Source organism: Ranitomeya variabilis, chromosome 1 (genome assembly GCF_051348905.1).
Source record: "Ranitomeya variabilis isolate aRanVar5 chromosome 1, aRanVar5.hap1, whole genome shotgun sequence".
Taxonomy (NCBI): Eukaryota; Metazoa; Chordata; class Amphibia; order Anura; family Dendrobatidae; genus Ranitomeya; species Ranitomeya variabilis.
Genome location: NC_135232.1, coordinates 260,559,350 through 260,620,883, shown reverse-complemented (window position 1 = coordinate 260,620,883; position 61,534 = coordinate 260,559,350). Strand labels below are relative to the sequence as shown.

General features: G+C 42.6%; 1 protein-coding gene across 3 annotated transcripts; it reads left to right on the top strand.

The window, feature by feature from the left end:
- The first annotated feature begins 2,987 nt into the window (after positions 1-2,987).
- Positions 2,988-44,144, top strand: TBX1 (T-box transcription factor 1). 3 transcript variants are annotated; one of them, XM_077293395.1, is made up of 9 exons: positions 2,988-3,349; positions 7,428-7,538; positions 9,603-9,960; positions 13,350-13,451; positions 14,431-14,602; positions 16,245-16,400; positions 35,208-35,275; positions 39,404-39,501; positions 42,377-44,144. In XM_077293395.1, exons 1-9 carry the CDS (start codon positions 3,325-3,327, stop codon positions 42,754-42,756), a joined length of 1,470 nt encoding a protein of 489 aa, XP_077149510.1. In that variant the 5' UTR covers positions 2,988-3,324; the 3' UTR covers positions 42,757-44,144. The 3 variants fall into 3 exon arrangements, with proteins under 3 accessions (XP_077149510.1, XP_077149511.1, XP_077149509.1); XM_077293396.1 differs by lacking the exon at positions 2,988-3,349 and adding an exon at positions 7,157-7,265; XM_077293394.1 differs by lacking the exon at positions 2,988-3,349 and having other exon boundaries at positions 7,286-7,538.
- Positions 44,145-61,534: the final 17,390 nt, after the last annotated feature.

Here is a 61,534-nt window from a genome sequence, read left to right as displayed (position 1 = left end):
ATAGGTTCCCAGTATCACTGGCTTCTCAATCCATTTACAAACCTATTGCTAAATAATCATGCCATAAGAGGAGTGTAAGTTTCCATTAATTGGTCCCCTGCTTTTTACTTGATGGCTCTTGTGGGCTCATAGGCTTCTTATAAATACCACACAAGTGGCATATTTAGCATTCTCTTCCCACCAAAAGCCAGGTGTGAGTTGTGTTTTCATCACAATATAGATAACAAGGGTATATGAGGCGCAGCCTTCCCTAGTGAGCCGAGAGCTATGTGTAGTATTTAGTGTTGTTCCCCTGGACCCTGCACCAGCATTTGCCAAACATATACACCGCTTTGGAGCTTATTTAAAAAATAATGAAGAAAAAAAGAGAGAGAGAGAACATGGGGTATTGTATTTCCAGCTATAGAGATGGAGGGTCCCTTCCTGAAAACTGTATGTGATGATTGTACTGCACCAGTAACAAAGCACTTTACAGAGTACACCAAAATGTCACACAATAAAATGATATATAATAGTAACAGAAACTTTCTGGTGACTGATAAATAACAAAGATAGATATATATATATATATAGTGAAACATTGTAAGCTCGCTAGAGATTCATTAATATTCTTAATACTTAAAAAGATAGATAGACAGATAGATAGATAGATAGATAGATAGATAGATAGATAGATAGATAGATAGATAGACAGCATTTTTGTTTGTTTAACTATATAGGTACGGCAAGTTGTGAATACAAGATAATTAGATAACGATTTTTTAAGAAATAAAGTCTTCCATTTGCAATGTAAGCTGGAGACTTAAACAACAGCAAAGAATAAATATACCTGTGATTGTTATTGAACACCTCCCTAATAATCAGGTCACCTGCTACAGTTAATAAATGAAAACTACTGTTCTAAGTTTTAAAAGATTTCGATGGAAAATTGAAATATACTATACAAAATACGCATTTTTTCTGCATACACATGACCAGTGTTTCATCACAGAACGTGGTAATAGATTTGATGATGTTAATGATTAGTTATAAGAGCTTGATTTTTTTCAGCATATTGTAAGTTAATTTTGAGCTGCATTTACTACCTAACGTGATGTGCTGATACAATGAATAGAATTTCCTAAACTGAACCCATCAGAGAAAAGCTGCTTGTAAGATGTATCTGACCGAACATGCATGCAGACCAGGTGCCCAAGGAGAACAGTTGTGTCCGGCTCTGGCAAAACTTAAGTGGCCACAACAATATGTATGGGAAGGAGCTGATTTCATATTAACCGAGTGGCCACCTACTGCCTTACAAAGATAGATAGATAGATAGATAGATAGATAGATAGATAGATAGATAGATAGATAGATAGATAGATAGATAGATAGATAGATAGATAGATAGATAGATAGATAGATAGATGGATAGATAGATAGATTTCCAAATATTTTTAATGATAAATTAACTACTAGTATTTATCAACAATACAATATGTATGGGAAGGAGCTGATTTCATATTAAGCAAGTGGCCACCTATTGCCTTTCAAAGATAGATAGATAGATAGATAGATAGATAGATAGATAGATAGATAGATAGATAGATAGATAGATAATGCACATTCTATATTTCCAAATGTTTTTAATGATAAATTATCTACTAGTAGTTATCAACAATACAATATGTAGAACATATACAAATACTTAATGAGAATACTATTCACACCAGTAGTGTTTAAATTGTGGTCACTGCCTGTGTTTTGTTAATGAAGTATTTTATTAATCTAATATAATCTATCTATCTAGAATTTTTTTTTAAATGGGACAGCACCGTATAGATGAATTCAGGGTGCAGGGCCCTCCAAATAAATATCCATTTGTATAAATAAGAAAAAAGAAAAAAGCAAGCAGCACTCCAATAAATGATGGAAAAAATTGACTTTATTAGCCCATATGGTGTGGCAATGTTTCGGCTCTAACCAGCCTTTCTCAGAAAAACTGCAACTTAATAGCCCATTGGAGATCATCCAGTTTCGGTTCTGTTGAGAACCTTTTTTCAAGGCTTGAGAAAGGTTCTCATCGGAACCAAAACATTGCTGAGCCCCAATTGGCTATTCAATAACAGTTTTTGCTAAATTCTTGATGGAGTACTGCTTTAATTTTTCTATCTATCTATCTATCTATCTATCTATCTATCTATCTATCTATCATAGTCTGTGCACACATTTTTTTTTCTGGGTCAGAGACCACTTTCCACCAAGTGTGTCTGTTCAATGACAGATTTATCATAAGCAATGTGAAAATGGAGAAAGGGAATAACAGGATACTGAAACATATATATCCCCATGTGGTATATAAATAGAAGAGTCAGGCGAGGAAAGCGTTAATACATATACACAGGCGATAAGTAATAATAAATAATAATAATCTTTATTTATATAGCGCCAACATATTCCGCAGCGCTTTACAGTTTAACAGTTTCAAACAACAATCATAGGTGACAATGTTAACAATACAATAATAAAGCAAAATAAGACGACCCTACTCGTGAGAGCTTACAATCTACAATGAGGTGGGGGAGATACAAAGTACAGGTGTGTATTTACCATGATGTATTTACAATGATGGTCCAGCCATCTTCAGGGGGTAGGGGATAGATAAGTGATTACAAAGACATTTACAAAGAAATGTATACACATCTAAATAGCAATTATTAAAGAAACAGAGATAGATCATAGATATGTGATGGATGGATGGATGGATGATAGATAGATAGATAGATAGATAGATAGATAGATAGATAGATAGATAGATAGATAGTAACATTAAATATAAATATCCAGCTATTGCTATGAATCTTAATACTGGAATGTGGCGATGATGATGATAGTGGTGGTGCTTCATGATAATGGAGATATGGTTTCTTGTTCTCAGAAACCATTCACCTGCCTGTAAACAGAAGAGGCGCTAGAGCTGCGCAGGCACCTACACTCACTACTCAGGGATATGATAACTTGTTGGGGGAGGTGTTCCTATACTTTCCCATACTGGCTCCCATTAATTAGGCTGCCTTCCTGGCAGATTGCAGATCATCGTGCATTTTAGGAAAAGGCAATGTCATGTATTTATTTGGTCCCTTCTAAAGCTCAATCAATTCAGAAGAAAAGCTGAATGCCAGATTTGGTGGTTGGTTGGTCAATGCCATAAGAAATCCTACGCAAGGATTTATAGGGCAGAGAAAAAAAAGAGCCAGGACTGCATGCTGTGATGGGAACAGTATAAATAAATCTGGGTCTACTGCTGTCTCATCCAAGAGCCAAGTCTCCTCTGAGGACAAGTGAATGTTTTCACGCTGGGAGCTGTCACGTAAGTAGAGGTTTTCTTCTAATACATGGACTTCCTGCTATGGGGGACAGTATATTGGGGACCTCGGCAGCACAGACAGACACTCCATCAGGTAACTATTATCTACAGCACACTATATACTGTAGTTAGTCACAGATACAGACTTATAATTACTAGACAAAGCAAGGGACCACAGATCAAACACTGCTGGCATTAACAGTAACATTAAAATGTAGAATCTGTATGATCAATATATTCTAAATGTGTAAATATTAATGAATCCCACTGTAATTACATTTTAATCATACATGTGTTGGGAAATATGCTAGGGAGATTAGATAGATAGATAGATAGATAGATAGATAGATAGATAGATAGATATTGACATTTGATATTATACTATAAATCTTTAGCATCCATAAACAATTATACATATATATATCTATATACTCACCTTGGTATTGGTAGTATTAGTATATTAATACCTGCACGTGTTTTAATATAAAGCTTTTATTCTGAAAGGACAAATATAACCCTGCCAGCAGTTCCCTGGAGGTCTCAGGAATAATTGTTGCTCGGGCACTTATAGAGTTAATAATATGTGCATTTCACCGCATTTCTGGTTAAAAGGACTGAGTGGCACTGGGCACATTCCTTCAGACTTATGTGAAGTAATGCAGCCTGAGCTCGATGACCTTGTCTTTTACCCAGTGCTGTTAGGGGAGATGTGACACATTCACCATTGTTAGCAGGACTCAGGTCTGTAAAGGGGTATGTAATCATAATATTTGAAGGTATTTTCCAGCTCCATCATAGTGATCTCTTGTTTCATGCAATGTAATAAGTGTCAGCAAATATGTTAATACTACCTCTGCTTTCCATCTAGGGCAAAATAAATAAATAAGGAATACATTGAGGAAAGTGGAAGGTTGTAGCAAATAAGTCATCTGATCTGTTGCTGTGAGGATTAAGTGATGGTTAAACACAATATGGTAACTGGGGCTGTACAGGAAATTTGCCTGGTGCTCAGGATCTCATTACTGCAGAATAATAAACAAACGGATTGATGTCTCCTGTAGAATATACAGGACTGATCAGGTACATACATACATACGCCCTCGAACACAGTACACATCTCATAAACCAGAAGTTTTTCACAACGGTTCACATCACATTCATGTTTCATTAAATATTGTAACAATGTAGCTAAGCCTTGATAGAACTGTATCATTTCATCAGACTGCGGTTTCCTGCCCATGGTTGGCCATTTCTGTATAACAGCAACAGGAAAAAATAACAAAAGACACAAAGGTGGGTGTTGACGTCCATAAGAGTGATAGATTAAGTGCCCTTTAACCCCTCAGAGGCCGGGAAATAGACCACTGTCTGTTGTGTAGAGAAAAAAATGACTTGATGACATGTCATATGACTGAGTTTTCAGCCGGGTCTATAGCCAGACCTCATATAAAGGGGAGTGTAGTGTCTGTTAGTTGGAGGACCTTTGTGCAATCCAAAAAGGAAACAGGTAGAATTGTAAATTGTAGGAAGATGCAGCGGAAATTGGTTTTTTTTTTATTATTATAAATCGATAGACATTTCTATCTCGTGCTCTTTTGGATGCATTTTATTTATTTAGAATTTGGGAGAAGATGTTGATGATAATTTTAACAACATTATAAAGCATCGCAGGACAGTTTATACTGCATTATGGCTATAGTACATTAGTTGTTATACTGGGGCATGCCTCCTTTAGTAGTATCTCTTCTATGCTGCACTAATGCACTGGAACTCCCAGCTCTCCCTGAGCACTAGTAAAGAACTCTGCAGCCTGAAGCCAGGAAGTGTTGACTTACCTCTGCCTGTCTGTCTACCTGTCATACACAGGCCTAACAACAACTGTCACAACACAACTCACAAGACCTGTTTACCAGCAAGTCCACAACGGCAATATAGCAAATGTCAGCCCGCAACCTTCAAGATGCCGGCAGATATGTTTGTACATGGTATTTGTGAGAGGCATACATGAGCATACAGTGCCCACAATGCGCAAGCATCAGGCAAAATCCCTGATATTAATAGGTGATTTTTAGCTAATCACTAACATTCGCATGTATATATTATTATGATGTGTCATGTTAAATCACATCAGCAAATTCAGTATATTATATGTAGACCCCATATACTAGCAGTGCTATTATAGTATGCGCTATAAATTCTAGGCAGTTGATTTTGTGTTCTGTAACTTATTCTAGTGGTAAATAATTAAAATGATGAGTATTATTTTAGAACATTAGATGATGGCTATAATAAATACAGAAGGAAGAATAATTACTGTTGTGTTATGTAGGTTGAACACTCATAAAAAAAAATACATTATATGAAAAGAGGTAAGTACAAATGATAGATCACACATGAGCTTATCTAATCATGTGCTTTACTAGACCCATGACTGTAAATCTATATTTGAAAGGGGGTGCATGAGAGTTGTATTTCTAAGCATAGCAAAATGACCGCCATGTGCATTCCTGATAGGGTGATAGATGCAGGCACAAGCTGGAATATAACCATCACACATCATGTGCCCCCAGGGCTTCAGCTCTTCATACAAATTATATAATGTGATGTGTCTAATACATGGCCTGTGTAAGTTATTACAGAAAACCAGTTTAGTGCTCCGCCATATCACATATTACGTTTATCCTAATTTATTACAGCGCTGCTATAAAAACTGTTCCTACTCGTCCTTCTTACGACTCCAATTATAATAATTATAGATTCGGAGTGGGAACAAATTATAGTGAGCGCATCCTCTGGATAGATGTACAGACGGTTGTAAACGCGACAGTGTGTTTGTTAATGTGAATAATATGAATATATTAATTAACAGTAATAGAACCAACAGACAAACACGCAGCAGACCAGAGGATTGCTCCTTCATTCCATCATGAGAACATTTCAGCATCTCCTAGTGTGGGAATTAAATTTACTCAGTGATCTATTGATTGGATGTCAGCTCTGCCAATTAAAAAATGTGGAGATGTGAACAATCCCTTTGTCTTTTAAATTAGCACAAGTTGAGAGCACATTTGTCGCAACCAGTAATAATTGCTACTGAAATAATTATCTAGCACTTTATACATCTCCATGCACCTTGTGTCAGTTTCACATAAGCTGCCAATATCATACCTTGCAGTACTTATTTGTTTTCATCAGCAATCCTTGCATGTTGTACAGTATATTTAACAGGATCCCTAAAATCTGGTAATTCTCAGGAATAATCGAGATTGTAAAAGAGTTTGTGAAAGGGCCACTTCAGCAGGTAATGTGAGGAGAATACGTCCCGAATAATCCCCTGCTAATGAGATCCGCCACTATTTTGCACAAAGGCCTGCTTTCCCAAACTAATATCTGGATATTTCAATCACGAGTACGACACAACTGTATGTTCTAATGAAATCTATCTGCAAAACATCAGCCCTGGTGGGTTGAGAGTATTCCTGATATATATATATATATATATATATATATATATATATATATATATATATATATATATATATATATATATATATATATATATATATATACACACTAGGGGTTTTAAATGGGAGTTTAGGACATCCTCGCTGTAGTGACGTACACTGTATTTTCCAGTTATGGTGTGATTGACAGGGCTCTATTTAAATCCCAATCCACAGAACGTGCAGTCACATCAGGCAGCTCCAGAAGGTGGGCAGCTCCCAGCAGTGACACTGGTGACATCACCCAGCTTCTGACTGACACTGGGCACAGATAAGGGCTACACAATCACATTTTTCGGTGAATTAGTACAGGGTAGGAGGGGTGCTCTATAAGTCTATGTTGCCTAGAACGGACAATGAAACGTACAGCTCTACAGGACAGAAGTGGTTGAAGTGACTGTTGGCATCGAGCTGTTGTAAGGAGCACTTCTCTGTGTTTGGGTGATAGTTTCATTCCCTTGAATGGTGTCATAGAAGGACTATCTGTAAGGGGCGCTGCTATTTTTGCTCCCTTATGGAAGAGAGCAGCCCTCTGTCCCCTAAAGCCAATGCTTTCAGTATCGCCTCTCTGATTTCAGCTTCAGAACAAGTGGACACAGAGGAGCATAGAGCTACCCTGGAGAAGCTCTGCAGGTTCCAGTGCCACCCCATGAGAATGCACTTCAGTGCTGTTACCAGGGACATGGAGGGTAAGTTTCCTTGTCACTAATCATCCCCATAAGTAGCTCTTATCATCACAATTTCTCCCTGGCTTCCCTTTAGACGCAATGTCCCAGTCTGTCTATGCCAGCAAGTGCCCTGAGTAATGCCCTGGATCAGTAGTGTGGATCGTGGATCCCTATTAATAAACTCATCAAATGCCTTAATTTACTCTGTCCTCATCTTACCCTCTGCAGGTCCTCTGATAATGCTGTGAAAATGTAGATAGAACACTTAAGAGAAACACATATAGGAGAACTGCTCATGTCAGCGCTCATATAAAATGCCCACTGTATCTGGCACAGTCAAGTGTATATGTGCAAAGCAAATCCCAATTTCAAGTTCACCAATGAAATAAGTGTAATCCATGCAAATGTATTTAAGTCGTCACACACATACTCTGTGTCCATTGTATTAAATTACATGATTAATTAATGTTAATATAAGATGCATTTAGAAAACTAGAAGTTTAGCAGAAAGCTGGCAGAAATATCAAATGATAATGACAAGAACATTCTACTATTACATGTGCGCCGACAGTGTCCCGGTCACTAATAGGTCGCATGTACATGGAAATTCACTGAAGAAACAGGCTACTTTTATTACATACAAGACCATACACAATGTCATTTATTTCATAACATTCCACGTGGAGCAGCATATATTACAAAGTGCAGCATAAGTGACATTATTATTATTATTATTATCATGCTAATAATCCACACAGATGTGCTTCTCCCTATAGAAATAGAACTGAAATGTTTATGTTCACTCACCAGATTGGAATGCTTTTATCTGGAGTCAGTGTAAGATACCAAATTATTAGCAATCAAGGAAGTTGTAATATGCAATTAAAAACGTAAATAAAATAAGTGCATAAAAAGTGTACTGAAGTATTTAGATTTATTTTTGTTTTATTTTATACGAGCCAAGTAACTATAGCATAATTTTTAATAATAATTATAGCTGTATAGTCCTCAAATATACTTCCTACATTACTCAAATACATAAGACTTTAATATATTATTTTGCCCCGGGGGCCAAAACTTGATTGTTGTTTCAATGAATCATTTGGATTTACATATATTGTTTCATATATTTCTAATATATTTCTTACCATAATCATTATCAGCAATATGTCACAACTACATCCAGGCAGGAAAAGGATCCATTAATTGTGAGTACAGTGACAATCCCTGTCCCAGCAGCACATATAGGGCAGGTACAGAGAAGGGGGATATGGCACCTCATTGGTGCTCGATGTTTGCTTTTAGTGGAAGAAAAATGCCCTGTTTGTTTTGTTGTGGATGGAGGTCTATACAAGAGAGTATAGCTATTGTTTAAACAATAGGAAGGGGAGGGCAGTAGTGGAAGAGAGGAGGGGGTGTAGCAAGGGTGACGCCTTATATAACTGCACAGAAAAGTGGGTGTCGTGAGGAGGAAGCTCTGGTAAGAAGAGGCACTTGTGTGTCAATCATCCCATTAGGGTCCCATAAGCGAGGACAGGGCGCATTACCTGAGAGTCCAAGCTTTTGCTTATCTACCTAGAAGTAGGAACCGGTTCTCTTCCAAAAGGGGAGGCCCTGACGTGACTGAGCAGGCGAGGAGATAAGAGACCAGACACGGGCACTGGGCTGGAACGCCGTGCACAACCAGCAGCTCCTGCTCTTCTCAGGGCCACACCACTCAATCCGGTGGCAAGGACAGAAGGGATTTTACTGGCCCACCTATCCAGGAATGTTGCCCACATACTGGTTCCTCCAGGCTGCCCCGGGACTATAGCTGCTCGCAGATCATCTGTGTAACTTGCTGGGCTGAGTAAACACAAGGAAGGGAGCAGCCTCCAGATCACCTACATTGTCCTCCCAAATTCCTGCATGTAGCAGTGTTAGTCTGCACTCAGGTAGCCGCAGCCGTGCTTGGAACAGTGCACAGCCGAACATCTGCTTTGTCCTTTGCTTTATTCTCTTTGCTCTTTTTTATTATTTTGGGTATGATCTCAGCAATCTCCAGTCCCTGGCTCACCCAGCTCTCGCATTTCTGCGATGTTGCAGCTTTCACAGCGAACAGTCTAAGTAGCTTAAACGCTTCTGGGGGCTACCACCTCTCCCCATCTCCAGGGGACCCCTACAGCCAGCACGAACCTCACTACGAACCCTGCTCTGCGGCTCAGCATTCCTACAGCTTTGGCCCTGGTTCCAGCCATGTCTGCCCGGAATCCGAAAGTGCTGGAGCCTCGTCCTCCAGCTGCTCATCGTCCTCCACCCCTGGGAGCAGCAGCAGTAACAGCAGCAAAGCCCCGGTGAAAAAGAACCCTAAGGTGGCCAATATCACCGTGCAACTGGAGATGAAAGCTCTCTGGGACGAGTTCAACCAGCTGGGCACAGAGATGATCGTAACCAAGGCTGGAAGGTAAGGGCCAATGTATCAGTGCCATTATTATTATCTAAGGGGGATGATATGTTGTAATTTATAGTATTAGGATAGATATAGGACCAGCCTAATCTTTATCAGATACATCCATAGATGAATTATATTGAATGTCTTATATAAAGTAATATATTTATGTGACTGTGTGTCATTATTATTATTATTATTATTATTATTATTATTAATCATTGTGTGCATCCTATTATTTTAATATAATTGATCTTTTCATCTCTGACACTGACTCTGTAACTGTAGATCTGCCGCAGCAATATGTCAGGGTTCTGGTGCTTGCCCAAACCAGTAGATATGTGACCAGGGCACAATGTAATTCTCTAGGCCTGAACCATAAGACTCTTGGAGCTGGGATCTGGCAGTGGAAACTGTGACAATTTTAGAAAGATGATTTCATAGTAGGAATATTTCTTGCTGTAATTACAATAATTGGCATGCAACTTGTGGAGGGAAAACCTGAATAATTTACAGTGCGCTGTTTTCAAAACATGGCCACTCACCACCTGCTAGACTCCATTATGAAGTGTCATCATAGTGGGCTAACACAGTATATTATGGCATTAGAGCTTTTATAATCAGATTCACAAAGTGAAAGGTTGATCCGAGAAGGTATATTTACTGACACCAAGGCTTTCAGTTCATTAATTCCCCTCCAAGATGCTATCACCACCCAACACGGCATCATAAAGACCACTGGGATTATTGGAAAATGTGGAGATTTGTGTCTTGCAAAAACCTAAAGACTCTAGAGTGCTGACTGCACAGGGGAGACAGGACGGGCTAAGCTGGAGCTAAAACTTCTGGAGGATTCCCACGTCAGGTAGACAATGTGGGAGATCAGGATTTGCTATGGGTTTATCAACAAATGATTTCTTCCAACAATTGTAAAAGTCCTGTTCATAGAAGCATATTAATATATTTTATCAGAGGCGACCTGTAAACTTATCACAAACTTATTAGATATAAGCAAGATACACTCCTATAATTGTTATTATTATTATTATTATTATTATTATTATTATTATTATTATTATTATTATATAGATAGGTACAGCAGGTCTGGGGAATGACCACAGTGGTCGCCTGACCTTACCCAGATGGATTTTCTCTTTTGGAGAATTTTCAAATATTAGGTATATTCACTGAAACCATGCATAGTTGATGAGTAAGATTCAACTGTTGATTAATCTGTATACCCTACTTCTGCTATAAATTCCAACAATACTATTAAGTATAAAGTACTCTCAGTCAGTACATTCAGGTTAGGCTGTGTACAGACAATTGATCTGTAAATAATGCTGGCCTACATATTCTTATCCTGTTCATAGTAAATTAGCGAAATAATTACTATATTCTTGTATTATGTTTATTAATCAGTTGTTTCGATAATCTAGCTCTGATTATATACGACATATATAGACTGCATATAACTATTTATTTATTTATTCAGAGCAGCATCATTGTGAAGGTTCACGGTTTTATCTACATTGTTCCTAGGCCATAAGGCTTCCTTTAGATGTGACCTATATCTCCAAAAAATTGTGTTTTAGTGTTTGCTCTTTTCCTTCTCGGAGCTCCGAGTAAATATTATTCCAAGTTACTGAATCCAATTACTTCTCAACAGGTGATTGCACAGAATAGATAGGACGAGCAATGAAATCAATGCAGGACGTGTCAGCACCAGGCCAAAAGGAAAGATAAATAAGGAAAATATCTAAATTGCAGGTTACCCCAAATCAACAGGCAAAAAAAAACCGTGTAATGTCCAGTACTCAGTGCAAGTGTTTATAGGCCCTGACACCCCTGCTGATGTTGCTCACTGTGAGCGCTGGATGTAAATTGAAACACATTATAAGGACCAATAAATAACTTGCATTAGGTTTGGGGTTCCTGGGGGACAAACTTTATTTCAACCTTTTGTTAAAGCCTGGACGAATTATTTAAATGATAATTAAACGGATGCTGGAAACCTCAAATTAATTATAGGAGAGGATAGATATTAAAATAGTATTTGTTTTAGTGCTCTTGGTAGGAGACAGTTACAATCTAATATTTTTTGTTTAGGCTCTTCATATTTTGATTCGATCGCTCTCTATATATGTATACAAAATGCGCACATTGTATAAAGTACACATTTGGCAACGAGGGGATAACATTGTGAAAGTGTTGAGTACAGGAAGAGTATCCTATATGAAGATTTGCTATAGCAAACTTTTCCTTTTGTTGGATACAATATGAGAAAGTAATTTAATAATTCACACGGGTCGCAGGCACTGACATCTCCAGTTACCAGGAGGGGAGACGGGATTGTTTGTGGATGGAGTGGATGGAATGTATGAAGTGACATCTCGTTACATTTAGACTCGACTAAAAACTGGTTAAGGAGTAAATGAGTTAAAAGCCCTTTTGAGCAGTGGAAATGATGGAGAAAATCAGTGATGTATATGGCAGCCCGATGTTTTCCACTTGTTTTTCTCTGCATTGTCCTGGTGACACCGCAACCCTCCACACCGCATCCCGCACATTCTTTGTCACTTTCCTAATTATCGAAGTAGCAAAAGAAAATTATACAGATGGACAAGTCAATATCTTTTTTAAAATGTTTTTGTTTCTTTTAGCCTTCTTTTTTCTAAAACTACAGATAGCAAAATATGAAATATATTACATATAAAAATATAGTTTTTTTGCGTAAAATGTACATATAGATCACAATAAAAAAATAAACATAATAGTTTATTGTTATTACTAGCAATATAAGTCATGATCCAAGGTATTCAAAAATCTATATGGGGCACTAAGCTCCAGTGAATAATAGTCAGTGGCGTGTGTGTATATTATTTCTAGGAGAGGATAGATATTCCAATAGTGTTTGCTTGTTTTGTATTGCTCTTAGTAGGAAACAGTTACAATCTTGCAGATATAATATCGTTTATGTTAGGCTATTCAGATTTTTATTAGATCTTTCTCTATGTATACACATGGCCTTTGTGCATATATACATGTAAAATAATTTCAGTTATAAAATAAGGATAACAGGTCAAGGTCTGGATTATAATCTAGTAACACGATTTTGGATGAATGTGTAGAGATTGTGGCAGCGTTTTCCTGTAGCCACAGATAAGACGATGACTGCCGGCTGCAATCATTATGAGGAAGGTGCTAGCCTGCAGTAATCCTTTCAGGGGCTTTGAAATGGATAGGGAATGCCGGTGCAAGATTCAATTATAGGCTCATCAATCTGGAAAGAGGACGAGTTATTATTATTATTATTATTATTATTATTATTGTGATAATCAAATAGTGGTCATCCATTGTATGTTACCATCCTCTATAACACTGCCCCTCCTTTCCCCTGCCAGGCGCATGTTTCCCACCTTCCAGGTGAAGATATTCGGGATGGACCCCATGGCTGATTACATGTTATTAATGGACTTTGTACCAGTGGACGATAAGCGCTATCGGTAAGCGATCATTTATACAGCTGTACATAGACTCAGTGGGTGAACTGTGCTGCACAGATGTGAAATCCCAGATGCCCCTCCTGTATCATGACCTAAATGCCACCATTGACTATGGACACCATGGGTGCATCTGGAAAGAATGTACATCTAATATTTTGTCATGTATCCCCGTATTGTTTTTTTTTTTTTTTTTGGTAAACTCCCCAACACAATGTATTGAACAAATGATAGGATTAATATTTTATGTGTAGATGTATTAGGTTCACTGCTATATTTCATTATATGTATTTTAAATGTTGTCATGGCCCCAAGTAATAGGCATATACAAAGTGAGGGCTTTGTACAAATTTTCGTCCTTTTTGCACTTGGACATAATCTGCTGCTTTAATCTATGTTATTATGTAATATTATGATAAAATATGCAATATATGTATTAGCCACTAATTGTACACCGTAATAACAAATATTGCCATTTGCGATCATTATAATGACACAATATATTTGTGTATGTTGTGCATGGATCACTGCCATAGACTAACTCACAAAACAATCCATGCTATCTGCATGTAACAGCTGTTCTCTCTCCATACATTAGGTCTCCTACATATTACACACATTAACATACACACTGGAAAACAGATTTTAAAAAGATTGGGAATAGAAATTCAACCCCCCATCCATACACACATGGTGCTCTCACACAGTGTGCACACATCGCACACACAAAGTACAGATTACCTAACACATTACACAGATAGCCAAAAACATATTAATATAAAAAAACACCATAACATAAATATCTATCACATGTTCACAGAGATAGCATATTCATACTTATCGTATATACAGATAATACACAAGCTAGTATGCATATAAATGTATTACACATACTGACACAAATGCAGACATCACAGTGTACAATCACGCGTGTTTCTCCTATCTTCTGTCCTGCAGTGATGCCTTGTGTGTTTCCCTCTAGATATGCTTTCCACAGCTCATCGTGGTTAGTAGCAGGCAAGGCTGACCCCGCCACCCCGGGCAGGGTGCACTATCACCCGGACTCTCCAGCCAAGGGTGCTCAATGGATGAAACAGATCGTTTCCTTTGACAAATTGAAGTTGACCAATAACTTACTAGACGACAATGGCCATGTAAGTGAGAGACAGTAATATCTGTAGATATCCTCAGAATACACTGGGGATAGTGGGGATGAGATTGCCATCTGCGGGGTGCAATTATTTTATCACAGAGAACCCCCACAGAGCATCATCATCATATCTATTATGTGCCATTATCTATTCAGTGTACTTGTCTACATATCTATCTATCTATCTATCTATCTATCTATCTATCTATCTATCTATCTATCTATCTATCTAATTGTCTATCTATCTATCTATCTATCTATCTATCTATCTATCTATCTATCTATCTATCTGTCTATCTATCTATGTACTATGTATCGCTGTCTGTTATTATTAATCTGTTTATATCTTCCTGTTATGTCTCTATTTTTATTTATTTCCCTTATATAATTGTACTATTCATCAATCTATATTTTCACATCTATCTATGTATCTGTTTAAAAATAAAAATGGAGGCAGCAAAAGGTGAAAATAGTGCTATTTAACAGCCCATAATGGACTATGAAATAGCACTACTTTTCACCTTTAAAATTGGTGTGCTGCCTCCATTTCTTATGCTATTGAAGGCTTGATCTGTACCTGGGAGGCTTGGCACCCTGACTTCTTTTACTGGTGCTGCTTTTATTGTCTATCTATTATCTATCTTTCTATTATCTATCTATTTTTCTATCATCTATCTATCTATTATCTATCTATCTTTCTATCATCTAGCTATCTATTATCTATCTATAGGTCTATCTATTATCTATCTTTTTATTATCTGATTTTCTATCTATTATCTATCTATAGGTCTATCATCTATCTTTCTATTATCTGATTTTCTATCTATCTATTATCTATCTATAGGTCTATCTATTATCTATATTTCTATGTATCTATCGAGCTATTATCTATCTATCTATAGGTCTATCTATTATCTATATTTCTAAAAAAAATGGAGGCAGCGCACAAATGTAAAAATTAGAACAAAGTAGGTTTTAATAGCTGGTACTGGCAAGGCTTCGGTCCAAATGTGGATCTTTCTCTCATTTTTTGTTGTGCTGACGCAATTTTTTGCTATATTTGGAGGACTGGTTCTTGTCTGGGAGGACTGTCAGCCTTCATCCTTTTCTGATGCTGCACATGTGTTTTATTTATTTTGTATCTAGCTATTATCTATCTATTCATTATCTATCCATTTGTCTTTTATTAATGTCTATATATTTATGCCTCTATTATTTATCTATGTATTTCCCTTATAACTATTTATTATTCAGCAATCTATATTTTCACATCAGTCCATCTTTCTATTAATTATTAATCTTTATTAATCTTTGTTTGCTACTCCTGTATCTATTATGTTTTTTACCTCCTTTCTGTGATTTCTATTTATCTCTACATGCATTTGAATAGATTTGTATCTATCTCGTTATTGCTGACTCTCATGTGGCTAGTCTTCTCTTCCATCTATGCCTCATGTATGTGGAAGGTCTCTGCTGTGTATCTCTCTCCCGCCTCACGCCCCTCACACCCCGGGGACCCCACCATTACTCCATGGCTGGCACATTAGCACCCCTGCTCCTGATACTATGCAGGATATATTCGCTGGGGCTCTGTGAGGGGGACGCTGGCCGCCATTATGGTGACTGTCCGGGCTTCTCCTCCTCAGATCATCCTGAACTCCATGCACCGGTACCAGCCGCGCTTCCATGTGGTGTACGTGGACCCCCGGAAGGACAGCGAGAAATACGCGGAGGAGAACTTCAAGACGTTTGTGTTTGAGGAGACCCGCTTCACCGCCGTCACCGCCTATCAGAACCACCGGGTGAGTGGCGGCTCTATCAGCGCGGCTCTATCAGCGCGGCACCGGGCGGCTCTATCGGCGCGGCTCTAGGGCACCGGGCGGCTCTATCAGCGCGGCTGTGTGTGGTGGAGGCTGACGTATGGCCATAGTTATGTCCCATGCAGGTTACTGCGCTGGCGGCTGCAGCAGAGGGCACCGGGGACACCGCTTTCCATCTATAATCCCCTCCTCCTGCCTCTTTACAAACTTGACTGACAATTTCCCGCCAAATCTGTGAGGTACAGACGGCCGCAGCCTGGTACTGTGGCGCAGTGTCGATGCGGCCGTAATGCCGGTTATTACACCGTGGTATATTGGTAATTATTGAGAATGCCGCTCCTGTCACTACTACATGCACAGTGTCTGCCAGTGTCCATCTGCTCCAGGACTTGGGGGCAGAGAGCAGCTCCGGCCATAACGAAGTGGTGGACACGGGAGGGAAGGAAAACAAGGCTGAACCCCACAGGGAGATCATTCCCTATGTAAACCCACAGCCGCTGCTCTCTGACTCCACGTCACTCCCCACTGTGACATGTCAATCACGGGTGTTTGGACAAATCTGCCTCTTTGTTTTCATAGATGTGCCAGGCCTGCTGCACCTCACCAAGGAAGTGCCCATCACTGCCCACAAACACCCGTGTGACCTGCCAGACTATTACAGCAGTGCTAGAGAATAACTAGTATAATATAATAACTTTTTTGCATGTACTGTGCACTGAGGGTTATTAATATTAATCATCACAGCATCCTTACTTCCAGGGTGCTGGGTAACAACACATATCACACACATTACATACATATTACACACATTACATATATATCACACATATCATATATATTACACACATATTACATATATTTTACACATATTACATACATATTACACACATACTACATATATTTGACACACGTTACATATATACTAGACACATATTACACATACATTACACACATTACATACATATGACACATATTACACACATTACAGATATATCACACATGATATATATTACACACATTACATATATTTTACACACATTACATACATACTACATATATTTTACACACATTACATATATATTACACACATATTACATATACATTACACACATTACATACATATGACACACATTACACACATTACATATTTATCACACATATATATAACACACATTACATTTATCACATATATCACACATATTATATACATATCACACACATTACATACATATTGCACACATTACATATAGCACATATATATATATATATATATTACACACATTACATATATCATAACACATATACATATTACACACATTGCAAATATCACACATACTGTATATACATATTATACACATTACATATATCACACATATTATATATTACACACATTGCATACTTATTACACACATTACATTTATCACATATATAAATATATATATTACACATTTTACACACATTACATATATATTACACACATGATATATATATTACACACAATACATATATTTTACACACATTACATACATATTACACATATTGAACATATATTACACACATTACATATATATCACACATATGATATATATTACACACATATTACATATATTTACATATATTTTACACATATTACATACATATTACACACATACTACATATATTTGACACACATTACATATATATTACACACATATTACATATACATTACACACATTACATACATATGACACACATATTACGCACTTTACATATTTATCACACACATATATATATTACACACATATTACATATATTTTACACACATTACATACATATTACACACATACTACATATATTTTACACACATTACATTTATAGTACATACATATTGCATATACATTACATACATATTACATACATTACATATATATTACACACGTTACATATATATCACATATGATATATATTACACACATTACATATATATTACATACACATCACACACTACATATATTACACACATATTACATATATATTACACACCTTACACACATTACATATACATTACACACATATTACATACACAGTATCCATATATTACATATATATTACATACACATCACACACATATTACATATATAATAATATAATACATATATTACAAATATATTACATACACTTCACACATATATTACATATACATTTCACACATATAACATACTGTATATATTACACATGTATTATGCACATTTTACATATATATTACATACACATCAGACACATATTACATATATATTACATATTTATTACGTACAAATCACACATATTACATATATACTTTACACACATATTACAAATATATTACACACATAAATAAAGTAAAATTGTCAGACTGTTATGGAGGGGGAGAAGATCCCTCCCTGCTTACAATCTACATGGTAATGCATAGCCCATGCAGAGCACTGTGTTCTTATATACTACAACAGCCCATGCAGTGCACTGTGTTATGATACACTACAGCAGCCCATACAGTGCTCTATGTGTTATCAAATAATACAAAATCCCAGGAACTGCACTTGGTTTTATTTCATACTACACCAGCCCATGAAATGCACTATGTGTTATCATATACTACAGCAGCCCCATGCAGAGCACTGTGTTATTATATACTACAGCAGCTCATGCGTCACACTGCACTGTGTTATATGCTACAGCAGCCCATTCAGTGCACTGTGTTATTATATACTACACCATGAAGTGCATAACGTGTTATCATATAATACAGCAGCCCATGCAGAGCTCTGTGTTGTTATATAGTACTGCACTGTGTTATTATATACTACAGCAGCCAATGCACTTGCACTGTTATTATGTACTACAGCAGCCCATGCAATGCACTGTTATTTTATACAACAGCAGTCCATGTAGTGCACTATGTGTTAGTATATTCTTAATGCAGTGCACTGTGTTATTATATACTGCAGCAACCCATGCAGAGCACTATGTTATTGTAGACGACAGCAGCATATTCAGTGCACTATGTGTTATTATATAATACAGCAGCTCATGCAGTGCACTGTGTTATTATATACTACAGCAGCCCATGCAGTGCACTGTGTTATGTACTACAGCAGCCCATGCAATGCACTGTTATTATATACAACAGCAGCCCATGTAGTGCACTGTGTTATTATATTCTTAATGCAGTGAACTGTGTTATTATATACTGCAGCAACCCATGCAGAGCACTGTTATTGTAGACGACAGCAGCACATTGAGTGCATTATGTGTTATTATATAATACAGCAGCCCATGCAGTGCACTGTGTTATTATATACTACAGCAGCCCATGCAGTTCACTGTGTTATGTACTACAGCAGCCCATGCAATGCACTGTTATTATATATAACAGCAGCTCATGTAGTGCACTATGTGTTATTATATTCTTAATGCAGTGAACTGTGTTATTATATACTGCAGCAACCCATGCAGAGCACTGTATTATTGTAGATGACAGCAGCACATTCAGTGCACTATGTGTTATTATATACTACAGCAGCCCATGCAGTGCACTGTTATTGTATAGTACAGCAGCCCATGCAGTGCACTGTGTTATTATATACTACAGCAGCTCCTGCAGAGCATTATGCGTTATTATATACTACAGCAGCCCATGCAGTGCAGTATGTGCCATTATATATTACAGCAGCCAATGCAGTGCACTATGTTATTATATAATACAGAAGCCGATGCACTGAATTATGTGTTATTATATACTACAGCAGCCAATGCAGTGCACTATGTATTATTTTATAGTTATGCAGTGCACTGTGTTAATATACAATTTCAGACCATGTAGTAAGTTGTGTTCACATTACATTTCTGCTACTTGTTTGGCTTTGTCGGGACGTCTGCATGAAGCCCTGAAAAACGCAATTTTGATGAAACCACAGACAGCCATTCACGGTAATGAGGCAGAGTCACTTTGTGCTCCATCTAGCCTCTGTTTCAACAGTGTCCATCTTTTTAGGCATGCAGAAAAGAGCTGTCTACCATTCTTTTGGGCATGCCTAAAAAGACATACACTGACAGAACATATGCCAGACGGAGCACAAAGTGACTCTGTCTGCCTCATTATAGTGCATGGCTCATGGCTCTGTCGGGGTTTCCATTTGAATCCTGTTTGTTAGCTTCTTTCACACTTGCGTCGGTATGGGTCCATCGCTAAGCGTCGGCGCGACGTACCGACGCACGTTGTCAAAATTTGGCACGACGTGGGCAGCGGATGCAGTTTTTCAACGCATCCGCTGCCCATTCTAAAGTCTGGGGAGGAGGGGACGGAGTTCCGGCCGCGCATGCGCGGTAGGAAATGGTGGACGCGAAGCACGAAAAAACGTTCCCTTGAACGGTTTTTCGTGCCGACGGTCCGCCAAAACATGACGCATCCAGTGCACGACAGACGTGACATATGGCCATACGTCGCGATCCGTCGGCAATACAAGTCTACGGCAAAAAGCGCATCCTGCGGGCACATTTGCAGGATCCGTTTTTTCCCCAAAACGACGCATTGCGACGGACTTCACAGGACGCAAGTGTGAAAGTAGCCTTAGCAATTCATATGGAAGCCCCCACGGAGCCACAGAGGAGTAGCATAAACGTATTGTGAACCCAACCTTATGTGTTATTACCACTACAGCAGGCTATGTGGTGCAGAATAAGCCCAATTCATCAAGACTGGCATTTTGTTTTGAATCTTAATAAAGGCACCGCTAGAAAAAGATGCTGTTTACTCATTACGAGGCACATTTCAAGGTGTTTTACGTCAGAAAACGGCAGAAAACACCTTGATGAATTGTTCCCTACATGTTTTTATAACTGCATGTTATGCAATGCATCTGTTGATATAACTGTAGGCTGTGCAGTGCACATAGTGCAACCTGTGTTATTATAACTACGTGCATTTGACTATGCAGTGCACTGCTAGGTATCTGACAAGCATAGCCCTGTTTCTTGACTATAAAGATATTAGTACACAAGGCCTAGCAGTGCATCTATTTTTTTAAACTACCATGGAGTATTTTGTGTTACTTTTACTATATCAGGCCATACAGTGCCCTGTGTGTTATTATTAGTATAACAGGCCATGCAGTGCCCTGTGTGTTATTATTAGTATATCAGGCCATGCAGTGCCCTGTGTGTTATTATTAGTATAACAGGCCATGCAGTGCCCTGTGTGTTATTATTAGTATATCAGGCCATGCAGTGCTCCGTGTGTTATTACTAGTATATCAGGCCATGCAGTGCTCTGTGTGTTATTATTAGTATATCAGGCCATGCAGCGTTCTGTGTGTTATTAGTATATCAGGCCATGCAGTGCTCTGTGTGTTATTATTAGTATATCAGGCCATGCAGTGCTCTGTGTGTTATTAGTATATGAGGCCATGCAGTGCTCTGTGTGTTGTTATTAGTATATGAGGCCATGCGGTGCTCTGTGTGTTGTTATTATTAGTATATCAGGCCAGGCAGTGCTCTGTGTGTTATTATTAGTATATCAGGCCATGCAGTGCTCTGTGTATTATTAGTATATCAGGCCTTTCAGTGCCATGTGTTATTATTAGTACATCAGTCCATGCAGTGCCATGTGTGCTATTTTTAGTATGTCAGGTCATGCTGTTTTCTGTGTGTTATTAGTATATCAGATCATGCAGTGCTCTGTGTGTTATTATTAGTATAATCAGGCCATTAAGTGCTCTGTGTATTATTAAAATATCAGGCAATGCAGTGCTATTTGTGTTATTACTCGTATATCAGATTATGCAGTGCTCTCTGTTATTAATATATCAGGTCATGCAGTGCTATGTGTGTTATTAGTATATTATCAGGACATGCAGTGCTCTGTGTGTTGTTAGTATATCAGGCCATGCAGTGCACGGTGTATTATTAGTATATCAGGCCATACAGTGCTTGGTGTGATATTACTAGCAGATTAGGCCATGCTGTCCTCTGTGTGTTATTAGTATATCAGGCCATACATAGTTCTGTGTGTTATTAGTATATCAGGCCATGCAGCGTTCTGTGTGTTATTAGTATATCAGGCCATGCAGCGTTCTGTGTGTTATTAGTATATCAGGCCATGCAGTGCTCTGTGTGTTATTATTAGTCTATCAAGCCATGCAGCGTTCTCTGTGGTGTTATTATTAGTATATCAGGCCATGCAGTGCTCTGTGTGTTATTATTAGTCTATCAAGCCATGCAGCGTTCTGTGTGGTGTTATTATTAGTATATCAGGCCATGCAGCGTTCTGTGTGTTATTAGCATATCAGGCCATGCAGTGCTCTGTGTGTTATTATTAGTATATCAGGCCATGGAGTGCTCTCTGTGTTATTATTAGTATATCAGGCCATTCAGTGCCATGTGTTATTATTAGTACATCAGTCCATGCAGTGCCATGTGTGCTATTTTTAGTATGTCAGGTCCTGCTGTTTTCTGTGTGTTATTAGTATATCAGATATCAGGCAATGCAGTGCTATTTGTGTTATTACTCGTATATCAGATTATGCAGTGCTCTCTGTGTTATTAATATATCAGGTCATGCAGTGCTATGTGTGTTATTAGTATATTATCAGGACATGCAGTGCTCTGTGTGTTGTTAGTACATCAGGCCATGCAGTGCACGGTGTATTATTAGTATATGAGGACATGCAGTGCTCTGTGTTATTATTAGTATATCAGGCCATGCAGTGCCCTGTGTGTTATTATTAGTATATCAGGCCATGCAGTGCCCTGTGTGTTATTATTAGTATATCAGGCCATGCAGTGCCCTGTGTGTTATTATTAGTATATCAGGCCATACCGTGCTCTGTGTGTTATTATTAGTATATCAGGCCATGCAGTGCTCTGTGTGTTATTATTAGTATATCAGGCCATGCAGTGTTTTGTGTGCTATTATTAGTATATCAGGCCATGCAGTGCCCTGTGTGTTATTATTAGTATATCAGGCCATGCAGTGCTCTGTGTGTTATTATTAGTATATCAGGCCATGCAGTGTTTTGTATGTTATTATTAGTATATCAGGCCATGCAGTGCTCTGTGTTATTATTATATCAGGCCATGCAGTGCTCTGTGTGTTATTATTAGTATATCAGGCCATGCAGTGCTCTGTGTGCTATTATTAGTATATCAGGCCATGCAGTGCTCTGTGTGTTATTATTAATATAACATGCTATGCAGTGCTCTGTGTGTTATTAGTATATCAGGCCATACAGCGTTCTGGGTGTTATTAGTATATCAGGCCATACAGCTTTCTGTGTGTTAGGCCTGTTTCACACGTCAGTGGCTCCGGTACGTGTGGTGACAGTTTCCTCACGTACCGGAGACACTGATACACGTAGACACATTAAAATCAATGTGTCTCTGCACATGTCAGTGATTTTTTGTGGACCATGTGTCCATGTGCAAAACACGGAGACATGTCCGTGTTTCTCCGGCAGCACGGTCCGCAAAGTGTCCCGCACATGTGCACACGGAGAACAGTGTGCACTCTCCTCCGTGTGCACGTACCGCCGCAGGAGAAACAGCGCTACAGTAAGCTCTGTCCCCCCTGCGTGTGGTGCTGAAGCCGGCATTCATTCCTTCTCCCCAGCAGCGTTCGCTGGAGAGAAGGAATGAAAAATCAAGTTTTTTTTTTGTGTGTTTAAAATAAAGTTCGTGGTCACCTTCCGCCTCCCACCCCCTGTGCGCCCGCCCGCTTGTGTAGCGCCCCCACTGCCGCAGGGCCGAGGGGTACCCGGTACCGGGCCTCTGAGTCTCTGCTCTGGGGTTGTCACGGTGGCTAGACCCGGTCCGTGACCCTGCTGAGGGGCGTACAGTAATAGATGTGTATGGTGGTGGTGGTGCGGTGCAGTAAATAACGAGGACACCAGGTTGCAGTCTCTTTACCTCTTTACTGAAGGCTTCTGGGTCCTCAGTCCGGAATACGGTTAGCCGGGCTGCGCAAGTCCGGCCGGTCCGATGGCACCTCCAGAGTTCCCTTCGCAGGTGGAAATCTGTGCCTTCCTTCTAGCGCTTATGTGTTGTGGTCCTCCCCTGCTGTGCTTACGGGATAGTCCCCACAACTGTTGTGTCAGTTTCTCGTGTTCCCTCACAACTCGATTCTGATGTTCTTCTTAATCTCGTCCCCCAGATCTTATGGTAGGACGCACCCGTATGACGGGAAGGCTCGGAGCTCTTCCGGGACCCTAGAGTCGCCCCTCTCCACAAGTTGCCCCCTATGTCTGCGTAGGTGATGTAGGTGAGACAGCCAGCCTATAGCTCTCTGACCTGCCATTGGTTTGAAGTAATGCTTAGAGCTCTGTACTTCCTCGGCGTTCCGGCCACCGGTTAGTTACGCCTCAGTAGGATGTTGCCTCGGTCTAACAGCACGACTCCTACTGGTATTCTCCCTGTTGCGTTGATCTCGTTTCTCACTCAGCACAATAAATCTCGCTTCTTGTCCTTTCTTAGGGCACCGCCGCTATGAAGTGCAGGCGCGGTCCCGTAGCTTTCTCTCTGTTTGCCAGGCCTCTGTCAGGATCCCACCCCTGACAGGGACCCTACCGAATCTTCCCCTACAACACCCTCTGCCACAAGGTGTTGCCTGGTTCCAACCCAGTCAGCGTTCTCTCTCACTTCCTGCCTATCCCCCAGTTTTACCAGACTGTGAGGAGTGGCCTAATGAATAGTACCCTTAGCTCCCCCTGGAGGCCAGACTGTGAAATGTATTGGTGTCTGTGATACCTGGTCAGATGAACTCCTTCAGTGCCATCAGACGTACCATAGCCCCCCTTAGCGGCGGAGCCACAGTACTGCAACGACCAGGACTCTGGGGCGCTGCACTTGCATTAAAATACTCACCCAGCTCCCGCGATGCTTCCTCTCAGCGCCGGCAGCTTGTCCTGTGTGAGCGGTCACGTGGTACCGCTCATTACAGTGATGAATATGCAGCTCCACCTCCCATAGGGTAAAATAATAGTAAGTAATAGTAAGTAAAATAATAAACCAACCAATATACCCATACCTGTCCGTAGTTGTGTCCCACGCCGTAATCCATAACTGGGGTATATATAGTTTTCAACCAGGATGGTACCAAGATGCGACCGCCCCGGCTGAAAACCACTGGTGCCATCACTAAAGCTGCGCTGCCTCACAGCCTGACCTGTGCTGAACTCTGGAGCATGGGAAAATGAACTGGCATTTTCCCACGCTCCCGAGTTCAGTGAGGAACTTAGTAGGGGCAAACTGAAAATGGCATGAAAATGTGACCTTATAGTTATTGCAGGCCATGCTGTGCACTGTGTGTTATAGGGACAGCAGGCCATGCTGTGTACTGTGTATTATAGATACATTGGGCCATGCTGTGTACTGTGTGTTTTGGGTACAGCGGGCCATGCTGTGTACTGTGTGTTATAGGTACAGCAGGCAACAGGCCATGCTGTGCACTGTGAGTTATAGGTACAGCGGGCCATGCTGTGCACTGTGTGTTATAGGTACAGCGGGCAATGCTGTGTACTGTGTGTTATAGGTACAGCAGGCCATGCTGTGTACTGTGTGCTATAGGTACAGTGGTCCATGCTGTGTACTGTGTGTTATAGGTACAGTGGGCCATGCTGTGTGTTATAGGTACACCAGGCTATGCTGTGCACTGTATGTTATAGGTACAGTGGTCCATGCTGTGCACTGTGTGTTATAGGTACAGCAGGCCATGCTGTGTACTGTGTGTTATAGGTACAGCGGGCCATGCTGTGTACTGTGTGTTATAGGTACAGCGGGCCATGCTGTGTACTGTGTGTTATAGGTACACCAGGCTATGCTGTGCACTGTATGTTATAGGTACAGTGGTCCATGCTGTGTACTGTGTGTTATAGGTACAGCAGGCCATGCTGTGTACTGTGTGTTATAGGTACAGCGGGTCATGCTGTGTGTAATAGGTACAGCAGGCCATGCTGTGCACTGTGTGTTATAGGTACAGCAGGCCATGCTGTGTACTGTGTGTTATAGGTACAGCGGGCGCCATGCTGTGCACTGTGTGTTATAGGTACAGCGGGCCACGCTGTGCACTTTGTGTTATAGTTACGGTGGGCCATGCTGTGTGCTGTGTGTTATAGATACAGTGGGCCATGCTGTGCACTGTGTGTTATAGGTACAGCGGGCCACGCTGTGCACTTTGTGTTATAGTTACAGTGGGCCATGCTGTGTGCTGTGTGTTATAGGTACAGCGGGCCATGCTGTGTACTGTGTGTTATAGTTACAGTGGGCCATGCTGTGTACTGTGTGTTATAGGTACAGCGGTCCATGCTGTGTACTGTGTGTTATAGGTACAGCGGGCCATGCTGTGTACTGTGTGTTATAGGTACAGCAGGCCATGCTGTGTACTGTGTGTTATAGGTACAGCAGGCCATGCTGTGTACTGTGTGCTATAGGTACACCAGGCTACGCTGTGTACTGTGTGTTATAGGTACAGCGGGCCATGCTGTGTACTGTGTGTTATAGGTACAGCGGGCCATGCTGTGTACTGTGTACTTTCTGGAAAAGTATAATGTTACAGGGTATATATATTAGATTCCTTGATAAGGCGTTGATCCAGGGAACTAGTCTGATTGCCGTATGTGGGGTCGGGAAGGAATTTTTTTCCCCATGATGGAGCTTACTCTTACCACATGGGTTTTTTTTGCCTTCCCCTGGATCAACATGTTAGGGCATGCTAGGCTATGGGTTGAACTAGATGGACTTAAAGTCTTCCTTCAGCCTTAATAACTATGTAACTATGTAACTATGTACTGTGTGTTATACGTACAGCGGGCCATGCTGTGTACTGTGTGTTATAGGTACAGCGGGCCATGCTGCGTACTGTGTGCTATAGGTACACCAGGCTATGCTGTGCACTGTATGTTATAGGTACAGCAGGCCATGCTGTGTACTGTGTGTTATAGGTACAGCGGGCCATGCTGTGTACTGTGTGCTACAGGTACACCAGGCTATGCTGTGTGCTGTGTGTTATAGGTACAGTGGTCCATGCTGTGCACTGTGTGTTATAGGTACAGCAGGCCATGCTGTGTACTGTGTGTTATAGGTACACCAGGCTATGCTGTGCACTGTATGTTATAGGTACAGTGGTCCATGCTGTGTACTGTGTGTTATAGGTACAGCAGGCCATGCTGTGTACTGTGTGTTATAGGTACAGCGGGCCATGCTGTGTGTTATAGGTACAGCGGGCCATGCTATGTACTGTGTGTTATGCTGTAGGTACAGCAGGCAGCAGGCCATGCTGTGCACTGTGTGTTATAGGTACAGCGGGCCATGCTGTGTGTTATAGGTACAGTGGGCCATGCTGTGTACTGTGTGTTATAGGTACAGCAGGCCATGCTGCGTACTGTGTGCTATAGGTACACCAGGCTATGCTGTGCACTGTATGTTATAGGTACAGTGGTCCATGCTGTGTACTGTGTGTTATAGGTACAGTGGGCCATGCTGTGTGTTATAGGTACAGCAGGCCATGCTGTGTACTGTGTGTTATAGGTACAGCGGGCCATGCTGTGTACTGTGTGCTATAGGTACACCAGGCTATGCTGTGTATTGTGTGTTATAGGTACAGCGGGCCATGCTGTGTACTGTGTGTTATAGGTACAGCGGGCCATGCTGTGTACTGTGTGTTATAGGTACAGCGGGCCATGCTGTGTACTGTGTGTTATAGGTACAGCAGGCCATGCTGTGTACTGTGTGCTATACGTACACCAGGCTATGCTGTGCACTGTATGTTATAGGTACAGCAGGCCATGCTGTGTACTGTGTGTTATAGGTACAGTGGGCCATGCTGTGTGTTATAGGTACAGCAGGCCATGCTGTGTACTGTGTGTTATAGATACAGCGGGCCATGCTGTGTACTGTGTGTTATAGGTACAGCGGGCCATGCTGTGTACTGTGTGTTATAGGTACAGCGGGCCATGCTGTGTACTGTGTGTTATAGGTACAGCAGGCCATGCTGTGTACTGTGTGTTATAGGTACAGCAGGCCATGCTGTGTACTGTGTGCTATAGGTACACCAGGCTATGCTGTGTGCTGTGTGTTATAGGTACAGTTGGCTATGCTGTGTACTGTGTGTTATAGGTACAGCGGTCCATGCTGTGCACTGTGTGTTATAGGTACAGCAGGCCATGCTGTGCACTGTGTGTTATAGGTACAGTGGGCCATGCTGTGTACTGTGTGTTATAGGTACAGCAGGCCATGCTGTGCACTGTGTGTTATAGGTACAGCAGGCCATGCTGTGTACTGTGTGTTATAGGTACAGCGGGCCATGCTGTGTGCTGTGTGTTATAGATACAGTGGGCCATGCTGTGTACTGTGTGTTATAGATACAGCGGGCCATGCTGTGTACTGTGTGTTATAGGTACAGCGGGCCATGCTGTGTACTGTGTGTTATAGGTACAGCGGGCCATACTGTGTACTGTGTGTTATAGGTACAGCAGGCCATGCTGTGTACTGTGTGTTATAGGTTCAGCAGGCCATGCTGTGCACTGTGTTTTATAGGTACAGCGGTCCATGCTGTGTACTGTGTATTATAGGTACAGCGGGCCATGCTGTGTACTGTGTGTTATAGGTACAGTGGGCCATGCTGTGTACTGTGTGTTATAGGTACAGCGGTCCATGCTGTGCACTGTGTGTTATAGGTACAGCAGGCCATGCTGTGCACTGTGTGTTATAGGTACAGTGGGCCATGCTGTGTACTGTGTGTTACAGGTACAGCAGGCCATGCTGTGCAGTGTGTGTTATAGGTACATCAGGCCATGCTGTGTGTTATAGGTACAGCAGGCCATGCTGTGTACTGTGTGTTATAGGTACAGAGGGCCATGCTGTGCACTGTGTGTTATAGGTACAGCAGGCAATGCTCTGTATTGAGTGTTAAAGATACAGAGGGCCATGCTGTGTACTGTGTGTTATTGGTACAGCAGGCAATGCTGTGTATTGTGTGTTAAAGATACAGCGGGCCATGCTGTGCGCTGTGTGTTATAGGTACAGCAGGCAATGGTGTTTATTGAGTGTTAAAGATACAGCAGGCCATGCTGTGCACTGTGTGTTATAGCAGATCATGTAGTGCACACTATATTATTATGGATACAGCAGGCCGTGTAGGACAAAGTATATTGGTATTATTATGGTAATGCATAGTAGTGCATAATGTATTATTAAGAGCCACGTAGAACACAGTGTATTATTATGGGTATAGAAGGCCATGCATTGTACAGTGTATCATTAGGGATAAAGGAGACAATACAGTACACAGTGTCATGCACTGCGAAGTGTATTCTTATGAGTAATATACACCTTACATTGCACTGTTGTTATTGTAAGTATATCAGGCCTTGCAGTGCACTGTGTAATATTATGACTGCAGCAGGCCATGCAGTGTATAGTGTATAATTATGGGTGACGCAGGCCATGCAGTGCACTGTATTATCATGTGCGCAGAAGGCCATGCAGTGTATTATTATGAGTGCAGCAGGCTATGCAGTGCACTGTGTTTTGTTATGATATGCTATGCAGTATACAGTGCATTATGGGTACAGCGCGCCATGCAGTGCACTGTTTATTATTATGGTTACAGCGGGCTATGCAGTGCACTTTGTTATTATTGTGCAGTTACCATGCATTGCACTAGGTTTTATTATGAGTGCAGCAGGCCATGCAGGGTACAGTTGCTTATTATGGGTGCAGCAGACCATGCAATGTACAGTGTATTATTATTATGGCTACAGCAGACCATGCAGTGCACTGTGTTTTATTATGTATACAGCAAGCCATGCATTGTACTTTGTTATGGTACAGCAGGCCATGCAGTGCACTTTCTTATTATGGAGCAGTTGGCCATCGATTGCACTCTATGTTATTATGGGTGCAGCCATGCAGTGATTTATGTATTATTATGGATATATACATATATATATAGCAGGTCATGTATTGAACATTGTTATCATGGTACAGCAGGCCAAGCAGTGCACCATGTATTATTGTTATGGGTACAGTAGGCCATGCAGTGCATGCACATCATCACATACGACTGACACAAGGAGAAGGAAGCAGTAGTCCCAGTACTCTTGTGAGCTTGGCATTTTCCTGATGACCCGGGACAGCTGCTATGTCTCTCTTTCCCCCTCTCACTGCCCCTCTCCTGGTTTCTATCACTTTGACCTCTAAGTCTGAAACTGTCACAGAAAGGGCTTAAAGTTTGTTTTTCAACCCATTCCGGAAACTCACAATCACATACTTTATCCACGGATTTACTTAAATAAAGAGAATGCCCTGCCTTGTCTCAGATGAATCAAATAAATACACTTGTGATTTAGCTCGTGAACTGTCTTAGGGTGGTTTCACATTGCGTTTAGGCACCCGTTCAGTGGCCCCATTAGGGTTTATGTCCAAACCCCCCGCAAAACGGGATTGTGCCGACAGGGTCATAGACTATAATGGTGCTTAGCAAATGTGCATTCTGTTGTGCATCATTTTGGGGCCTGTACGCCTACTGGATACAGACGCGCAGACGTAAATGTACTACGTGTGAGTGTTCTCCTTCAGTAAGCACACACGCTCGAAAATGATGCACAGCAGAGAGCACATTTGCTTTATCAGAACCATTATAGTCTATCACCCCTTCAGCATATACGTCTGAACCCCGTTTTGCAGGGGGAGGGGTGGGTGTTAGGTCGCAAACCCCGACGGAGCCACCGAACGGGTGCCTGATCGCAACGAGAAAGCACCCTTAGCTGCTTTGCTGGTGACCCATTACTGTAGTGTGCCATATTCTTACAAGTACATGTTACACAACCTTTAGTGAATAGGTGTTTGATGGCTTTAAGTCTGTGGAGAATAATTATATGTTAATTTACAGACCATAATAGTTGGTTGTTGCTTTTTTAACTTTTAGGACTGTTGTATGACAAGAAAGTTTCACCTCTGTAGACAGCTTCTCTATTCAGTAATACGGCAGAAAATTATATATTGCGCAAAATGCTACCTAGATATTGATCCTGGTGCAAACCCTGGTGGCAGAAAAATAATCCCATACATTGCTTTATTTCTGCAGCATTATTATACATGCTATAAAAAGTTCACATGAAGTAAGTGAATAAAAAGCATGTGATTATCAGAGATTTGTTTTATTAAAATGTAGCATTTAATTAAATATATAGGGATGAAGGAAGATGCTGGACTAATTCTGCATAATAATATATATTAATATAACTGGTAATAATACGTGCACACATGTATTTAGAGCACAAGGTTGAAAACGTTACTTAATCTACAAGAACATTTTTATTTCACTTTTCTCTTATTTTTATTATGTGATTTGATGTTGATTAGAGATTATTATCTTTATATTTAATTCTATTTATTTATACTAGATGAAAATACATATTAATATGTATTTGAGGTTTAACTTATATTTGAGTATGTATGCTTCAAATCCTTACCTTTTCCAAATTCTATATTATAGCTTAAACTTTTTTTTATAATATAAATACCGTAGGTTTAGAAAAGTCAATTGTTTTCTGACCTTCTAACAAATATTTTACTCTCTTGATACACTGGCATTTTGGTATCTTCAGGTTTAGTTCAGACTCACGGACAGGTTATCGGACAATTTTCACATATTTTTTGCATTCATTTTTAAAATAAATATGGAGCGCATAGACACCATCAGCAAAAGCGCTAATGTGAAAAAACCTCAACTTCTCTTCACAATGTAACAGAAAAAAAAGCTTTAAAAATGCAGTTTAGCCACTTTGTAGCCACTCTTTTTTATACTATACAGCACAGAAAGCGAAGAATTGATCCTCCAACCTCATGCACATGACAAATGAAAAATAATAAATACATTAAAATATGCAGCTCAGATAAATAATATGGATCTGGAGGTAGCTCAATATTTACATTTATATTTTTGAGTTTTGTGTTGTTTAGTACTTTCAGGTTTATTTTTATATATACATTTTCTCACGTTAAAAATAGAAATAGTGATCAGCACTTCAGGAGTCACACAAATCTAAAACACATCTTTTTTGTAATATGACATATAATAGAGTATGTTATAAATAGAGATACGCAGACTGCATGGAAATGCAGCTGTTAAAACATATGGCTGTGTGCATTGCCCTGTTGACTAAAGGCTCATTCATTCATTTAGATGTCAGTTTTTTTTCATCCAAATTCTATCTGAATTTTTTCCCAGATAGAGCTCATACCTGTTATTGTCTAAGGAGCTGTTCATATGTCACTGTATTTTTGCCATCTGAGTGGTTTACACACAGACACAGAGATATGTCTGATTTTGATCCGAGACTCAGTTCAGACTCACCATTGCAAGTCAATGGGCCAGTGAAAAAAATCTGACAGCATTTGGAAGCAATCGGTATGCTGATAGGGCAAGCTTGAGAAACTTCCATTATTTTTTTTTCTTCATCCAAGCAAAAACTGATTAAACTTTGACCAAACTGTAATGGTAGTAACTAACATACTGACCAAACCTTGATGAAACTCTTTAACAAAAACCCTGATGAAACATGGACCATTTTTGCACACAAGAAAATAACTGACCTCTGAATGAGCCTAACATTGTTTCTGTATTATGAACCAAAGCAAAACGAACATTGAACGAAGTCTTAATACATCTGCGTTCTCATAGCTGGGTTTGTGTATGCTGCTAAAGACAAGGCTTGCATGTTGATTTGTATATGCACAGACTGTCCTGTGTGAGTGTAGACAGACAACGATACATCTACATCTGCAGTTCCTGAAATCTGCAATATCCAAAGTGTTTTGGTAACATACAGGTTCCCAATATTAAGCTATAAGTAGCAGTAAAATAGTGCTAAATGCCACTTACTTTATTAAGCTGATCACAAACTTTAGTTTGCCAAAAACAAAACATGAAATTGTATTTAATGATAATATAATTTATTGATATGTCCATTGTGAAATGCTAAATAGTATTTCTTAAGTTTTTCTGTACTTTGACCTAAAGGGAAAAAATTGAACAAAATGATAATATGGAGTAAATGTTCTATATGTGGTGAAATAACTGTTCACTTTATTTTCAACATTTGCATATTATTACATTTGAGGACTTTAATGAATGACATCGGATTTTCATCAGTTTTTTTTAGATACAAATTTCATCAGGGTATTAGTTTTTATAAATTTGTTGTATGCAAAAAAAAAATTTCAAGGCTTTTGCTATCCCTTATAACGATGAAAACAGACTGCATATGGATTGCACACAGACACTTTGATTCCATTGTGAGAAAAGCGCAATATAAATGTTTGTTTGGATTTTTTTTGCTGTCTCTGATTTTCACAAACCCACAGGCTTGTATAGGTGATTTTGATCACTGACTCAAATCAAAATTGGACATGTCTCAGTGATGTTTTTGTAGACACTGTTAAAAAAAACACAGCACTATAGACTACAACTGGTATATCAGGGAGTGCAATCCATATGTAGCTCAGGTAATTATTGTAATATACGGTACTCTATCTATATCTGCCTTGACTGTGATTCTTCTGTATCTCGTTTGATGTCAAATGTGATCCACAGTAGTGATTTATAACTAAGCCACTATTGTGGCACATATATCTTTATAATAATAATAATAATCTTTATTTATATAGCGCCAACATATTCCGCAGCGCTTTACAGTTTAACAGTTTCAAACACAACAGTCATAAGTAACAACGTTAACAATACAATAATTAAAGCGAAATAAGAGGACCCTGCTCGTGAGAGCTTACAATCTACAATGAGGTGAGGGAGATACAAAGTACAGGTGTGTATTTACAATGATGTATTTACAATGATGGTCCAGCCATCTTCAGGGGGTAGGGGATAGACGGGGATAGTGAATGGGCTACACACACACACAAATATAAAATGAGTTTGATTAGTGAATGTGGTAGGCCGCTCTGAACAAATGTGTTTTGAGGGAGCGCCTAAAACTATGCAAATTGTGGATGGTCCTAATATCTTGGGGCAGGGCATTCCAGAGGATTGGCGCAGCACGGGAGAAGTCTTGGAATCGGGAGTGAGAGGTACGGATTAGTGCAGAGGTTAGTCGGAAGTCATTTGCAGAGCGCAGAGGTCGGTTAGGCCGATAGACAGAAATGAGGGAGGAGATGTAAGGGGGTGCCGCACTGTGGAGAGCTTTGTGGGTGAGAACAAGTATCTTTGTACTCCTTGCATCTATTGAATGGGGCTCTATATTTGTAAGAACTTAGCATCTATAGTTCTATGTATATTTCCTCATGGATTATATTATTTTTAATACGGTAATTTGCATTAATGTAGCTATGGTTTATTTAAATAGCTTATGTACCATTGAGGAGGCTATTAATTATATAAACATCCCCGGCATATGTATCACCATTGGAGGCCTTGAAATATGAGCTTTATTACAATGTATGAACAATAATGATGTGTACTCCCCCATTGATTTTTGTTAGCATGACAATTCTCTGTATATTTACTTGTTTTTAATCATGTAACAAATAATACAAAAAATGAGTATTTGTATTATATTATGTCTGTGGTAATCATTTTTATAGGTTTATAGTATGGGTAAGTGTATCCATGAAAAAATGGATAGAATACATATGTGAAAAACGACTGAGGCCTAAAAGTCTACTGGCATAATTACAGACAGCAGACCGTTAACCAATAACTCTGTTTGTACTACAACTGATTTATGTTTGGTTAACATTTTAGTAAATTTTTTTTTTCTTTTTTAGATAACACAACTTAAAATTGCTAGTAACCCGTTTGCCAAGGGCTTCAGGGACTGTGACCCAGAGGACTGGTAAGTAAAGTAGAATTTTGTCAAATACATTGCGATAGAAGAATATACATGTAGTTATCCTACAAATTCATCTTCATTTTTGTAATTATATCAATACAATACAGTTTATTATTAGATTCATGGATCCTCTTATGAGTGCTGTTTTATAAACTGGGTTATCTGCTTCAAGAAGGCCTTTACCTGCATCATATTTTCATAGAGCAAGTGCCTACTTGTTCCAGGCCTCAGTTCAATGTGTTTACACAAGGACGTTACAAATTCACTACACAGTGAATAGGAGTAAAATAAGGGTAAGAAGCTCCTGGAGAAAAAGATTATTACAATTATTATAGCTGATCTGGAATTTTTAAATACACTCTTCAGCATTACAATTGCAACATCAGGAAAGAAAAGTCATGGAATTATGGAAATCACAGGATAGAAATGTTAATGTTATGCAAATAATAAAGAAAAATGAAAATTTTCAAAACATCTCAATTTATCCAGTACTGAGTTTGAGCGACACGTGCAAAAAATTCACACTTCCACATCTTGGCATGCTATCAAGTGAGGTTATTAATGGTTGTTTGATAATTGTTCTGCCACACTGAATGCCCTTGGGAAATCATCAAGATCCACTACGGGATGCTCCCTTAGCAATTACCAACCAATGACATCCCAGAAGTGCTCAATGGGAGACATGTCTAGAGATGCTGCAGGTTGCTCAGAGTAGCACGAGCAACATGCAACTTTGCATTGTAGTGTTAAAAAATGGCTCCTGGGACACTTTGGAGAAATGGTCTTACCACTGGTTTCGTGATCACATCGATATAGCTCCGAGCTGTTTGAGTATTCTGAAATGAAGACTGGAGGGGTCTGACTTCCGTATATTATGCAACTGGAGCGCCCCCAAGGGCAGCGGTGTACTTGGTACCGGGTCCTTCGGTTCACAGGGGGATGTCACGGTGGCTGACCCGGTCCATGGCCCTGGGACGTCCGTTTAAAAGGGGAAAGGTTTTTAAGGGGAATGTTCGTGACGCCACCTGTGGTATTCGGTCAGGGTGACCAACGCTGCTTTAAGGAGTCCGCTGGGGTGATGTTATGGCAGTTAGATGGTATACCTTCCCACAGGTGAAGTATGTCCCAAGGGCTTCCCAGTGTGTAGATGGTGGATGGTGAGAGATGCAGTGAAGAACGAGGACACAAGGTTGCAGTCTCTTTACCTTTTACTGAAGGCTTCAGCATCCACAGACCAGGGCACCAGACCGCAAGGCAGGCAGAGTCTGGCCGGTTTGGAGGCAAATCCAGAGTCCCCTTGTCCAGGTAGAAATCAGTAGCCTTCCTCTAGCGCTGTGGTGTTGTAGTACCTTACTGCTAAGCTTCTCATAAGGTCCTCACAACTGTTGAAGATGTTACAGATGTTATGTCTCTCTCTCTGTCCCTCGGATGGATAGGACAAACCCGTATGACCGGTAGCTTGAGGCGTTTTACAGGAACTCTATCATGCTCCAGCCTATAAGGGGTGCCACCTTGCCTCCTGGGTGTAGGGGAGGACAGGTAACATGAAATTAGCTGTCCTGCCGGTCTCTGGAGCAAGGCATAAAGGATCGTTGCTCCTTCGGTGTTCCGGCTACCGGGATCCTGCGCCTCAGAAGGAGGCAGCCTGTGTAGGGCAGAACTCCTCTGATATCCACTCCTTTGCTATGACTTCTTCACCCTGTCTAAAATACAGTCCTCCTTCTGTCTCTTTCTAGAAGCTGCCGCACTTAGGGCAGGCAGAGCTCCGTGTCCTTCTGTCTCGGCCTCTGACAGGATCCCACCCCTGTCAGGGATTAACTCACTGAGCGAAGCTCAGCCAGCAACTAACTTCCTCCCCAGGCAACCAGTTTTACCTAAGTGTGAGGAGTGCCCTAATAAATAGGAGCATAGCTCCCCCTGGTGGCCTGGAGTGCGAAATGTGTTGCATGTTTGTGAGACCTGGATTCGGTTGTCCTTCTTTGCCTCCAAATGTAACATCACTCCCCCCTAGAGGAAAATTACATTACTGCAACAACCAGGACCCTGGGGTGCTGCACAACCACACACCATAATCCTGGGAGTAGGAGTGGTGTGACTTCCTCTTGTGAAGGCCTCTTCATGGTGTTGCCCACATTGTCTCCTTACCAATCCCAATCTGTCATTGCATCTAACACAAAAGCATGACTCATTGTTGAAGAAGTGATTCCTCCCTGCTTTGCCATCTTGTTCTGCCTTAGAGGTTAATGGAACACCTGTAGCTGGACATATGGTTTATAGTCCATTATGTGAAAATGTCTTCTAAAGGTTTGTGTAGACACAGTTTGATTCCTTAGTCTTGGTATCTCAGGGGTAAGGTTTCTTTTTGTGGAGAGTGACAAAGCAGGTCTGGCATGCCAGTATGAGGAGACTTAAATGCTTTGCATGCTCCTCTGAGAATTTAAATATGCAAACTGACTCTTCAGAGAGAAGAGGACCTGAATTCCAGCACCACCTATTGGACGTAGCAATCCTAGAAATCAATATCGACCCTTTAATGAGCTTTACAATATGATCTAGGATAAAGGCCAAACCAGAATTCCAATTTGCAGACAAGATGTTTTGGAGTATTGCCCCTCGTCAGTGCATAGTCTGAGATTTGATTTGGCTACATGCGAGGCTAAGACTGGGATCTAAAGGGTACTTGTGGAGAGTGACAAGTCAGGGCTGGCATGTCAGTATGAGGAGACTTAAACGTCTTGCATGCTCCTCTGGGAAAATAAATATGCAAATTGTCTTTTCAGAGAGGAAGAGGACCTGAACTCCAGCGCCACCTATTGGAAGTAGCAATCCTACAAGTCAATATCGATCCTTTAACGAGCCTTGCAATAAGACTTAGTATACATATTGCAAGGCTATTTAATGAGTTGATATTGACTTGTCTTATTGCTACTTCCAATAGGTGGCACTGGAGTTCAGGTCCTCTTCCTCTCTGAAGATACAATTTGCATAATTAGTCTTGGTATGTGGCAAGCAATTTTCACTTCCAGTACAGAATGAATCAATCATAACTAGTAGTACATTAAATGCTCTAAAATGTCACAGGAGCAGTTTTTCAACACGACAGTGCCAGGCCACATGTTGCTTGTGCTACTGTGAGCAGACTTAATGGCATTAAAGTGACGCCATAGCCTTCAGCGTCTCGGGTCTTATCTCCCATCGAGCTCATCAAGGTCTTCATTAATCGAAAATTTCAAAAGGAGCTGCCAGCAGCGGATCTGGATGATTTGCATGCACAAGTGTATTCAGTGTAGCAGAACATTCATCAGACTGCCATTAATTACCTCACTGATAGAAGCCAAGGCATGTAAGTGAATGTATTTCTGTGTGGTGCACATACTTGATATTGAATAAATCAAGATGTTTGGAAAATTTTACATATCATTTGCATATCAATAACATGTCTATAAATCCTGTGATGTCTATAATTTCACAACTGTTTCTTCTTGGCTTTGTAATTTCAAAGTTGAGTAGTGTATATTTACTACTAAATAATGAAAGTGTGGTAAAAATAATACTTCATATGAAACATTTGTTTACATCTTGGATACCAAACACAGGAGTTTTTAATAAATGATAAAATCCTGTGTCATAGAGTGAAACATGCAGATGTTGGTACAAAATTTAAGGCAGTATTAACCCCTTAGTGACCGAGCCAAATTTTAAAAATCTGACACGTCACTTTATGTGGTAATAACTCTGGAATGCTTTGACTTATCCCATTGATATTAAGTTTGTTTTTTCATGACACATTATACTTTATGATAACTTCTTTTATTTTGTTAGCATTTTAGAAGGTTTAAAAATGTAGCCGTAATTCATTATGTAGCAGCACTCATTATTGAGAGCAGCATTAAAGGGGTTAAATGGCTATAGTCCGTACCAACACAGCTTGTGGCAGATACAGCAAGTTGTCAGCTATAATGTACAGCTGGCAGCTGCAGGATTGTCACCCATCGGGAGAGGGGGGGTAGCTAGTCTCTTATATTGCAGGTCAGTAAAAAGATGTATTGGTGGTTACTAAGGGGTTAAGAGAGCTTAGAAATGTGTGATTAGAAGTGTTTGGAAATGACTTCTATATCTGTGACCTTGCAGGCCCAGGAATCATAGACCAGGATCCCTCCCACTCATGAGTGCTTTTGCAAGGTCCAGGAATCCTGTTTCATCACCTTCACAAAATGGAAGTGACAAAGGTCAGTAAGATTGCAGACTTGGTGATTATGATGAACATGTTTAATATGGAGAACATTTTTATAAGATATTTTTAGAATGAATTGCAAAAATTTGTGTTCCTCAAGGCAATCGAAAGGTACAGTTGCCAAGGGACTAACATGACATACATGGTTCCAATTAATTAGAGTAGGGTCTAGGCACAATACCTACCATTTAGTTGCTGAGGCAAATGTGCTGTAAATGCTCAATGTCATTTATGGCAGCACTATAAGCTTGGAGGTTCAAATCAAACTTGTTTAATTTTATTTTAAAAATAAATTATGACGGGGTAATAATAGCAACAGCAATATTTAGATTTTCATTTTTTTCTATATTGCTGATTTTTTTAAAATTATTATTCATCTATTGATTTATTGTAAGAAATTAGCAGGCTATTAGCAGGAGATGACAGAGTACACAGTAGCCCTATAACTCTATATAACTTGCGCTTTTTAACCTCCTGATGCAGAACTCTTAGGCTATGTTCACACGATGCGGTTTTTGCTGCGGATCCGCAGCGGAATTGCAGCTGCGGATCCGCAGCAGTTTTCCATGCAGGGTACAGTACAATGTTACCCTATGGAAAACAACAACCGCTGTGCCGACGATCCTTTTTTTCGCAGGCAAATCCGCGCGGATTTGCCTGCAGAAAAAAGAAGTACCATGTCAATTCTTTCTGCGGATTCTGCTGCGGGTTTCCAACAGCACCAATAGGAAACTGCAGTTGGAAACCCGCAGTGGAATCCGCAGTAGAAAAAGGACACAAAACCGCAGAGAGAAGCACCGCCGTTTTTCACTGCGGATTTTCCCGAAAAAGGACCTGAAAAATCCGCAGTGAAAAAAGGATCGTGTGAACGTAGCCTTAAGGTACCTTCACACGAAACGACGCTGCAGCGATAGCGACAACGATGCCGATCGCTGCAGCGTCGCTGTTTGATCGCTGGAGAGCTGTCACACAGACAGCTCTCCAGCGACCAACGATGCCGAGGTCCCCGGGTAACCAGGGTAAACATCGGGTTGCTAAGCGCAGGGCCGCGCTTAGTAACCCGATGTTTACCCTGGTTACCAGCGTAAAATGTAAAAAAAACAAACAGCACATACTTACATTCGCGTCCCCCGGCGTCCGCTTCCTGCACTGACTGACTGACTGAGCGCCGGCAGTAGCAGGGCACAGCGGTGACGTCACCGCTGTGCTGTGCTTTCACTTTCACTTTGCGGCGCTCAGTCAGTGTGGGAAGCAGACGGCGGGGGATGCGAATGTAAGTATGTACTGTTTGTTTTTTTTACATTTTACACTGGTAACCAGGGTAAACATCGGGTTACTAAGCGCGGCCCTGCGCTTAGTAACCCGATGTTTACCCTGGTTACCAGTGTAAAATATCGCTGGTATCGTTGCTTTTGCTGTCAAACACAACGATACACGGCAATCGGACGACCAAATAAAGTTCTGAACTTTATTCAGCGACCAGCGACATCACAGCAGGATCCTGATCGCTACTACGTGTCAAACTAAACGATATCGCTAGCCAGGACGCTGCAACGTCACGGATCGCTAGCGATATCGTTACAAAGTCGTTTCGTGTGAAGGTACCTTTACAGCAGGAAAAGACTGGCAGATTTATAGGGCGTTTTACCACACACGCTGTGCGAGTTTTTCTTGCTACTTATACTGTGGATTTCAATAATGTCACATTCTGGTACATTTTACATGTATTTATTTTCCATTATGCAGAGCAAACATTTCCAGAGACACCAAGGGGGCCCATCCTCTACAGCACACTTTGGGTCTGGTCAAATAAATGCAGTCTGTGTTTGTTTAGGGTTACAAAACATTAAGAAATTTCAAGCGTGCACATACTTGTCAGTCATTTCTTTCAGATTTCATCCCTATAAGAATGTCATGTCAGGAGGACACAGCTTTCAATTCAGCACAATGATAAGGATTGGAGGGTTTTTCCACACAACGGTTCTGTTGCTTTTCTTCCCCTCCCTGCACTTAGACTACGGAGTGCTCGAAAATACTCAGCTTACTTTTCAGATAGACTCACTTGCATTGATAGCAGTTTTTGCACAGAACAATTGCAAAGCCCCCTGTTTATTTTACTAACAGGGTGAAAGAACGTCTGATCCACTGAGCACAAAACAGCAATAATGGCACATACTGATCTTTTTGCATTCTTCCATGAATTTAGTTTTAGTCTTGTGTTTCCCTATTCAGTGCCAGATCTGAACTTGTTAGGCCTGTAATATGCAATTTGAACTTACTAAAAGCATGAGTGTACTAGAAGAAACTCATGCAACTGTTTTAAATTTTATAGCCATAGTTTGTAAATGTGTCCATTGAATAGTTTCCGAATAGAAACTCGTACATAATAAAACATTGCTTGGGTATGCAAACAAGATTGTACTGTTAGAAAAAATACCATTTATCAAAAGATCTCGACTCACTAATCATATACTGTACAGTATATGATCCTTGTTAGTGATACACAGAATGTTACTAAAACAATATCCTCCAATATCATACACAGTCCTGGGGATGAGTGCAGGTACAATGTCATCAGGTAAAACTATATGCCAAATTAGTCTCCACAAGTGAGCACATGAACTGTAACCAGAAAATGATGTTTAGAATGTAACAAAAAGATAATATATTTTTACATATTAAGTTTTGTAATTACGGTATTGAATATAACATGGATAAGGTTAATACAAGTGAAAAAAATGTATCTAAAATGTTTTTTTTTCTACTTTTTTTGTCAGCACAATTAGATAATAACTATCTATATCTAGAGAACAGAAATTGTAAGTGAACTTGATGATCTAATTAAATTGTAACAATTAATTCTATTGCAGATGGAGACAGGAGAGATTATGAAAGGGACACCAGTGGCACTCCATTACACGGGGACGCAGCCCATCAACAACTAATGTCTAGAGTTCTTAGCCCATCACTTCCTGTGCCCGGTGGACTTGTTCCTCTTAGTTCTGGCAGGCCCAGTCCTCCACATGAACTGCGATTGGACCCCCATTCTCAGGGTTCAGAACCTCTGCATCATCACCCGTACAAATATCCAACAAGCTATGATCACTATTTAGGAGCAAAAACCAGACCAGCTCCCTATCCTTTACCAAGTATCAGAGGACATGGCTACCACCATCATCATATGAACCCTGCAGCCAATATGTATTCTGCGGCTGGTGCACCTAGCAGTTATGAATATGGACCAAGATAACGGGAGTGAATAATCTTATTGAACAACTATTTAAACCTATAGACAATGGATGTTTTATGCATGATTTTAATTATTCAGTAGTGTATGCTTTGGATATTACATTACTGCTGAAATTAAAGTTACTCTCACCCAAAAGTCATTATGGCTGACTTATCATTATGACTGTGACAGCAACCAACAAGCAAGCTGAATCTTCTACCTAATCCTGCTGGGGCTGTTATGACACTATGTCACTCGAAAGAACACGCTCTGCCAACAAAGGCACTTGAGATGTGTCAGTAACTTGCTCTGATGCTGTGCTAGGGGATGGTGATGAGCACAAATACGAGTAGTAGTAAAATGGACCTGTATACAAGTTCAGCTTTCCCAAAGCAACTGGAAGAGAAAGTGGGGTATCAGTCCCCACAGCTTCACATGAATGAGTGACCCAGACGTGTTCACAAAGGGCATTGACTTCTGCAGGGTCAAGGGCACTATTCTTGCGTTATAGAAGCCATATGCTTTTCGTTGTGCTGTTTTCTTGTATTTCCTGGAAATAAATGTACAATATAGTAGGTTCAGTTGCAGATGAACCTTGAGGTATTAAAATAACTTTTCTTTGTTTTTTTACTTTTGGAGAGTGAAGTTTTGGCTGCACCATATTGTGAACTAAATGCACATTATGTGCTATTAAACAACAACTATGCAAGTTTTTTTTTACCGTGTAACCTATGTTCCTTTACAGGTCATCAACTGCCTTCATAAAACTGCTTTGCCCATCAGCACAACCGAGCAGTAGCCTACGTTCCTTCACAGGTCATCAACTGCCATTATAAAACTGCTCTACCCAGCTCACATCTGAGCAGTTAATGTACAGCAATGCATGAAGCAGCGATGCCCAGTGTAATGTAATAAGACACTACAAGATGTTTGCTGTGTAAACCCAACTGTTATTCATTTGCTGTGTATTTCTGAAGTTTTACTTTGCAAATATTAATTTCCGTATGATAGAGCTGTCATTACCGTACTTATTTATCGGGGGATAAATAGTGTTTTAAAATCTGTTCGTCCTACAGCAGTTTATCTATACTCATAGTTTGTACCACCACTTCTGATATACCCATTGGTTTCACAGAAGCCAATCCAGCACACTCTACTGCACTAGCCAGACTGTAAGCACCCATGAAGTTTTATTTATTTCATTGAACAGAATAAAGCAACTTTTATTTATTTTCCAGATGAGACTGTATGATGACATGTCTACATTGCAAGATGCTCTTGTGCAACTAATAATTCATTTCTGCAAGCACTGTAAACACAAGTGTAGATACATTTGTAGATATGTATGTAGAAAAACAACCTGTTAAACTGAAAATTAATGGTTGACTATAAATGATATTTTTGTCTTCTTTTGGAATGTACCCTTGTGTTCTTTCTGTACAGTGGATACATTAATGGTAACAAGCATTAGTAGGTATATGATCAATAGTCATTTATAAAAGTATACAAATGTTGCCTTGCAGAGCATATGGCAATGTATGCAGTAGTGTGTAGCTGATATAAAAAGTGTGTGTTCCCCTCCTAACAGAAGGATAGAGCACATTTGCACAAACTGTGGTCTTACAGAGTCTGCTCACGCCCAGGTCAAACCCACTAGTCAGAGATATTTTCACATAATGCAGGGTCTCATCCTGCAATGCTTCACTGATTAAGTAAGCCCAGGACCAGTATCAAAGTTTTTGGAAGCAAAAGAAAGATACAATAGTGAATAAATACAAAGATATATATATATATATATATATATATATATATATATATATATATATATATATATATATATATATATATATATAGATAGATAGATATATATATATATCTTCAGATTTCAGTATAAATAGCCTTCTTTTTCCCTGCTTTATTAATAAATGCAACCTAGCTACTACAGAGCGAGAGGGTATGGTCATAGAACAACACTGACAGGGTACAAATCAGAGAATGAGAGCAGCATAAACCTGATATACCCCCAGCAGTCATCTATACAGAGTAGGTGAGGGACATCCCACTGTCACCTTCAATCAAGGCTATCAGAGCCATTATGTCATATGTATGAACATATGCAAAGTCTAATTACGTAGATTATGTAGGCCAAAATAAAAAAATAGCCAACAGAATGATAACGGAAATTAAGAATTGATATTTTAGTGAAACAAAACTAATATTTACGTAAGCTAGAAGTGAAGCTTAACCCCTTCATGGCTTATGATGTATAGGTACTAGTGATGAGCAAGTATACTTGTTACTCGAGATTTCCCGAGCATGCTCAGGTGGTCTCTGAGTATTTTGGCTTGCTCGGAGATTTAGTTTTTGTCAATATAGCTGCATGATTTGCGGCTGCTAGAGAGCATGAATACATATGGGGATTGCCTAACAAACAGGCAACTCCCACATGTATTCAAGCTGTCTAGCAGCCGCAAATCATGCAGCTGCGTCGACAAAAACTAAATCTCCGAGCACGCCAAAATACTCAGAGACCACCCGAGCATGCTCGAGAAATCTTGAGTAATGAGTATACTCGCTCATCACTAATAGGTACGTCATAGGTCGCGTCCCTCCCATTGATGCGGTCTCCAGTGCGAGCCTGCATCTTTTCCGGTACATCACAGCTGATTTGATCAGCTGTCATGTGCCCCTAACAGCCGTGGGTGGAATCGCGATCCACCCACAGATGTTAACATGTTAAATGCTGCTCTCAATCTCTGACAGTGGCATTTAACATAATTGTGTCAGAAGCGCGTCACAAACCCCGCCCACCAGCGCCCCTGTCACATGATCACGGGGTGCTGATGGGTTGGCATGACAACCAGGGGGTCTGCTGAAGACCCCTATGCCTGTCATTGCAGATCTGCTAAGAGCGCCGCCCCATAGCCAGTGTTCATATTAGATGATCATTTTTGCTACACATAGCAGGGTTGAAGTCCTGCTATGTGTAGCACAAGTAATCAGATGATCGCAGCTTCAAGTCTCCTACGGAGACTATTGAAGAAAGGAAAAAGTAGAAAAAAATGTTTTTAGAAATATTTAAAAATTATAAAAGGTCAAATAAGCCCCTTCAAAATAAAACAATAACAAATTTTTCAAAAGTACACATTTGGCATCACTGCGTTCAGAAACGCCCGATGTATCAAAATACTGTATAAGCTAAATTAATCCGATCGGTAAATGAGAAAACGAGAACAAAATCAAAATGACATAATTACAGTGTTTTCATTGCCGCAACATTGCAATAAAATGCAATAACAGGTGATCAAAACGTCATATCTAATGGTATAAAGAGGGCACACAAAAAAATAAGCCCTCACCCAGCCCCAGATCACAAAAAAAGGAGACTATACGGGTCTCAGAAAATGGCGCCATTTTTTCTTCTTACAAACTTTGGATTATTTTTCACCACTTAAATAAAAAATAACCTATACATGTTTGGTATCTGCAAAGTTGTAATGACCTGGAGTATCATAATGGCAGGTCAGTTTTAGCATTTAGTGAACATGGTAAAAAAACAAAACTGGGATTGCACTTTTTTTGCAATTTCACCGCAATTAATGTTTTCCTCCATTTTCCAGTACACTATATGGTAAATCAATGGTGTTGTTCACGAGTATGACTTTTCCCGCAAAAAACAAACCCTCACATGGCAATATTGATGGAAAAATAAAAAAGTTATGGCTCTGGCAAGAAGGGGAACAAAAAACTAAAACAGAAAATCCCAAGGTAGTGAAGGGGTTAATAATAAAAAACAACAACAAGTGTAATCTAAAATACGAAGGCATTTATTTGTTTCAGCTATGGGTATATGTATATTATAGGTCTCTAACACCGTATAGAATCACAATTTTACTGCTTATTGCTGGGATGTAAAGTGTGCGAGGGCAAGGCCGCCCATGCATATCCATGATCTGGCCCAGCAAAACTTCCACACCCAGATTCCATCTTAACAAACGTATCTTTACTGTTAAACATTTTCTTAACACAGCGGAACACAATTGTAGACAATACAAAAAATGCCTATTCACAGAATTAACGTGTAATAACAAACTGTCCCTCACTGTCCCTATCCACACGTTACCAGTTCCTTTACTCCAGGAGGTAATCTTCCCACGTCGCAGGCCTGTCTGTCACTGCAGGGAGACGCTCCAGCCAAAGATGAAAACAACAGGGAGTAAACAAAACTCTGTCTCTCAGGTCCAGACTGTAATCCTTGGGGGTTCAGCAGGTAAAGGTGGGGTGTTCGGCCTCTCAACAGAGGACCCGCTTACAGTTCGTTGGCTCCAGGATCTGCGAAGATGTCACCGCTGAGTGCTCCGCAGTGTGGGAGCTGGGAACAATCTGGATGTCAGCTTCCAAGAGAGGGGAATCGTCCAGGCAATCTCCTATGTCGCATCTACAGGAGGGCACCAGCATACACAGACTTCTCTCTGCACAGAGAAGTTTCCCGGGCTCTCCTTTTTCTCTCCCTCCTTCCTGGTCACATGACATAACAGGGGGGAGTCTAGCCAATACAGTTTGTTTCTCTGTAATCACATTCGGCATAGGTATAACTTCTGGCCACATGGGGGCAGTGTCTGTCACAGATTCTTCTATGTCAATGATAACAGAACAGGCACAGCCGGCCAGCTCATTACACGCCCCCCCACTTGAAGGTTGGCAGTCCCTGTCAATGACTGTCTCCAGGGCGGCGATGGCTGTGGAGGTTGTAGGACCCGGCTGTGAAAAGGGCCACACATATTGGTCTCTGTAGGACTGTCCCGGGGGCACTCCTGCGGTGGTCCTCGCTGTCCGCCTAACGGGTGCTAGTCTCTCTCCCCGATCAGTCACTCCACTCTCCGCCCCAGTTGGTAAGTCAGTCGAGGAGGTAAGGGGTGCAGACGTGTCAGTCAGGCGAGTGTAGCGCCCCCACTGCCGCAGGGCCGAGGGGTACCCGGTACCGGGCCTCTGAGTCTCTGCTTCTGGGGTTGTCACGGCGGCTAGGCCCCGGTCCGTGACCCTGCCGTGGGGCGCACAGTGAATGATAGGTGTGGATGTTGGTGGTGCAGTTGTGGGGGTGCAGGTCGCGGTAAATAACGAGGACACCAGGTTGCAGTCTCTTTACCTCTTTACTGGAGATCTCTGAGTCCTCAGTCCAGAATATGGTTCACCAGGCTGCGCAAGTCCGGCCGGTCCAATGGCACCTACAGAGTTCACTTCACAGGTGGAAATCGGTGCCTTCCTTCTTAGCGCTATGTGTTGTAGTCCTTCCCTGCTATGCTTACGGAAAGTACCCCACAACCGTTGTGTCTGTTTCTCGTGTTCCCTCACAACTCGATTAACTGATCTTCTGCTAATCTTCCGTCCCTTCCTGATGTTACAGTTAGAACGGCACCCGTTTGTCGGGTAGGCCTGGAGTTCTTCCGGGACCCTAGAGACGCCCCTCTCCCGCAATTGCCTCCCAAGACTTCATAGGTGATTTAGGTGAGACAGCCCGCCTGAGACTGACTGTCCTGTCGCTGTTTAGAGTATTGCTTGAAGCTCTCTAATGAAATACTCCCTCGGCGTTCTGGCCACCGGTAATGCGCCTCAGTAGGGTGTTGCTCCGGGCTTACAGCATGACCCCTACTGGTATTCTCCTATTGCTTGATCTCGTTTCTCACTCAGCACAATCTATCTCGCTTCTAGTCCTTTCTTGGGTCCCGCCGCTTCCCGGAGCTGGCGCGGACCCGTTACGTTCTTTTTCAATGCCAAGCCTCTGTCAGGATCCCACCCCTGACAGAGACCCTACTGTCTCTTCCTCCTCAACATCCTCTGCCACCAGGTGTTGCTTCGGTCAATCCAGTCAGCTTTCTCATCTAACTTCCTGCCTGACCCCCAGTTTACCCACTATGGTGGGGAGTGGCCTAATGAATAGCACCCTTAGCTCCCCCCGGAGGCCCGGCTGTGAAATGTATTGGTGTCTGTGATACCTGATCAGATGAACTCTTTCAGTGCCATCGGACGCACCATAGCTCCCCATAGTGGCGGAGCCACAGTACTGCAACGACCAGGACTCTGGGGCGCTGCACTCCCCCCTGGTTAAACACAGTACTCCGGGACTGAGAAGAAAACAACAATACAAGTTTAGCAAAAAGACATACAATTTTTGTTGAGTGCAAATAACAATACGTATACTTGAACAAGCTTCCCTTTATGGGAGGTGAGAATACTTGAACGTTACAAAACATGGTTAAACATTAAACATTATAAATTACAGGCTATAAATAACTCCTGTTACCCAACCGGGTATTCTACTAAGTGCAAAAATTGCTGAACAATACTTTAACATTGCCTTTAAGGACATACACTCTGTATCCACCAAAGACCTTCCTATAATCACATTATAAGGTAAATTAACTTTTTTCATTCTCCTTCTTTGAATCTGCAGGACCGCCTGTCCTATCGGCACCAGACCTACTGCCTCTCCTTTCTGTTACAGGACCGCCCCGTTCAGCCAGGGCCTACTGCCTTTTCAACTTCTATACACAGTATAGATCATAACATTACTTTCAGTTTTAGAAGCACTGAGCCGTCTACGTATGGCTCCTAGGAGGACTCACTACCCAACCCCTACGGGTTCACTTTCTGTCTTCTGTAACACATTATTAACTCTTTCTTTACAATAACTAACTTCTTATGGGGAGCTCAGGGTCTACCTTCTATTCCCCCTTTTCTATCAACATTATCAAATATCAAACTTCCATCTTTACTCTTCTTACTACCGACTATGCAGGACACTCTGTCTACCCCTACGGGCCTACTGCATCTTTCTTCTAACTCTCATTCTTTCTTCTTAAGGACATTATCAACATTTCTTTGTCTTACAGCCAACTAGTTCAATACAAGTAACTTCAACATATAAGCATTATCATGTCCTTTCAAGCATTATCATCACATTACTGTTCTTAAAACAGTATCACTCATAAGTACACAGTTGGTCATCCCCTTTAAGAGAGGATCAAGTCTTTCTGAGGTAGTACGTCTTCTCAGACTACCAGTCCACACTCAGCAAAGGCTCCGGTACGGTATCTTCGCAAAGAGTCTCTTTTCAAGTAAAACCAGTAGGAAAACACCCTTAAGAAGGTGCGAACTATTTACAAGCAGTTTGCATCATGCACTGTTCATGATTCAGCAGTTTTTATAACATTGTGGAACAAAAAAGCAAAAATGAAAGTGAAAGCAAAAATAAAAAGCAATAGGGATCCCGGGTAAACAAAGGGATCCCTTTAAGAGTTAACCCAGGACGGGTTTTAGCAGCAAAACAGCAAGGAATTAAACAGTTAACTATTTACAGTTTCAGGTTTCCGAGGCTTAGTTGGACGGCTTCCAGGGCTGCACCTGGCACTTAACCCCTCTTGGCCCGGGAAGGGTGAAGTCCAGGGTTGCACCCAGTGCTGGACAAACGCCGTTAATCCGTCTCTCATGTATGGTTAGGTCATGCACAGCGATGGAGGTCTGCGCAGCTTGAGTAGGGGCATTTGCGGCAGCAGAGGCAGCGGATGCTGCAAGATCAGTCACTGGAACGGAGTCAGCAGCTGTGGCACCAGCAGTCACGGGAGTGGTGTCAGTCATCAGGGCAGGGTCGTCCTTCATACCTGCTTCAGATGCGGTCCCTCCGGTGCCGGTCTGCTCCGTCTGCGCTGGGGTCTGGAACGCTGGTTGCAGGGCCTTGTGCTGCGACGTTTTCATCTCTGCTTGCAGCACCTCGCTTTCCGGCAGGGCCTTGCTTTCTGGCTTTGGAGCGCTGGAACTTCTTTCTTGCTCCGGACCAGATGAGGCTGCCGACAGATGTCTGGTGAGGCTCCTGATGATGGTCTTCTTCCACCCGGCCTCAGTGCTCAGCTGCGTCCGCCGGGGTTGGTGGATCAGCTCGTCTGCTCCGGTCTGCAGGAGGTCAGCGTCAACTGTGGAGGTCTGACTGCGGTGCCTCTCCGGGTAGCTGGGGGAGTCCTCGGCTCCGACCCCACGCTCCGGCTCCGGGCGGCTGGCCATGGCGTCCTCCATGTTGCTCGCTTCTTCTTCCTGGTCCTTTTCCCGCTCTCTTCTTCGTGGGCGGTTTCGTTTTCGTTGTCTCCGCCCACCATTAAGGATCAGGAGGCGGATCTCGGCTGCTGACGGACACGTCCTCAAGGGGCCGAGATATTTAGACTGGGCGGCCATTGTCTTTCGCGCTCTTCAGCTTGTTCACGCCCACTTCCACGCCCTTCTTCTTCTCCTGAGCTCTCCTTAGCGCTGTAATGGCGGCGGTTTTGACGGGAACTTCTGGCGGCGGATTTTGACGGCAAATGGCGCAGCACAGTCCTTGCAATAAAGTACAGTCCAAGCACAGTAAATCACAGTTCCAAGACACACATGACCTGATTCTTCAGGCTTAAGTAGATCCTGTTTGTGACGCCAAATTGTAGCGCCCCCACTGCCGCAGGGCCGAGGGGTACCCGGTACCGGGCCTCTGAGTCTCTGCTTCTGGGGTTGTCACGGCGGCTAGGCCCCGGTCCGTGAACCTGCCGTGGGGCGCACAGTGAATGATAGGTGTGGATGTTGGTGGTGCAGTTGTGGGGGTGCAGGTCGCGGTAAATAACGAGGACACCAGGTTGCAGTCTCTTTACCTCTTTACTGGAGATCTCCGAGTCCTCAGTCCAGAATATGGTTCACCAGGCTGCGCAAGTCCGGCCGGTCCAATGGCACCTACAGAGTTCACTTCACAGGTGGAAATCGGTGCCTTCCTTCTTAGCGCTATGTGTTGTAGTCCTTCCCTGCTATGCTTACGGAAAGTACCCCACAACCGTTGTGTCTGTTTCTCGTGTTCCCTCACAACTCGATTAACTGATCTTCTGCTAATCTTCCGTCCCTTCCTGATGTTACAGTTAGAACGGCACCCGTTTGTCGGGTAGGCCTGGAGTTCTTCCGGGACCCTAGAGACGCCCCTCTCCCGCAATTGCCTCCCAAGACTTCATAGGTGATTTAGGTGAGACAGCCCGCCTGAGACTGACTGTCCTGCCGCTGTTTAGAGTATTGCTTGAAGCTCTCTAATGAAATACTCCCTCGGCGTTCCGGCCACCGGTAATGCGCCTCAGTAGGGTGTTGCTCCGGTCTTACAGCATGACCCCTACTGGTATTCTCCTATTGCTTGATCTCGTTTCTCACTCAGCACAATCTATCTCGCTTCTAGTCCTTTCTTGGGTCCCGCCGCTTCCCGGAGCTGGCGCGGACCCGTTACGTTCTTTTTCAATGCCAAGCCTCTGTCAGGATCCCACCCCTGACAGAGACCCTACTGTCTCTTCCTCCACAACACCCTCTGCCACCAGGTGTTGCTTCGTTCAATCCAGTCAGCTTTCTCATCTAACTTCCTGCCTGACCCCCAGTTTACCCACTATGGTGGGGAGTGGCCTAATGAATAGCACCCTTAGCTCCCCCCGGAGGCCCGGCTGTGAAATGTATTGGTGTCTGTGATACCTGATCAGATGAACTCCTTCAGTGCCATCGGACGCACCATAGCTCCCCATAGTGGCGGAGCCACAGTACTGCAACGACCAGGACTCTGGGGCGCTGCACGAGCAGGGGTAGGGATGTCTTTCACCTCTACATCCCTGGTATCGGTGTCTCCCACAGTATTAGTGACATCCATCTCTCTAGGCATTATAGGAGGGGAGTCAGGCTGAGAACGACAGGGGCGCAACATGTTACGGTGCAGGGTGCGGAGGCTGCCGCTGTCTTCGCCTTGTACTTGGTAGACGGGGCCACCAGGGTACGGGTGTCCAATTATTCGATAGACTTCGGTCTCCCACTTGGGCCGGAGTTTTCCTTGTGGTTTCTTTACACGAACTAGGACTAGTTGACCCACACTCAGTAGGTCTTCTTGTACTGGAAGTGGATCAGTGTGGACCTGGTCCTGGATCTGCTGTTCCACCAGCCGGTATACAGTTTCCATCCTTTGACGGTGTGCTTGTAGCCAGGAAGGATAGGTACCACAGGTGTCTTCATCAGGGTTAGACAGGTGTAGCTCATGGATGCCTTTGCCTGGGCGGCCAAAAAGGAGGGTGTAAGGCGTGTATCCGGTGACAGAATGGACTTGATTGTTATAGGCCCACAGCAGTTCTGGGAGGAATCGAGGCCAGTCGGGCTTTTTGTCTTCTGCTACGGTTCGGATCAGTTGTAAGAGGGTCCGGTTGAAACGTTCACAGGCGCCATTCCCTTGTGGATGATACGGGGTTGTCCTGGACTTCTTGATTCCATACATCTGCTGAAGTTCTTCAATGACTCGCCCTTCGAAACACGCCCCTTGATCAGAGTGCAGCCGCTCCGGACACCCGTAGACCCGAACGAAGTGTTGACAGATGGCCTGTGCAGCTGATTCGGCAGTCTGATCTTTGGTAGCAACAGCGACGGCGAATTTCGTGAAGTGGTCCACCATCACCAGACAGTACTGGTAGCCACTATTCGCCGTTCCGATCAACAGATAGTCCACCATCAACAACTCGAGGGGCCTGGATGTGCTAATGGTCTGGACGGGTGCACGCTGCTCAGTAGACTTGTGGAGTTCACATGTACGACAGCTTAGGCAGACGTTTTCAACCAGCTTATGGAGTCCTGGGCAAAAAATGAATTGCTGGGTCCACCGGAGGGTCTTGTCTATGCCGAAGTGGCCGTTCCTTCTGTGGGCTTCAGCCACCATCTCATGGGCTAGCTGCACCGGGACGACAATCTGCAAACATTCTTCCAGCATATGGGATAAAAGGACCCTGCGATACAAGACTCCATCCTTCACGATCAGCCGATCCCATTGGGCAAGTAGGGCAGAGGCCCTGGTTGATAGTCGGGTTCTTACTTCGGAGGGTGGTTTCTCTTGTGTCTTCACGTACTGTTTAAGTAAGACGTGTTCAGGGTCTCGATCTTGAAGCTTGGCCCATTCTTGTTGGGACAGGGGGGACCCCACTACGGCTTCGATTCCACCTACAGCATACTGGCGGCTATCTTCTATATGTTTAGCTAGCCGGGCAAAGTCGGGCAGTTTATCTCCCTCCAACTCTTCATCCCGGTCCCCTACCGGTGGCGATGAGGTCACTCTGGAAAGGCTGTCAGCATTCTGATTCTCCTTCCCCGCTCTGTATTTAATTTTGTATTGGAATCTAGAGAGCCTTGCCATCCAGCGCTGTTCCATTGCCCCTAGTTTGGCATTTTCTAGGTGAGCAAGAGGATTGTTGTCTGTCACGACCAGCACCTCCGCCCCTGTCAGGTAGCCAGCAAACTTCTCTGTCATAGCCCAGGTCAGGGCCAGGAGTTCCAGGCGGAAAGAGCTGTAGTTGACGGGGTTCTTTTCGGTGTCACGGAGGGATCTACTGGCATAGGCTATTACGCGTTCCTTGTTATCTTGGACTTGGGAGAGGACCGCCCCGAGACCTTGAAGGCTGGCGTCGGTGTATAACTGGAACGGCAAGGTGTAGTCTGCAAATGCCAGAATAGGGGGTGATGTCAGAGCAGCTTGAAGCGCCCGGAAGGATTTTTCTTGGTCGGGCCCCCAGCTGATACGTCGTCCTCTGGGACTGTTCGCGGTTCCTCGGAGGGTCTCATGCAGTGGTTCCGCAAGCCGGGCAAAGTCCTTGACAAATCGGCGGTAATAGCCCGCTAGCCCCAGGAAAGCCTGGACTTCTTTGATGGTAGTTGGCTGTGGCCACTCTTGGACAGCTGCTATCTTCTCTGGAGAGGGTTGGACACCTTCGGCCGAGATCCGGTGCCCCAGGTAATCGATCTCCTGCTGGAATAGACGGCACTTGCTGGGCTTCAACTTCAGGCCGTGTTTCTTCAAGCGCTGGAACACTTTGCCAAGCTTGTGAAGATGATCCTCGAAGGTGGCGGAGTATACCACGATGTCATCAAGGTATATCAGCGTGAATTCGAAGTTGAAATCTCCCAGACAGCGTTCCATCAGTCTCTGAAAGGTCCCTGGTGCGTTACTCAAGCCGAATGGCATCCGGTCAAACTCGTACAGGCCCATAGGAAGGATGAAGGCGGTCTTTTCTCTGTCCTTCTCACTCATGGGGACCTGCCAATATCCACTGGCCAAGTCTAGAGACGAAAAATATTTGGCCTTTTTCAGTGACTCTTCGATCCGGGGGAGTGGATAGGAGTCCCGGATCGTGCAAGCGTTCAGCCGACGGTAGTCTACGCAAAATCTCAGGGATCCATCTTTCTTTTTGACTATCACCACGGGTGCAGCCCATGGGCTCTGGCTGTAAATCTGCTACCATCTGTTTCAGCTCCTCGATGTCACTGTTGGGCTGTTTACTGTTTAATATGGATCTGCACGCAGCGCTCTGAGTCCCCACATCCATGACGGGTCCCCTAGAACGTTCTATGGCTTCCTGCTTGACTTCAGCGAAGGTGAGAGTCGGCGTCATCCGAATCAAGTCCTGTAGCGTACGGTTAAGATACTGGTCTCGCAGCCCTATAACGAATTGGTCTCTCAGTACCAGGTCACGAGGAGCCATAGTAGCCAGTTGTTCCCCTTTTGCACAGACTTGTTCAAGGAGTACCTGAAGGGCATTTGCATATTGGGGAATGTCTTCCCATTCAAGCTGTGTCCGTCTAAAGAACAGGTATCGCAGTGTTCCCTGGTACGTAGTAGGTCCATAGGTCTTTTCCAGCACCCGCACCAAATCCTCCAACACACGCTGCCCCCTGACCGTCTCCAGTCTGACTGTCGTCCATGCCTCCCCCTCTAGCGTCAGTACCGCCATTTCCGCCAAGGTCTTAGGGTCAATATTATACATTTCTCCCAGTATCCGCACTTGTTCCGCCCACTCTGGTACGGGGTAGTTTCGCCCGCCAAATTTCCTGACCTGGTTTACAATGGACACCGGCGGCGGTTTCTGACTGTATACTGGGCCTGTGTGGGAATCCTGCTGGGCACAGATCCTGCCGACTACGCCAGATGAAGTGTGCGAGGGCAAGGCCGCCCATGCATATCCATGATCTGGCCCAGCAAAACTTCCACACCCAGATTCCATCTTAACAAACGTATCTTTACTGTTAAACATTTTCTTAACACAGCGGAACACAATTGTAGACAATACAAAAAATGCCTATTCACAGAATTAACGTGTAATAACAAACTGTCCCTCACTGTCCCTATCCACACTTTACCAGTTCCTTTACTCCAGGAGGTAATCTTCCCACGTCGCAGGCCTGTCTGTCACTGCAGGGAGACGCTCCAGCCAAAGAGGAAAACAACAGGGAGTAAACAAAACTCTGTCTCTCAGGTCCAGACTGTAATCCTTGGGGGTTCAGCAGGTAAAGGTGGGGTGTTCGGCCTCTCAACAGAGGACCCGCTTACAGTTCGTGGGCTCCAGGATCTGTGAAGATGTCACCGCTGAGTGCTCCGCAGTGTGGGAGCTGGGAACAATCTGGATGTCAGCTTCCAAGAGAGGGGAATCGTCCAGGCAATCTCCTATGTCGCATCTACAGGAGGGCACCAGCATACACAGACTTCTCTCTGCACAGAGAAGTTTCCCGAGCTCTCCTTCTTCTCTCCCTCCTTCCTGGTCACATGACATAACAGGGGGGAGTCTAGCCAATACAGTTTGTTTCTCTGTAATCACATTCGGCATAGGTATAACTTCTGGCCACATGGGGGCAGTGTCTGTCATAGATTCTTCTATGTCAATGATAACAGAACAGGTACAGCCGGCCAGCTCATTACAGATGTACAGCAGAAGTTGGCAAAAAATCAACCCCATATCCGCCATATCACCTCCTCTGCAGATACTGGATTGATTGCTCCTCATGACAGTTGCTGCACCATTCTATGAGTCTAAAGGAGATAGCCAAGCACTGAATGGAGTGGCAGCAGTAATTCACAACCATACTGCTCTTTACAGGGGTGTAATTTGAAGCTCCTGGGCACCAATGCAAAAGCTCCAGCGGAGTCCCCAATTATTGCAAATTCTCAATACTATTGGTCTTTTCGTAAGGAATAAAGGGACTTTTTGGGCCCCTTTAAGCTCCAAGGCCTGGGTGCGATTGCAGCCGCTGCACCTATTGTAGTTATGCCCCTGCTGCTCTGTCAATACTCATTGTATAGAAACGGATTGAAGATAGGGACTTCCATTCTAGTGATAAGTGGTTTAGTAGCAGTGAGTTAAAAGTACCGTTACACTAAACGACTTACCAACAATCACGACCAGCGATACGACCTGGCCGTGATCGTTGGTAAGTCGTTGTGTGGTCGCTGGGGAGCTGTCACACAGACAGCTCTCTCCAGCGATCAACGATCAGGGGAACGACTTCAGCATCGTTGAAACTGTCTTCAACGATGCCGAAGTCCCCCTGCAGCAACCGGGTAACCAGGGTAAACATCGGGTTACTAAGTGCAGGGCCGCGCTTAGTAACCCGATATTTACCCTGGTTACCATTGTAAAAGTAAAAAAAAACAAACACTACATACTCACATTCTGATGTCTGTCACGTCCCCCGTCGGCGTCCACAGTGTTAAAACTGCTTTCGGCAGGAGCGCTGCTAATATGCACGCGCTGCTGCCGAGAGCTTCCCTGCACTGAATGTGTCAGCGCCGGCAGTAACAGCGGTGATGTCACCGCTGTGCTCTGCTTTACGGCCGGCGCTGACACAGTCAGTGCAGGGAAGCTCTCGGCAGCAGCACGTGCATATTAGCAGGGCTCCTGCCAAAAGCAGTTTTAACCCTGTGGACGCCGGGGGACGTGACAGACATCAGAATGTGAGTATGTACTGTTTTTTTTTTAACTTTTACAATGGTAACCAGGGTAAATATCGGGTTACTAAGCGCGGCCCTGCACTTAGTAACCCGATATTTACCCTGGTTACAAGTGAACACATCGCTGGATCGGCATCACACACGCCGATCCAGCGATGACAGCGGGTGATCAGCGACCAAAAAATGGTCCTGATCATTCCCCAACGACCAACAATCTCCCAGCAGGGGCCTGATCGTTGGTCGCTGTCACACATAACGAGATCGTTAGCGGGATCGTTGCTACGTCACCAAAAGCGTGACGTTGCAACAATATCGTTAACGATATCGTTATGTGTGACTCAGCCTTTATAATGCCTATTTAAGGATAGGTAATAAATATCTTTCATGGGAAAACAAATTTAAAATGAAACCTACAGGCTTTAAGCCCTGCATGAATCACTTTGCATTTAACACTGCTAATACTGACACTTCTCTATTTTTGTCATAGAAAGTAGAGAGCGTTACAAGCAGTATGTGCAGAGTGAATGCAGGAACCATTTTAGTCAATAGCTGCTGAACACTGAAGCGAGATACACTGGGCAACAATTTGTCAAATTGATTATAATTTAACTTAAGGAACCATAAACATTTAAATCAGGTTTTTGGGTTACATGTATTTTTTCTTTAATTGACAATGTTCACGCTCATTGGAATCTTAAACACAAAAGATAGGGTTAGAATTCCACCATTGTACCTATATACATGTGTTATTTACTGAAACAAAAGGAAGTAAAAAAGCCCTAGTGGCCAGTGTGAAAATGGAAAGATTTCATTTTTATTTTTAATATATATTGTGTTATGTAAAAAAATGCCAAAAATGTAACAAAAAACACTGATTGAATCATTAAATAATTTTCACAGATTCCTTTAACCCCTTAGGCTACTTTCACACTAGCGTCGTTTTGAATACGTCGCAATGTGTCGTTTAGGAGAAAAAACACATCCTGCAAAGTTGTCTACAGGATGCGTTTTTTCCCCATAGACTAACATTAGCGACGCAAGGCCACATGTCGCAACCGTCGTGCGACGGTTGCGTCGTGTTTTGGCGGACCGTCGGCACAAAAAAAGTTACATGTAACTTTTTTTGCGCGTCGTGTCCGCCATTTTTGACCGTGCATGCGTGGCCGAAACTCCGTCCCCTCCTCCCTGGACCTTACAGTGGGGCAGCGGAAGCGTCGTAAGACTGCTTCCGCTGCCCACGTCGGGCATTATTTTCACAACGCGCGTCGGCATGTCGGGCCGACACATAGCGACGGCCCCGTGCCGACGCTAGTGTGAAAGCGGCCTTAATGACAGAGCCAATTTTAACCTTAATAACCAAGCCAAATTTTACAACTCTAACCAGTGTTACTTGACTCTGGAAAGATCTACTTTCCGTGACTTCCCCCCCGAACACACCTCCCCCTTTTTCAGGCAGTCTCTCCCCCCTTTTCCCGAATAAAGGACAAGCCACAACCATTAGTTTTTGGATAAGAATGGCCACAGCAGCCAATTTTATTAATAATTAAAGACACTTGGTGGGGTCCTCAAAGCTACCATGGTCTGGTGATTTTTCCTTGGCATTGCCCCTTCCCTCCCAGCCTTACTTCCAGCCGCATTTTTCCCAGGCTCGGAAGCACCGTGAACCAAGGGAAGAGGTTGCCTCCACCATTAACGTGTACCCGACTTCCGTCATCGGGTGCCCCAAAACGGTAACATGTACCCAACTTCCATCGTTGGGTGCCCCCACATCTCATACCGGTTTGACCCCGACATCACCCATGTCTCACCAGACCACCACCACACATAACCATCCAATGAAGGGGATCCCTGCAATGCAAGAATCCCTAATTCCAAATTTTTTACCAGCTTTCGAGGAACCACCAACGCCACACCGAGAGCACCTCGACCCCCTCAAGTGCTCGAGATCCCACCAACCAGCAATGCTGTGGCCCTCCGTATCCCCTCCTGCAACCCCCAGATCCACAAGTCCGTCCCCACTGTGTTCAAGTGCACCCCATCTGCCAACCAATAATCTTTCTCTGTAGAATCTATGCGGGCCTTGTTAATCCTCTGAACTGATCGTGCCCCCCGCCAATTTCTTCTCGGGACCATGTCGTACCACACCACTCTCAAATTCAGGAACGTCACCCCCAGTTGCCTTAGATCCTTTTTGATGTTGGTCATCAATCCCTTCCCAGAGCTGGATCCCAGATCATTACCCCCCACATTTAGGACTACTATATCTGGGGCTCCATAGAGGTGCACTGCCCGGTGAAACTCATGAAGTTCCCGGCCCCAATGTAACTCCCTATACCCCAGCCGCCTAATTAACGCCACTTCCCTTGCGTAACCTGTTTCCCATCAGTCTGTCCGTCTGCTCGTCGTGCTCCCCAGAAAACATAAGAGTGTCATAGAATCCATATTAGGATTGGAACTTGTCCTGTAACAGAAACCAGACATAAGTTAGTGAGATATCCTAATCGCTAGAAGGATTGGCTCCCTCATATCCATGCGGTCGTACATAGGACCTGTAGTCCTACCACTGCTGCCTCGGTCGCAGCTCTGATGTGGAAAGAATGGCCCGCATAATTACCTGGTTCAATGCTCGCCCTCTCCAAGAACTTCTGGAACACTCTAATGAACTGATACTTAGACAAGAACGACCCGTCCTCATGTCATAACAACGGTCCACTCTGCCAAGGCCTGGAGACCATGAATCCCTCAAAACATCTCAACGGGCACATGACAGAACCTTTTACCTTTCCTAATAGTACCCTTTTTCCTTTCCCCACCTGATCTGTTTTCAATCTTCTGATCCAAAATTCTAGCCCCTTCTGAGTAGCCATGATGTCTCTGGCTAAAATGCCCCCAACCTTAGCTATGCCTGGTGGTACCAATTCCCCTATCCTCATTGCCTTGAAAAAAAAGCCAATGAGAACACCAACCTAAGCAACCTTATCTCGAAACATGACCTGCAAACCGCTTCTAATTGTAATCCTAAGTTCTGCAATAACCCGAATGACACAGGCTGCCTGTTATCCCTCTGGCTTTTTCCTTTCCAAAAACCCTTAAGGGCCTGTCTTACTAAGAAATTCTCTGTCAAATCAGTTCTGTTCCGCAGCTTAAACCCGAACGCTAACCCTCAAATTAATTGATTTATCCTAGCAGTCGACCACTTACCATCTACAGCTTGCCTAATTCCCATCAATAACACCCCTATCTGCTCTTCCTGTGCCAAGTGCTCCCTCCCTTGTCCTAACCACTGTTCACACAGCTCCCATGTCCATAGATAAGCTGCCCAAGTGCTACTTGGTAAAGATGACTTGATCAGTGGCTCGGCAGCCCTGATGCCACACTCCAGAGTCCAGAAGGGCAGGGTAGGCCCTCTTCTACTGCCTCCGGGGCCAACGCCCGAAACCGCTCCCACTGGAAACGAGAAAGAGCATCAGCTATTGAGTTATATTCGCCCGGGACACGAAATGCGGTAAAATGAGCATTAATGGACAAGCATTCTAACGCCAACTGGTGCAACACTCTAACTACCGGCAGGGAGGACACGGTGATATTATTTATGGCCATCACAACGCCGATGTTATCACATCTGAACCAAACCTTTTTGTTTTTTAGGCATCCCTTCCATAGTGTCACTGCTACTAGGATAGGGAAAATCTCCAGTAATGCTATGTTCCTGACCAACACCGAATGCACCCATTCATCTGGCCATTTTGCGGAGCACCATTGGCCCTGAAAGTACACTCTAAAACCGAAACTGCCTGCTGTGTCCGTGTATAACTCAATGTCCGAATTACAACATACTCCCTCCATCATCAAGGATCACCCATTATACTTTTCCAAGAATGTGCTCCAAACTGCCAGGTCCACTTCATTCTCCACCGATAACCGCACATAATGATGAGGTGACTTCACACCTGCCGTTGCACCCGCTAATCTCATTGAGAAAACTCTGCCCATAGGCATGACTTGGCATGC

Coding starts and splice junctions, on each gene's coding strand:
- TBX1 (XM_077293394.1), top strand. CDS start 7,364: ATGGAAGAGAGCAGCCCTCTGTCCCCTAAAGCCAATGCTTTCAGTATC. Junction 16,401..35,207: donor CCGCCTATCAGAACCACCGG/GTGAGTGGCGGC, acceptor TTTCTTTTTTAG/ATAACACAACTTAAAATTGC. Junction 35,276..39,403: donor GACTGTGACCCAGAGGACTG/GTAAGTAAAGTA, acceptor GTGACCTTGCAG/GCCCAGGAATCATAGACCAG.